Here is a 72,089-nt window from a genome sequence, read left to right as displayed (position 1 = left end):
TTTATTAGTGATGGGCTTAAGGCCCGTCCGCCCATGTTGGGCCCAAAAAAAGCCTGGCCCACAGGAATAGGGCCCGTGGATGGAGGGACGTATAAAAGGGATGAGAGAGAGGGAGAAGACACCTTTTTTTTTTTAAACTAAATGTACGTACGTCTTCTCCCACGTGCTCTCTCTCTCTCCAAAAAGAAAAGAAAAACAGTAAGTGTTTTTCTTCCCTTTAAGGCGTCATCGGATCGAACAGGGCCAGACTCTCTTCCTCTTATCGGCGTCAGTGTCTAATCTGTGGCTAACAAGGTACGCTCGAATCCGTGGTGTGCTTTAGGATCGGTGATACGTGTTTTTCCTGGGCTTCGTCTTTCGCATTGCTTTAGGGGTTCGATTTAGTGTCGAATCCGGTTTTTAGGGATCTGTTAATCCCAACAGACCTCATCCGCCACCACCCTCCACAGCATCTCCATCATCTTCATCGTCAAATGGAGGATAATTCGAGCACACTAACTAATTCCCTACCTAGGCCGGCTAGGCCGGCAACGTTGTGATTGGCACAAACACCATCTTACGCCTGCTGTTGAAGAAGTGGAGCACATGGGTGCTGCTGCCAAGGGCGTACTAACACTCACCATCGGTCGCTAGTGACATTGATGAAGGGACTGAGGAGCTTGATGGTATGACTGCTGGCAATGGCGACCGCGGGGGCTATTAGTAGTTGAGTCGGGCTACTCCCGGCCGATGATGAACTCTGTGAACACGTTCGGTGGGCATACGTGAACTACTAGCACAACATGTGGGTTCAGTTTTTGGCCAGTTGGCTGTTCAAACTTTTTGTTCCCAATCCGGAAAGCCAACAAAATAAAGGCTTGCAAAGGACAAAAAAGCAAAGGGGTTCGCCTTTTTCATTCATTATTGCTCTATGATTTCGTCGCTTCGTTGGAGAATAATCGAATTTGAAGGGACAAATCCTAACTGCCATCGATATTCGTGGGCTGTGGGGGATTATGCTTGACGATTCGTCCGATGGCAAAATCAACTGCAGCACCTTCGTCCGCTACCGATATCTGGAGTGGTGGAACCGAGCCAGCGCATGACTGAGAGAATATAACGATGAAGAAGCTCGGTCACAAGACGAGCTCCAATTCCAGAGAAGGAAAAAAAAAAGAAGCTCGATGAAAGGCATTAACTCGAGGCACGAGATTCAAAATCGTTTGCTTCAATCTGTCCGCAAAGATGAAGGCGAGCATGAGATGAGAAGGACGACCGTCGGCGGATGAACGGACGGCCAGAATTCGGCGAAATGGCAGGAGTCCCCTAAGAGAACGAGACGCCGGGCTCTCTGATAGGGCGATGGATAGTGGGCTTGATCTTCCTATATAGGTTCTCTAAACTCGAATGATGGGCCATGCTTATAATTTGATAGGCTTGTTCGAATTGAATTTGATGATTTGGGTTTTCTCGGTCCGGTGTATGGGCTGGGTTGTACCGGAACTAAAGTAGTCGGGCTTCATAGATGGACATGTGTATTCAGTTTATCCAAAAGTCCACCAGACCGTCTTAGGTGGCACAACTGACGTCTACATTAGTGATTTTCTATTAAAATCGATCAAATTGATTCAATTGGTAAAATATGAAAGGGTTTAAGACTAAATCCACAAAATTAAAAGGTTTAAAATTAAATTGACAAAAATGTAATAGGTTTAGGGTCTTTTGGATAATTTTCCCAATTTCAAGTATCAAAGTATATATAAACTATTCCAAAATGCAAGGCGCGGATCGTGAAGATACATTATTCAAAATCTGCATATGTGCACTTTATTGCATCTTGGCCATTTGCTTTGGCATTCCATGGTTGAATGGCCCGAATTGCATTGGGTGCACATGCATTATAGTTTATTTCTGGAATGACCGTGTATGTATTGTGCTCACATTGTGTGGGTGATGCTACAAGTTTTGTGCAATGGTATGCAATTCTTCCAATAGATTTCTCTAGACAGTACAAATCGAAATTCTTCAAGGTTTATAAGGTTTTTTTTAGAAACATTATGCTTAGAAAATGAATCTTTTGTACATATAGACTGTATTAGTGGTTAGGATAGAATTTAGGATATGATAAAATTTATATTATCCTACTTTTGGTACCTGCTCAAGATAGGATAAAGTCGGATATAAATCGGATATAGGCCGAATAAAATTATCCCATGTGGAAGTGGGATAAATGTAAATAGGATTTTTAATATTTATAATAGGAATTTTTTTTTCAAATAAAAAAACTTCTTAAATTAACAAATTTAAAATTACATTTCAATATAAATAATATTTTAATTCTGATATAAGACATTCAAAATAATTTTTTTAAAATTAATCTTATTTTTATTTATATATTTGAATTTAATTATATCTTATAATATAAAATTCAATACATAGATATATATTTATATTAATTATTTATCTTAGGTATTTTAGTATTTTAGGTATATTAATACAATTTTCTATTAATAAAATTTTATTAAAGAATGATGGAAAAGAAGAAAGAAAAAAAATTAATTAAAAAAGAGAGGAAAATAAAATAAAAATAAAAATAAAGTTGACAAAAGTATTATTAGAGATTTTTACCATCTGTATCCGTAAAATTTGTGATTAATTTATATTGATATGTTGTTTTAACTAAAAAATATATATTATACAATGTGAATATATCCAGTTTTATTATTACAATTATCAAATAGTGAATATGATATAACAAAATCTCATATATATATATATATAATCATATTCAGTATATATATATATATATATATAATCATATTCTTATCCTAATTAAAAATCCTAACGATCAAACGTAGCCATAGTGCGTCTATTATACCGCAAAGTTGCATTGACATGAAAAACATATGCATAAACTCAGTTATCAATATTTTTTTTTTTAAAATGCTAGTCAACATAAAGTGTCATGCCTAAACATTTTTGTTAATGATGAGTATACGATACATACGACAATCTTTGAGAAATTGTTCTTTAAATTATTAATTTTTAACGAAACAAATACATCTTTTGATTTTGATTGGGTTGTATTAGGTTTTCTTTGCAATCATTTAAATAAGTCATATGTCGCATGTCATATTAGATTAATAGCATGTATTGCATATAGCTTAGTTTTCATTAAATAAGAGAAAACCCTTGAAAAGATTTGAGTAGAACTTCATGCTAATTAGAAAACATATTAACGTTGAATATGTGTTTTTCCTAAGTAACATTGTAGGTGCTTACGTTGCTTCAAGGTAAATAATTCCTCCCTTTCTTTGCAATTTATTTACTACTTTTGATTATTAAGTATTACAGAAATTATTACGTACCCACATAATCACCTCATATGTTAGTAACTAAGTTAACATCAATTCAAGCTAGCTGCTAAATATTTTTTTGAATAAAACAGAAGGTACCGAAAAGGGCGCTAAAGTAATCTAGCACAATCAAGTCCCCAAATTTATACTCTTTGGTTCATAGAAGTAAAGTAATTCTCTAAAAACTTTACTTGAGTTTCTAATTGACCTTTACAAAAATAGATTAGTGACAACTTCTAATTGAAATCATTTATATGCTAAGAACTTGAACGTAAGTTGTGAATTAGTATGGACTTGGGAGAGCCCAAACTAAATTTATGCTTAGTAATCTACTGGTAAACTCTTAGGTGGTGCACATCGAGGGTTGCGACAAGTGAAAACTTAAGTGATCCAATGAAAACTTTTAATACTAAAGTGAGTGTGGTACACAACTTTTAACACTTTTAATATCATTTACCCCTTAATTTTGACACAACTGGCCCCACCCTAAATTTGACCAAATGTTGAAACTTTAGAGGGACTTACAAGAACCATATGGGATAGCTTAATTAGTCTACTCACTGTTCTTTTTATTTATTTATAGATACTGTCAATAGAAAAACTATTTTCTCCGTAAAATGTGTCTTATGTCTCCATCGGAAATGAACCGATTATCCTCAAAGAATCGTCTCTATAGCAGCATATATATATTTGGATTCACGAGTGCATTTCAAGTCCATAGCACCAGAATCTCAATACCAGTGAAGAGACCGTAATGAGTGAGGAAGATTGACAATTTCTATGGTTTGGGAAAGACGAAATGATGGACACAAAGCAGAAAGTAGGAAGAAGTGTTTTTCTCTTCAGCCCTTTGATCCTTCCCCATTATTTTAGGGAGGGAGTTGGCGGATATTAATTGAAATCACTGTTCTCCCTCATAAAAGTGAAACCATATTTGAAGGTCGTGATGGTAATATGAAATACATCAGATTTCTCCTGATTAATTACCATTACCACTATCTTCATTCCGTTACTCTACCTCCTTTCCACAAAACCAAAATAACCTCATTTGTTCTCCACCTCCACTTCCTCACTTCTATTTTGTTTCCCCCATTTATTTTCCCAATCAACCTTTTCCCATGTTCCTCTACCAAAGATCAATTTGATCAATATAAAATAAATTATTTCTCTTTGCTGACATATTTATTTCATCAACAAAAGAAAAGATAAAAGAAGGTTATCTCAGATACGGAGCCACCAGATGAAAAATACCATAGCACTTTGAAGACAAAACATTTGAGAAACTCCTGAAAGTATTATTTGAAAGATGCGCATGATAACTATTCTCTTTCTTTTTTTCTTTTTCTTTTTTTATATATTTTTTTTCTGGAAATAAATTTGGAATATAAATTTGCTTAGTACAAAATTTCATTTTTTTTTTAATTTACGGACAAATTTTGCATCTAGAAATGAGTTTGGAACATAAATTAAAAGTAAAAATTTTCTACTTTTCTATTTCTAGAATAAAAATAACAATAAAAATTATTCTCATCACTCACTTGCTTTCTCTCGTGCAATTTCCCATGAGAAGACTAACTTCATCCTCCTCCCCGTGACTCTCCCGTCCTAAACCCCTAGATTTGCTGCCCTCACCCCTTCCAATCCCTTTGCCTCCACCTCTTCCAACGATGGCTACTACACTACCACCTCCTTCCCTAAGATCTCTTCTGACATTGGTGGCACCTTCTCCCTCTATTGAGATGGCACAATAGAAACTCGATACCTTTACTTGAAAAAATCACCAAGAGGGAGCTTAAATCTAAGCCCGTTAATATATCTAGTTAGACCTATCTTCACTTAAAAGTTTAAGTCAATGAGTCATAGAAAAACTATGATTTATTAACTGCTCCACACCACATCAATTCATCGGTGTGGGCTTCTCTAACACAACTTACATATGTATCATATCTATCTCCCTCTCACATGTTAGCTCCAGTCTTAGATTTTCTCTTCATTAATTTGGATATCTTGTTGCATTAACTTATCTCAACTTGAATCTCCAACGCCCAACTTCATCATTGGTCTCTTTTTCGAGACCGAACCATGAAGTCTGTCATTGAGCCTACCTTGCTACATCGCATCCACTAGCCCGGGACCACATTGGTTACAAGATTCCTCTTTGAGATATTCACCAAACACCAATATATATTGGGAGTGGGTTATCAATCAACCATCGAATTTGACTCATTTGTTGGGAGCGTACAACATAAAGCCAATACCTTTACTTGGGGAGATCGCCAAGAGGGAACCCAAATCCAACCCTATCAACATGTCCAATTGGACCTACCTTCACTCAAAAACTTAAATCAATGAGTTATAGGCCAACTATGATATATTAATTATTCCACATGACATCAATTCTCCTATGTATATTAGGAGTGGGTCACCAATCAATCATCAACTCCGATTTCATTTGTTAGAAACATAAAGTAGAAGCCTAATACCTTCATCCGGGGAGATTACCAAGAGAGAGTTCAAATCCAAGCCCATCAACATATCTAATTAGAACTATTTTAATTCAAAAGCTTAAGCTAATGAGTTATGGGTTAACTAAGATATATTAACTACTCATACGACATTAATTCTCCGATATGATATGAGACTTCTCTAACATAACTCACACATGTATCCTAATACCTGTTGGAGAAATCTTCTTGAAGTGTTTTGAAGTTGACAAATCGTTTCTATCGCCTAGTCGAAGGCTTGCGTACTCGCTATTTAAAGTCTAAAGACCTTGGGACAGCCAGACTCAAGACTCAAAGTCTATCCTCATTGACAGTCACTAATCCGTTGAAGAAAGGTTATCTAGAACCGTATGTTTCGTTAAGGATCTAACCTTATCAACTGGAGAAGATCTCATGGCTGGAGAAGACATAAACGGAGTCCTTTGATTGATCGAAGATTGATCCGATAATTGAAGATTCGGTGATTGCCTAAATATTATTGGAAGGTCCTGCTTATGGAAACCGAGATCCTGATTGTATGGGCGAACAGGATTGATGGGCTATTAACACGTTCCTTTCATAGCTTGAACAATCTTCCTAATTGATTCCGTCCAACGGGTAGATTGGAGGAATTCCTTTGGTAAGTGCCAACGGGTATGATGGCATAAAGGAGTATATAAGGAAGACTGTCTTAGTTGTTCAAGGTGTGCGCGATAGAAGAATTCCAAAGTCTGAAGCTCCTATTTGTTTAGACAAATCCTTTGAGCGAATACTTGTATACGAAAGAGAGAGTCTATATTTGTGAGAAATCTTAAGGAGGTGTGGTAGAACATCTACACTTTGGGAATCAAGGCAAAGCTGTGCTGTAACCTCTCTCTTGTTCATAGTGGAATCCAGCCAATAGGCTGTCAGTGAAGAAGAGTGGACGTAGGCTTGATATAAGCCGAACCACTATAAACCGCGTGTTAAATTCTCTCTTCTCTCAGTCTTACTTTGATTATCATTTCCTCCATCTGTCTAGTATTGTGCAATTGATTGAGAAAATTTCTTTATATACCTATTCACCCCCCTCTAGGTACTCATACTAGCAATATCAATTGGTATCGAGCACATGTACTTACTTTATTTGAAGTGTTTTACTTCGTAGTAAAAGATCCATGGCTAGTATGCTAGCACTAGGGCTGATGGAAGGGCAAAGCAATACCGGACCACCCTACTTTGATGGAAAGGATTACAACATCTAGAAGAACAAGATGAAAGCTTTCCTTCGATCAAAGGATCCTCCGAATGGGACGTTGTAGAAAAGGAATTACTCCTACCACCGCATCGCCTGAAAGAGGAAAAGAAACTGATGAAACCAACGGAATGTCTCAGGAAGAAATAATCAAGAGACAAGCACTCGATGCAAAAGCAATTTACTCCTTATATTGTGCTTTATCACCAACTGAATATAATAAAATATCTTCTTGTGGTACAGCAAAAGAAGTTTGGGACAGATTGCATATCACCTATGAAGGAACAGATCGAGTGAAGGAAACAAGAATCAACATTCTTCTCGGTCAATACAAAGCCTTCGAATGAAACCAGAGAATCTATATCGACATGTTTAGTCGTTTTACGATATTGTGAATGGTCTTGAAAATCAAGGTCAACCAACTTCGATCCCATGAAGGTAAACAAGCTACCGCGTGGACTCTCCAGGGATTGGAATCACATAAAGACTTCGATAAGAGAGACGCAAAGAATTATGCCACTATCTGTCGACGAGCTAATTGGAACTCTTCAGTCTTATGAAGTGGAACGGATCAATGAAGATGAAGATCCTAAAGGTAAGAAATCCATTACATTAAAATCAAATGATGATTCGATGATACGATTCGAAGAAGATATGGACGATGAGGAGCTTGCTCTCATGATAAGAAGATTCATAAAACTGAATAGAAAAGGAAGAAGGTTCAACTCAAAGAAACAAAGCTTTCAAAGACAGCGGACCAAGTCTCGTGATGATGAGGAACCAAACAAAGACATAGTCTCGCTTTGAATGTAAGAAAAGGGACACATCGTACCCAACTGTCCTCTTCGAAGAAGAAGAAAGGAAAAGCTGAAAGATTTCGAAAAGCTCTCAAAGCCGAAACACGGTGACACGAGTGTGAAGAAAGTGATAATAAATATGCCAATCTATGTCGATGGCACAATCGGACTCAAACTGGATCGGACTCGGACGGTGAATTTGAGGTAAGTAATATTAAAATTCCTGTCAAAGTTTCTAAATATATTGATGAATTATGTTTTAGTCTTAAGACTTCTCTCAAAAGAATTTCCGAACTGAAAAGGAAAACTCAGCTCTAAAACAAAAGGAAAATGTTTTAGTAGAAAGAGTTAAAAGTCTAGACTTGATCAAGTTTCCTCTCTTAAAGAAAATGAAGATAATCTTTTAAAAGAAAATGCTTTTTTAAAACAGATTTATCAAATATCTCAAAGAAATTTTCAATAGGGTCCGAAAAACTTGAGAAAATTCTTTCAGCTCAAAAACCTTACTTCAATAAGTCCGGTCTAGGTATGACAAAGAAACAATTCCCTAATTGATTTTCCTAAAGTAAAAGAAAGAATTAAGAAAAGACTCTCGAGAGAGGTTTACAAAAATCACTTCAAGAAAGTTTTTGTAAAATCTGTAGGTAGAAATGCTCTAAAATGTTCAAAATGCAACAGTCCGGATCACTTTGAAAAAGAGTGTCCTATGGTTTGGAAACCTGTTAAGAGAATATGGGCTAATACTGCTTATGTTACTAACACAAAAGGACCCAAGAAAGTTTGGGTACCAAAGAAAGCTTGAGACTCTTTTTTAATGCGGTCACCGTCAAGAAAAAGGTAAAGTGGTATCTTGACAAAGGGATGCTCAAGACACATGACAGAGACTCAAATTGTTTTATAAAGATTGCTCAAGTAAATGGTGGAAAAGTTTAATTTGGAGGAAACAACAAAGGGAGTATTGTGGGATTTGGAACTGTGAAAATTGGAAATCTCACAATAAGTAATGTTTCCTTAGTGGAAGGACTCAATTATAATCTTCTCAACATTAGTCAATTGTGTGATATTGGTTTCAAGATCTTTTTTCAAGAAGGAATATGTTCGAATCGGTAAAGACTCTACTCGCCTTTCATGGGTCGTAGACATGGAAACATTTATCTTCGGATGTGAAACCAAATGAATCGCAATGTTTTATCTCAATTCAAGACGAAGCAAGCTTATGGCACGAAAAGCTTGGTCATGTCAACATGAAGCAATTAGCCAAAATCTCATTAAAGCAGCTTGTTCGAGGTCTACCCAAATTACCTTATCAAAAGACTGATCCATGCACTCCATGTATTCGGGAAAGCGAGGTAAGAAATTCATTCAAGCCAATAAATCATGTCTCTACTAATCATGTACTACGGTTGCTGCATATGGATCTCTTCGGACCAACCAGAACACGTAGTATTGGAGGTAATAAATATTGCCTAGTAATTGTGGACGATTACTCTGTTTTACTTGGGTATATTTCCTTGCAAGTAAGTCTCGAAACCTTCTCGTATTTTGAAAAGTTTGCTAAAAAGATTCAAAATGAAAAAGGATGTGTTATCTCAAGTATAAGAACAGATCATGGAGGTGAATTTGAAAATCAAGATTTTACAAAATTTTGTGATGAATCGCTTTAATCATGTGTTCTCCTCTCCATATACTCCTCGGAAAATGGAGTTGTGGAAAGAAAGAACAGATCTCTTCAGAAATGGCTAGAACTCTTTTAATTGAAAGCAAGATTTCTTCACGATTTTGGGCTGAAGCTGTTTCAACAAAGCATGTTATATCATTAATAGAGTCTTCTTAAGACCTATTCTAAAGAAAACCCCTTACGAATTGTTCAAAGATAAGAAGCCTATTGTTTTATACTTTCATGTATTCGGTTGCAAATGTTTTATATTGAAAAATGCAAAAGATCGAATTGGTAAGTTTAAAGAAAGATCAGATGAAGGTATCTTCCTTGGATATTCTACATCAAGCAAAGCCTTCGAGTCTATAACAAGAAGAGCCGATCCGTGGAGGAGTCAATGAATGTCAAATTTCAAGACTCAACGCAAGATGAATCAAGTCGACTCATCAAGAAGAGTCTCGAACTCGCTCCGCATCTTCCAAAGCTTACAACTCAAGAAGCATCTCGGACTGAAAACCAGCTTAAAGATGTTCGTGAAGATCCAAACAAAGAAAGAGATCATCAACCAGACAGATCAACGAGTAACTGGAAGCATAAGTCCAGTCATCCCAAAGATCTTATAATCGGCGAAATGAATGAAGGAATTCGCACCATATCCAAAAGGCGAGAAGAGTCTAGTGCTGTGGCTCTCGTTTTTGAAATTGAACCAAAAAGCATAGAAGAAGCTTTATCGATGAAAGCTGGATTGAAGCTATGTAAGAAGAGCTCGACAGTTTAGCATTAATGATGTCTGGAAATTGACATCCAAACCAAAAGGTAAAACATTTATTGGAGCTAAATGGGTGTTCGAAACAAGATGAATGAGAAAGGAAAAGTCATACGAAACAAAGCAAGACTCGTGGCCAAGGGATATACGCAAGAAGAATGAATAGACTATGATGAGACTTACGCTCCAAAGAGCAAGGTTAGAAGCTATTCGACTATTACTTGCGTTTGCTTGTTATAAGAATTTCAGGTTATTCCAAATGGACGTCAAAAGCGCCTTCCTAAATGGAGTCATCCAAGAGGAAGTTTATGTGGAACAACCACCAGGGTTTGAAGACCCAAAGAAGCCGACTCGCCTTCGACTAAAGAAGGCTCGTATGGTTTAAAGCAAGCACCTCGAGCTTGGTACGACGATTAAGTAAGTTTTTAATACAAAATGGTTTTGTCAAAGGTAAAGTGGATACTACTTTATTTATCAAAAAGGAGAACAAAAGTTTCTTACTTGTTCAAATATATGTGGACGACATTATTTTCGGATCTTCTAATGAAAATATGTGCAAGAAATTTTCTAAGTCTATGCAAGATGAATTTGAAATGAGTATGATGGGAGAGTTAACATTCTTTCTTGGTCTTCAAGTAAAACAATTGAAGGAAGGAACTTTTATTTATCAAGAAAAATATGTTAATGATCTTGTCAAAAGATTTGACTGAAAAGTGCAAAAAAGACCGACATACCAATGTCAAGTTCTTTGAAGATAGACAAAGATGAAGAAGGGAAGAAAGTTGATCAAAAGCTGTACAGAGCATCATTGGTTCACTCCTTTATCTTACTGCTTCTAGACCTCGACATCTTGTTGAGTGTTTGCATATGTGCTAGGTTTCAATCGATCCTAGAGAATCCCATCTCGTCTTTGCGAAACGCATCATTAAATACGTTGCTTCATCATCAAGCATCGGTCTTTGGTATCCTAAGAAGGGAGACTTTAATCTTCCGGGATATTCGGGACGCGATCTGGCCGGTTGCGAGTTGATAGAAAGAGCACTTTGGGAACTTGCCGGTTGCTTGGAAGCGGATAGTGTCTTGGTTTTCAAGGAAACAAAGCACTTTGTCTCTTTCAACAATAGAAGCGAGTATGTAGCCCTCGGGAAGAAGCTGTTCGCAAATTCTATGGATAAAACAACAGCTAAGAGACTTTGAAATTGAAGACTCATGCACGAAGATTAATTGCGACAACACCGCGCTATCAACCTCACCAAAAATCTAATTCTCCACTCAAGAGCAAAGCATATAAAGATTCGACATCACTTTATAAGAGACCATGTTCAAAATGGAGATGTTTCAATTCAATTTGTTGACTCAAAGAATCAATCAGCGGATATATTCACAAAGCCTTTGGAGAAAAATCAATTTGAGTCTATACGTTCCAGGACTCAATATTTTGAGGTATGAGGATATCAAAGTCTAAAGACTTTCGACTCGTACTTACAAGACTTTATCTCGAAAGACAAACTTGGTACGTCCGTCGACCGTAAGTCTTTCTCTCTTGAATCTCATCTTGAAAAGGTACGATCGTCAGACTATGTTTGAATTATTGCTATATTTAATTGACGTAAATATTGCATCATTTCATTTTCAAAAGGGAAGTTATTTTTGAAATGGCTATTTTTGCGGAAAAAGACAGTTATTTTGAAAAGGCATATTTTTATTTCCTTTATGACGGTTCATTTATCCCTCTTTTTAACCGATCGTGAACCGATTCCTCTTCACTTTTCTCTCAAAACCCCTAGAAAGCATCGATCCTCCATTCCCGTTTGTCTTCTTCGTTTAATTCTCAAAAGTTGTCATCTTTCCGGAAAGTCAAGCAAGGAATCTTCCATAAACCGAGAAAGATGTCATCTTCAAGAAAGTCTTCGAGAATTGCAAGCGGGGACCACGGCGGATGAGTGAGGGGCCTACGCACTTCGATCTTGCAAGATGAAGTGACTCCGGATCAGCAAGCGAGCCCACAACATTCTCAACATCGTCATTCTCCTCCATCTAGTCCTCAAGGCGTTGATCATCAACAACAGAAGAAATCATCGAAGATGCAGACCTTGTAAGAGTTCAAAGCCCGCTTATATTTATCAGTTATATCGTGCCCTAAAAGGAATTCGTACTCCTTTGAACTACATTGATGATTTTCTCAAAGACAAAGGACATGGGAACGAATATATCTTTCTGAAAAAAATGGAAAGATTGGGAATTGCTTGAAAAGGGGTGGCTGAGGAAACCCTTGCAAATATCCCAAGTGATCCTCGTGACTGGGAGCCAAATCCTGTAGATGGGAATGATGATGATAAATTATACAGTCAATTGCAACCGAAAATGGGTGTTGCGGTTGATAATCAAGGAAAAAGGGGAGATTTGTTCAGATCAAAGGAGCAAAAGGATCGTACTCGAAATTGCTGAAGCGTGGGGTAATAAACCTAGGAGTGTGGATTTTGATTTTCTGGATACCGTGAATATGAACTTGAGGGAAAAGTTCGCTTATCTTCAACTTGAAAAGTTCCGCTCCGACTCTGGCGAGGCCTATGCTTTGAATTAACTTGCATATTTCTATTCAAATCTAAGCTTTTGGATGCGAATAGATTCTCGTTCAGCGTTAAAGACCAAGATTATGTTGTGGATATGAATATGCTTTGGCGGATGTGTTAGAAGTCGAAAGAGGAAGATATCAGCCAATCAAAGTTTCCATTGCTCGAGCCACTCTTGAACCGGTGAAGGACGGAGAATAGATGAAAAGATCACCTACTTAAGGATGGGTGCATTCAACATCTTGCTTCACAAGATTGTGATTAATTGCCTCCGACCGAAATCAACTTCCAAGACTGATGTTTCAAGTTCAGAGGCCAAGCTGATGTATGACATTCTCTTTGGAAAAAGGTTTTCTCTCCCTCACACTGTGATGTTTCACATGTATAGAGCAATGATGAAGGACAGAGGTCAACTCCCTTACCCAAGCCTTGTTATGAAGTTATTCGAGACATCTCGAATATTCAGCCTCCACAAATCTTTTGTGTTCGACCATGCGATCATATGGTGGTAGGTCTGAAAATGGTGACCAAAATGCGTCGAAGGAACCGAGCAAGGAGTTGGAGAAATTCAAGGAGAAGACTCCTGCAAAATCTCATCAAATATCTTCTGCAGCCAAAAGAAAAGGGAAGGAGCCCATGGTTGCTCCATCCAAGAGAAGAAGAGCTCTCCTTGTTGAAGATGAAGATGATGAGGAAGACATCACCATCTCTGCATTGGCTTTGAAGAATTTAAGTCGTCCCTGTTCCACGAAAGAATCGAAGCAAATGTCGAAAGAAGCAGAGGAGAAGGAAGAAGAAGAAATAGAAGCTGAAAAAGAAACAGAGGAGGAAAGACCTCAAGAAGAAAGAAGAGAAGAAGGAGAACTCCCAAGAACACTCTTCTCCACCAAGGCATGGAAACAGGGGGAGATCGGAGAAAGGAGTGAAGTCTTCATGTCCCGATGTAAGTGAAGGAGTCGGTCGCTCACCAGCGGACCCGAGAGGATGTTTATGCATCTCAATTTCCGAAGAAGGTCATGAAGTTTCATCGCCAAACCCGCAAGATTATGCTGATCTACCATCATCCGCATTTACTCCATCGATCGAGCCGAAGCAAGTACTCAAACCGATAATGGAGCAGATTTTCGCAGAATCATGGATATTCTTTTGGAGATGAGAGGTCGATTTATGCCTTGGGATGCGAAGTTCAAAGCTTGAAGAATGAAGGTCAAGCTTCTTCCCGTTCATTGAATGATAAAATGCAAGCCCTCTCTATTCGAATCGTGGCCAATGCCAAGAGTGAGGAGATTGCACGGCTAAAGGAAGACTTTAAAAGGCTGGAAGGCATCGTTCGCCTATGGAAGATTTCCAACTTGTCCGCGTTCCCAAGCAATCTTAACTTCATCTCATCCTTTTTAATGATGACAAAAAGGGGGAGAGATGCAAGATTTGATCAAAAACCTTTCATTCAACTTTTAATTGTTTGTTGGATTGTTTTGTGGTTTGAATCTGTTTGACTTTGGTTTGTGTCTGGATGAGAACTGAACTAAACTTGGACTTGACTACTTCTATTAACTAATATTGATATCTTATGGATGGCTTCATCATATACTGGACTAACCTATTTTATGTGGTTGCAGATTCTAGTGTTATTCTGTTAAGCCATTTACCTCTATAAGATATGCATATGTGTTTGAGAAATGTTTTGCAGGTCAAAGATATCCAAATCTGCAGGAAAGTTTTGTCACCATCAAAAATGGGGAGATTGTTGGAGAAATCTTCTTGAAGTGTTTTGAAGTTGACAAATCGTTTCTATCGATCTAGTCGAAGGCTTGCGACTCTCGCTATTTAAAGTCTCGAAGACCTTGGGACAGCCGACTCAAGACTCAAAGTCTATCCTCATTAACAGTCACTAATCCGTTGAAGAAAGGTTATCCCAGAACTCGTATGTTTCGTTGAGGATCTAACCTTATCAACCGGAGAAGATCTCATGGCCGGAGAAGACATAAACGGAGTCCTTTGATTGATCGAAGATTGATCCGATAATTGAAGATCCGGTGATTGCCTAAATATTATTGGAAGGTTCTGCTTATGGAAACCGAGATCCTAATTGTATGGGCGAACATGATTGATGGGCTATCAACACATTCCTTTCATATCTTGAACAATCTTCCTAATTGATTCCGTCCAACGGGTAGATTGGAGGAATTCTTTTGGTAAGTGCCAACGGGTATGATGGCATAAAGGAGTATATAAGGAAGACTGTCTTAGTTGTTCAAGGTGTGCGCGATAGAAGAATTCCAAAGTCTCGAAGCTCCTATTTGTTTAGACAAATCCTTTGAGCGAATACTTGTATACGAAAGAGAGAGTCTATATTTGTGAGAAATCTTGAAGGAGGTGTGGTAGAACATCTACACCGTGGAATCAAGGCAAAGCTGTGCGTAACCTCTCTTGTTCATAGTGGAATCCAGCCAATAGGTCATCGGTGAAGAAGAGTGGACGTAGGCTTGATATGCCGAACCACTATAAACCGCGTGTTAAATTCTCTCTCTCTCTCGCTTACTTTGATTATCGTTTCCTCCATCTGTCTAGTATTGTGCAATTGATTGAGAAAATTCTTTATATACCTATTCACCCCCTCTAGGTACTCATACTAGCAATATCAATACCCTCTCTAACAACACCTTCTTCTCCAACTTTCGCCCCTCCTTCTCGAACAATTCCATCATTTGCAATTTTTCCAAACTTTGCTCTGCCACCAAGAACTTCATTGCCAAGCCCTGCTGCTCCTCCCCCTGGAGTTGCTCCTTCCATGGCGAGGACGTCATCATCTTCCAAAATAAGTTCAGGCGCAAGATCAACGTGGGCCTCTTCAAGGACATCCTTAGGATGACATATTGAAGCCACCTAGTTAGCCTCGCGAAGCTATTCGCCACCTACATCTTTGGTGATAGCATCTTCATGATCTACGAGTTCGTCGACGGCACCGGCCTCTCCAATTGCCTGCAGAACCCTAAAATGCCCAATTTCATTATCCATGGGACCTAAATGTCGAGGATGCAGTTCGCCACCAACGTCGCACATGGCCTCGATTACATTCACAATAACATTGGCCTCCACAAGATCCTCATTTACAATCGCATCAAGAGCAGCAGCATCGCAGTGACGCACCTATCATTCAAAGCCAAGATTTTCCATAGGGCTGCCTCGGCTATGTGGCAAGGCGGATGAGAACAACATGTTTCGGGAGTGGGTGGGTCCAGCAAAAGGCGGCGGTGAGATCAAGGAGGATGGGGTCGGCAATTTTATGTTGTTATCAAATGAATTTTCAATCTGGGAACAAAAATTTTGTGTCATTATTAAACATAGTCAAATGCTCAGAAAAACTCGTCCAGGAATGGAAATAGAATTTTTCTAAGAAGAAGAAGAAGAGAGCGACAGCATCTGCACAATCGCTCTGCACAACCCCGGCTGTAACGAAGAAGAAGAAGAAGAAGAAGAAGAAGAAGAAGAAGAGAGCGACAGCATCTGCACCCCGGCTGTAACCCTGGCTGTAACGTAATTCAAACAAGTTTAACTGAATCGCACGGCTATGAAGTGGTTAGTGACGGAGATAACATGACGGTGAAGTAAGGATATCAAGATCAGTAAATTCATTCATTTGTCGCTTGAGACTCATGTTTCACAAAAATGCAATTGTCCGAGGATGATTGGCCTGGTCAACTTCGGCGGTTTATCAATGGTATTAGAACTTCGACGGCAACTTAGGGGATGTGTCTTTAATTCTACATTACCCATGGATAAGCGGTCGTATTAGTAGACAAGCACCACCACAAACTAGCACAGTACGTTTTAAACCTAACGAGGGTCGTTGCCTTCAATAACAAAAACATCATTGACCATCCCTCCAGAAGTTCTTTTCCAGTTTCTTCCATGGAAAAAGCAAGGAAAGAATGACCAAAGGCAAATTCACTTGACCATAAAACGAAAGCTCCCACTAGCATAACTTCACACTGCGTTCTTCCATCACAACACACATACTCTTTTCAAGCCGCAAGCTCGGGAGTATATGGAATGGCAATCACATTCAAGTCGTTCTTTCTCTTGACCACCATCCCGAAAGTCTCCGTCATGTCGAGCTCCTCTGGGGCCTTCCCATTGGGCAGCTTCCAGTCAAAATGGTACAAAAACGACGCCAACAGGAGCTCTATGTTCGCATAGGCGAATGCAGTGCCAGGGCACGACCTCCTACCGGACCCAAAAGGAAGAAATTGGAAGTCCGTCCCTTTGAAGTCCACCAAGGACTCGAGGAACCTCTCCGGCTCGTACTTCTCTGAGTCGGTCCAGTAATCGGGGTCTCTTCCTAGCGTCAGCGCATTGACGATGATCCGGGAATTCACAGGTACTCTGTACCCATCGATTTCGGCTTCTTCAATCGCTTCCCTAGGAATCAAAGGGGCCGGAGGGTGGAGCCTCAGGGTTTCTTTGATGATCGATTTCAAGTACTTGAGCTCATTGAGGTCCGATTCTTCTACATGATGCTTTCCTTTTAGGGCTTGTCTCACCTCGGCCTGTGCCTTGGCCATCACTTCCGGGTTTCGGATTAGTTCTGACATCGTCCACTCCACGGTTGCCGATGAACTGTAGCTCCCAGCCCCAAATAATTCCTAGAATTAGAAAATTTTGTAAGTGAAATTTACTTACATTGGAGAGCCAACGATTTTTGCCTGTGTTAATTAGTGAGAGTGTGTGATACCATAAACAATCTCGAAAATAATATCTATACTCCATATAAAAATAAAGGATAGTCTCCAGTGATCCCCACAAGTTTTACTTGAAACTCAAAATTGTATCTTTATTTTTCTAAGTTCAAAATTGTTTTTGAACATTTTAAAAGTGTGACAATTTGTCCATCAGTTATATTTGACCGCTAGTAACGAGTTGGCGGCAAGAAAGTCAAGGTGACAATCTGAGTACACATAATGTGTTTTTATTGTTACATACGTGGTCATAAAAAATTAAAAAAAAAAATTATGTGTGTTAAAAAGATTAAAAATTCAAATGGAAAGTCAAGAAAAATGTTCAGCGGGAAAGGCCCACCGCTGAACAAAACAGGAGAGGGGAAAAAGCACAGTGGTCAACTCAAATCTGGCACCAAAACCTCGATGGTGGTCGCATCAGTTTTCCGACCGCCACGACGGGTTGCTTGAGGTGTGTAGCCACCATGAGATGGTCACAAGCGGCACCAATAGCGGCGCCTCAATAGGCATATTGTAGGCATTTAGGTCCAAGCGTAATTGCATTTTTTTCATGTGCAATCCATATGTAAGAAAACCTCTAACATTGTAAGTTCTGTTTGATTTATTTAAGGATAATACCACAAAAAACCTTAAATTAGTATACTTATGATAAATTGACTCAAAACTAATTTTTTAACCACTAAAAACTCCAAACTAATTTATTTATGACAAATTTACCTCAAACTAATTTTTTACTACAAAAAAATCCAAAACCGGTACATTTGTGACAATTTTACTTTCTACTAAATTAAATTAATACTACAAAAAATCACAAACCAATACACTTATAATAAACGGAGGGTAAATCTCAAACTAGTATACCCATCAACTGCCATATGTAATCTAATATAACAATTTGACGATAAAATTTAATGGAATCTAATAGAAGATAAATTTGCCATAGGTGTATTAGTTTGGATTGTCCATTGTATTAACCCATGAATTCATTCATAGAAAAAGGGAAACCCAATTCCGATGTATTTTGAATCAAACTTTATTTTTGTTTTTCAGAAAAAGAAATTTCATGAGAGTCGTACATATTGTTGAGATAATTAACTGTGTTACTTAAGCAGTAAAATTTGTAACTTAGGAAAGGTCAACGCAACTATCGGGCCATCTAATTTATCTTTCATTTTGTCTTTAGTTAGTTAAATCTCTCTCGTGATATTACGTCAACTTACACTCGTTTCCCAAGCAGAGCAAATCTTTGAAATCTCTATTTCTTCATGAATGTTCCTTTTCTCTTTTTTTACCACACGTACATGCATATGAGTCTCTTTGTAGTGTTTCTTTACGGGAGTTTATCTTATGGTATTCACAAAAGCAACAACACCCAATATAATAACAAAACCTGTCACTACCATATAAGTTCGATTATCAAGTGGGGTGAAAAATCAATTCCGGTGTTCAAGCACACCAACCAACTCTATATGCATGGTCATACTTGATGAAACACATGTTCAAGGTTGGACATATCACTTAACAAAATAATATTAGTGTACCCTAAATTTCTCAATTGCTGCTAGCACCGTGTATAATTTTGACAAAAAAAGAAGAAGATATAAAAGCCATTACCGTATAAACTCACCAGAATGAGACCTTTAATATCATCGACAGTCGGATGAAACCCGACCTCCTTGGACTGCTCAAGTCTCAAGAGCACATCAAGAATATCTTCTCCTCCACCCAACGCATCATCCTCGTTAATTCTCGAGGATCGATCTATTTCCATCTTATGTTCTTCGATGATGCTATCGAAGATCTTGTCCATCTTCCCCACCAACATATCTAGTTTCGATTTCATCCTGCTCAGGCGGGTTAGAATTTTGAGCGACGGAAAAATCTCAGCCACGCCAAAGCCACCGGTCAACGCGACCGACTCTTTAAGCAACGCGATGAATGCCTCTTGTTGCTTGCACCTTCTGCCGACAGCCGCCTTGGAAATTATGCTATTCGAGAAAGCGAAGATTTTCTCGCTTAGATTGAATGGCGAACAGGACAATGACCGCATGTTATCAACCAAACCACGCGCCTCCTCTTCTCTAATGGATTTAAAAGACCGGACGCGGGGTGCGCTCAGGAGCTCTGTGACGCAAATCTTGCGCATTTGCCTCCAATATTCGCCGTAGGGCGAGAAGATCATGTTCGGGTAAATGGCCATCTCCATGAACACGAATGTCGGGCGTTGTGCGAAGGTGAGCTCATGGGTCTTGAGGACTTGTTCGCCAGTTTAGGATTAGAAACCGTCACGACCGAGAGCTCACCGAGCTGGAGATGGAAGATGGGTCCATATGTTTTGGCCAGGTCACTCAAGCGAAGGTGAGGTAGTGAGCCAATGAAATGGTGTAAATTCCCAATGAATGGCAGCTTTTTGGGACCCGGTGGGAGATGCTTCGTGCGTGAGCTTTTGGTTGCATTTTTACTGGAAAATATTTTGAGAAAGAACAGGAAGAGGAGAGAAGAGAGGATAAAAAGAAGCATTGTGGGGGATATTATGAGAGAAACTCTTGGCAAGGCTTTTGTGTGGCAATAGGGGCGATTGCCCTTTATATATATAGTGTTTCTTGCAATGATAGATGATTATATATGTATATCTTTTTCAAATGCAACATGATGGGTGGTGACAACGACCTAATTAAATAACTCATTTGATAGTTATCATTACACAATATTCATTTTGAGCTATAACTATTCTGTCCATATATATATGCCAAAAGGTTAGTCGAATTTTAAAGTGTTATAGTACTTTATTTAATGATTTATTTGCCCCGTAATATTGCTAATAGTTACCGGTAAATATTCCTCCAAATATAACAAATTCTCAAATAAGAATACTAGATTGCAATTCTAGTATTTCTTCAAAGTTTATCTAGCAAACAATTGAAAAATGACTATACTTTTGGAATGAAAACTTGAAAATGATTTCGTATTCATTCATGCTAAATATATATATCAATCTTTAAGAATATGGCAATATCAATCTTAAAGAACATAGGCAATTCTTTGTGAAATGTTGCAAAGTAAACTAAGATATCCTTTCAGAAGAAGTTATAAAATGAACAAAGGTATTCATTTGGAAGAAGTTGCAAAATAAACAAATGCAACCCTTCAAGAAAGGTAGCAAACTGAACAAGTATAATTTCCAAAAGTTATCTTGAAAATTCACATATAAAAATTCGGAATAATAAAAATAATAAAAAATAATATTTTTTAATAAATAAAATTCCAAATTTTCATAATGTCCAAAAATACTTAATAAACAAAAAACAACCTTTCAACTAATAAATGTTAATAAGATAATCGTGCAAATAAAAATAAAAATAAAGGAGTTAGTACTAATTAAACCGTAGGCATGCAAGCATGCAAATTGCTAAGTGCACCTAATAATCATGCTAAAATCACACAATTATTCATGCATCCACATGCAGATATTGTAGGGCCTAGCTCACACCCCTACATTTTATTTAAACACATTAGAAAATGCTCACACTTATAAATTAGTCAATCTTCTCTCAACTTTCTTATGTGGGACAATGAAAAACACATTTTGTTTGTTTTACAAACATCCAATGCACCCACCCCGTTGTGGATGCGTTGGTTCGGACGTTCCTCTCTTCCGGTTGGGGGAGGTTCGAGTCACCGCAGATCGCATTTGCGCGACTTAAGTGCGGCGCTGTGGAGGTGGGTCCCCACGCTAGCGTCGCCCGAGTTTATATCGCTAGTTTTTGCTGTACGTGCGGTTCCCGAGTCATTAAAAAAAAAAAAAAAAAAATCCAACACAAGCTAGCTAAAGATCTCACAATGGATATAGCTTGACTTGTAATCCCTAAAATCAATCAATTATTACACTTTGTGTGGTAATGATTTGAATATGCTTGAACAAAACTTTATAAACTTGTTACTATGATCTTATTAGTTGAAGGTTGATGTTTATATAACAATACGCAGGGTGCGGTGCCATGAAGTTTTATTCCAATGACTAGAGGAGTTAGTCGCTTCATGAGAGGCGGCGATAGTCTTTTGACAAATTTCAAATAGAAAACTCCATATGAGGCTACATCCTAAAGATGCATATTGACACATATTAACTGTTTTTTTTTTCTCAGTAGTCACCTATCTAACCTGTTACATAAAGTTAGAATTGAAAACACCGAGTTTTAAATTCAGCGTGCCATGAGAATCACTAGACTTTTTTATTTTATAGCATCGGTTCATGTAGGTATTGTGAAAAATCTATCACAGTCATGCTTAAATATAAATAATTACATAATACCTTATTAATTCAGGCAAAATCATGAGGTAACTTGAGAAGGAAGCTGCCGGTGCAGTTGAGGTGTTGTAAGTAATAGATCTACATAAGGTCGCTCAAAAAATTATTTCATCTGCGTATCTATCTACGCATCCTGTTACATATCTCATCTATCTCACCTTGCAGCTCGTCGGCGCTCAAGCCAACATGGGCGGCCGTCGCCGCGCGACGCATTGAACTTTTCCAGTCCTCTAGGTTTTGGTCTTCTTTGATGTCTGTCTTGGGCTTTATTGATGCGTCCTGGTGCGCCTTACTTTTTTGGCTGTTGTGTTGTCACCTTCCTTTTGGCTTTCGCTCATGTGTCTTTGCAATTTATGTACTTATTTATCAATATTTTCTCCACCAAAAAATATTATCCATATTTGGTTAGCCGTAATTTCATCACACCATGCGATATTTCCTCTTAAGTAGATGAATTATTGTATATAATAAGTTTATTCATATTCCTATGATTAGGATAATCTGTTTTGAGATGGGTAAGTTTCATATTACTAGAATATGAAAGTCAAACGAAATATCATGATCATCTTAATTTATTTTAACTTGAGATTTGCCCCGTGATCTGTTTCTTAAGTAGAGACGTTAGGTAGGATTAGCTACGACGAAAATACCTACAACATCGATTTAAACATTCAGTTATAGTTGTTTAATGAAATGTTCACATTCTCTTCACTTCCCTTCTTTTTCTTCTTCTTTTTCTTTTTTTTTTTAAATCGGAGCGCATATAATGCACATATTTCATCATATTTCTTTCTCAATAGATAGATTACGTACCACGCGCTACCAGCTATTAACATTTTCTTTTATGATTTTAGTAAGGGTGCTCATCCGACGGAAGCAACGGGGAGCCAAGTTTTCAATATTAGAAGTCTGGACGTCACTCCAAAATTTGTCAGAAGTGGGCTTGAAATAGCTGGCGACCATTCTAGCTCTTAACTCATTCCTTTCCTTTTAAAGTTTTGACCTGCACAGGGCCGAACGTATCCCTGACTTGAGAGGGAATCGCGCAATGCACGTGTTGTTCAGCTTCAGCCCCGGCGCTCTTGATGGGTTCCCAGTCAACCATCAGAAGGTTCTCTGAAGTTATGCATAGGAGAAACCAAATCAAAGTCCTTACTCGGAGGTTGTGGCTCGACTTGAAAGGCTTTTCAAATTTGGATTTTACTAGCGTAATAATATTTGAGTTATTGTGAGAATAATAATTTATTGTGAACCACAAATTCTTAAAATAATAAACAATAATAATTTATAATAATTTATTATTTTGTTGATTATTTTTTAAAATATTCCTTAAAATAAACATGTGATAATGTGATAAAAAAAAAAAAAAAATTATAATTATTTATTATTTAATTTTTTTATAGTCAAAATAGATCGTTATTATCCAGTTGATTAAAATGGTCATTTTTTTCTTTCAATTCCTTGCGCATTATTGCCACTTATGCAGACAACCATGAGCTTGTGTGTCCTCGGTAAATGCAGCAAACATAGTGCCAAAAAAGTGGGAGCAGTGGAAAGAAGCTTTACTTGAGCCATCCTGCCCGGCGAGTATTTTCTCAAGTACTTGTTTCGGGAGGACCGCTGGAAAGCGCCAGGTCATGGGCTTGGTGTCGCTTCTGCGCAACTACAAGCGAAGCACAACGAGTTGCGTTGCCTCAAAGAAAAGATGGAGAAAAATTAAAGAGATCGTCAAGCCGCCATATCCGCCTATAAAATTGCCAACCTTTAATTGTTGGGACATTTAAAATGTCAAACATCGCGTGCTAGATGCTGACAATACAACTACTCTTGTTTTTGTTTAACATGACATGCTAAGCTCGAGGCAGTTGTTTACTTTTGTGTGATTGATATTCAATCCTCATGCGTTAGAGTGAAAAAAAGAAAGATGTACTAGAGAAGCAAATTAGAATGATGGAAGCAACAATTTAAAATTTTCATTTGAAAAATCACCATCACTATAGGGTTGACCTTGGACCGATACTCACCCTTACTTACGACTCAAGTTGTTGGAAAGACCGTAAAGATGCAAGAGCTCATATTCGCTCAAAAGCCACTTTCCATCTCGGGAGGTAATGGCCTACGAGGATTAGAGCTTCATCTTCGCTCCTTACAGAGACTACTGGCGGCCACTCTTGTGGCACCATTTTGACTTGACAACTACCTAATGGGCAAAGTCCTGAAGAACCTTAACAATTAACATGACCGAGGCTTTTGCAGCAACGATTGAGAAGGAATGATTTGTATGTGATTTCTACCCCTCAATTTGCAGCATCAATTGAGAAAGATCATCTGCCTTATGATTTTTGTAAATTAAATTCTCAGGAGATCTGTAAAAATCCTTAAATTCCTTTTTGCGATCACCCTAGCTCCTCAATAATATCCCATCATAAATCGCCAAAGCTAATTTAATTGCTTCAATTTTTGAACTAACATAGAAATCTAGTGCCTCAATTTCCATATCAACTATCTCCCAAGACATTTAACAAAAATTCTCCCTAAGATCACCAAAATAACTATCTATCTAAATTCCAGAATTCCAAAAGAGTGTCGTCATTCAAAGGATCTTCACTTAAGATTCAACACTTACAAACTTCTTAGATCAATAACTTAACTACTCACCTTAAATCATTCTTAAGAAAAGCACATCTTAAGCAAGCTAATAACACCGATTACATAATTAGCAAGACCATACCTATAACTTACTCTTTGAACTTTAACTCCCAATTTAAAGTTCAAGCTTAGTATTTCAAACTTAGTTTTCTAAGATCCATTCTCATCTCACTAGAACTCCCCCTAAAGATTCAAATACCTCACTAGGAGACCTTCTATTTCGTACATATTACTAGAATCGTAACCCATTCCTCAGAATCCCAATTTCTTGTTTGTATGATCGTAACTTTTATTAAAAATTGACAGCTTATTCGAAAGAACCTATCTTACAGCTACGCAATCCAAACTAGCCTTAATATACGAACAACTTAATCTGATTTAAACTCATCATAGTAGACAATGGTATTAAATGTGTAGAGAGCCATCACGTATTTTCTTAAATAAATGCATCAATCTTATGATTCTAGTAATGAGAAAATTGTCCAAAAAGCCCTAAACCTATTATACATTTGCTAATTCAGTCATAAACCCTATAATTTTGCTAATTCAGTCATCTTTTTCAATTTTTGCCAATTAAGTCAATTTGACTAATTTTGGTTAGAAAATGTTGACGTGGATGCGGTGGGGCTGTCGGCGCGACGTAGACAAATCAATAATATTTTAATATTTTTAACATTATTTTGCTGCGCGGCAAAAGGAAAAGCAAAAAGCCAAAAAGAAAAGAAAAGAAAGAAAAAAAATCAGAAAAATTCAAAAAATATTAAAATTATTCAAATTTGTCCACGTCAACGCTATCGGTCCTATGTGGCGATCGTCGACATCCAAGTCGGTATTTTCCGGCAAAAATTAGTCGGATGGACTCCACGGTGTTAAGAAGTGAAAATGTTATGGTAAATTGATAAAAGTAAAAGTTTATGATTGAATTAGTAAAAATACAATATGTTTTGAACTTTTGGACAATTTTCCCATCTATGAATTATAACTTAAATTCCTAAATATCGCATCTTCTCAACTATTGTTGGAGGAATTGTACCATACTCGTTCCGTATTCTCAATGTCTCATGTGGTCGTACTCCTTAAGTGACCTTTGTTGGGCCCCACGAAAACATTGCGTTTTGTCTGACTCACAATGCGTTCTGTGGTCGCCAAGGCTTTGACCCACCCGATTCAGATTTCAACAAAGTACAAATCAATGCAGGATATGGGCAAGTGATGCTTGTAATTCTTCTAATGTTCGCCCCTTGGTCTCCGGCCTTAGCTTCGCAGCGAATACAACAGACAAACCGCAAACGCATGCGAAAATCAGAAAGGTTCCTGCAAGCAGCATAGTCAATGCATAGATTTGTTAGTACATACAACCGACATAGAACACATGCGGTTCAGGTATTTAAGCTCCATAGAAGCATAGCCCGATGAAAACTACCAAACAAGAAGGAAACAAAAGGAGAATTACTTACCAGGTGCACTCCATTCGAGCATGAAGTTGAAGGTGTAGGTAACAATCCAAGAACAGGACCACCTGGAGAAGGTCACCACGCTTCCAGCTGACCCTTTAACATTTATTGGGAATACCTATTGGGAACACGTCCATCAGAATAGATAGTTTTCTAATCCTATACGTGGTCTTGAAATAGAGATTATAGAGTGTAATGTTAGACTGAAGGTATCTATTTACCTCAGACATTATAACCCACGGTAACCCTGAAATGCCTAGTGAGTAAGTTATGGAATACACCTAATTGCAATAATCATCTGTCAGCAACTTCAACACAACTAGTCCTGGAAAGACGGCTGACGACTTAGAAGCAGTAATATTGAATGAAGAATTCAGCTAATTGTTGCTTCCATGTTGAAAGAGAACATGGTCAAACATTTTTCATTTTCTTTCCCCATCTTGTCCCAGACAGATTGAGAAATGAGTTGAAAACGAAATTCATTCCAATAGATTTTTCTAAAACTGAACAAAAACAATCAAGCGCAAAACAATCTTGTTTCTCTTTGTCGAAGTGTGCTCTGGCAATGTATTATTGCCTGGAGAAGTAGAACTGAGCCGCAACTTGTTATGCTCTCAATTATAGGAGCTAGTCGTATAAGAGTTGAAAAACAAGAAAGTAGAAAGTATTTGTTATAGATGCTTACCAAAATGCATACATAGGCCAAAATGGGAGTGACTTTCTTCTAATACTGCAGGTCCTGGTTTAACAGCAAGGTATTAAAACAAAGGATATGGCCACTTGATGACATCAAGAAGAATGAGTAGGCTTAGCTAGTGTTTGAATACCTGCATGAAGAATGAGAATCCCAGAAGAAAGCAACTGAAGCCCATTCCAGCGGATGAAACCTGCAAACGAAGGTCAGATTTGGTTATGCTTATGAGCAACTTTAGAGGCTACGTCAATATGTATTAATTTAGTCACCAATAGAAGTGGTCTTCTTCCAACTTTATCTGTCAAGATTACACTAAGAGCGCTTGCTGGGATCTGCAAAACAGGTGAGGAATCTTGAAATGGGACAAACGAAATTATCTTCCAGCACGATTCTTGTTAATCGATTACTTGGACAATAGCTATGCTTCAGCCTTCTGGTACCAATGCTGCTTGAAAAGTCTATTAGGATAATAAGTTGTGATTACCAAGTCTTCATTCTTTATGATTAAGTAATAAATTAATAGCACGATCTTTACCAGCTGATTTAAATATAGCGCTTGCATAATAATCAAATGCATTCGCCCCTTCAAATTGTTGTAGCATCATCAATCCGACTCCTATCTAAGCTTTGCAAACATTAGGAAATAGAAAATTAAGAGCGAAAATGGCAAGCCATTCGAATATTTTTTTAGAAAGGCTTACTATCAGGGAGTGAGCGTATCTTTGTTGAAACAAATCGAGAATCCTAGACTGGGATTGCCGTTCAAAGGTTTCTGTATAGTCCCGTAAGACAATATGAATGGAAATATTAGAAAGTGATAGGAAAAGGGAAAATTCTGATATGTTAAATGGAGATATTACTTTTATTTCTGCTACTTCTTGGGAAATGTCGATGCTTTTGCCTCGGAGTCTCTACAAATGACTTCAAACTCCTTTTCTTGACCGACTTTTTACCTATGAGTCATTAACTACGCTAATCATCTTCCTCGCAATGGATAATGTTGAGCCCCAACTGTAATATTGCTAAAATTCACTTCATTTTGTGATTTTAGTTTTTTAAACAATTAGTAAACTCTTACAAAATGATCCATTCACCACCATACTTCAATTTCAGTCATGAGTAAAATTTATTTGTTGGCATAATACTCAGTTCGTCACCACTCTTCCCATCTTCAGTCTTTGGTAAAGTAATGTGTTTGCGCATGAGAAACATCTAAAGTGATTTCCATGCTCTTGTGGTATGTTGCGGTGGTTTAAAAGATTCTCCTCATGGCATGCGGCATTTTACTTGTGCTATTTAAATTGCCCTCATCTAATCATCAAAGTTCCATTATGTCATGTGTGGAGAGAATCCCTTGTATTATTTTAAAGATTGACCAAATAATCAAAGGTTACTACTGCATCTCTAGTTGTATAAGAACCAACTTATAGATGCACAAACCAATGTACAATTGGTGTATGGACCAGGAAGATCTAAAGGCTAGTGATGCTTTGATTCAACAAAACTGCTTCTACAAAATTTGAATAAAATATCGAAAGCAAAGGGTTTCTAAAGTTAGATGGACCTGTGTATAATGTGAACCGGTTGCGTATGTGAATTAGAAATCATTACTATGTTGGAAGGACCAAAGTGTAGAAGGTAAAATAATCAACTCAATGTGAAGTATTAAAAGGCCGGAAGGGAGGGGGTTGCGAAAGCAGCCTCCCGCTATAGACAAAGAGTATAAGATGTGTTTAAGTGCTTCTACATTCCTGGATAAAAGACCCAATCTTCTTCCAAACTGGTTTGAATTCAAATTATCTAGCAACTACTTTTAAGGTCCGGAATCCACAAAAAGCAACCGGAGAAGATCATTATAGTTTTTCCTTTTTGTCCAAGCAGCCGAGAGTCAAACAACCTGAGAAGCAAAAGCCTCTATTTGTGAAAAGTTTTGCTTTGCCTAGGAACAGGAGACTAGACATACCATTTTTAGGTCTCGAACACATAAATTGGTCCCAAGGTTCTTTTGACTCGAGATGGGTTTCAAAGGTTAGTTTGAAGATCGGAAGGCTAATCAAAGTAAAAGGATGGCTTAGGACTTGGATGGAAATGAAGAACTTCTATTTTCTCTCCGTCAATCATACTCTCGCACTTATACTTATTATTGTCGCGACCTATTTTTTTGGGTGCACCACCTAAAACTAGGTTAATGGACTACTAAGATTTTTGAAAGTGAAAGATGCTGTATCTTTAGGGAAAAGATCATAATTTCAGATCTCCGATGATGGAATAAGAAGATGTCAATGACGACTTTGTGTTCCCGACAATGAGGAATTGAGGAAGAAATTCGTCGGAGGCACATAAGAGTAATTATAGTATCCACCGTGTAGTACAAAGATGTACGATAAATTTGCGTCGAAGAATTTTGGTGGAATGGTATGAAGGCAGATACGGCTAAGTACGTATCTCAATGTTTGACATGTCAGCAAGTGAAAGAGGAACATCAGAACCCGCGAGACTTTTTGAGGCCATTAGACATTCCCAGAATGGAAATGGGAACATATAACGATGGACTTTGTGCAAGGATTGCCCAAGGACATCAAGTAGCCATGATTCAATTTGGGTGATAGTGGATCGTTTGACTAAGTCGGCACATTTCTTAGCGATTCGCATGGACTACCCAATGGATAAGTATGCGGACATGTATGTAAGTCAAGGGTACGCTACATGGTGTTCCAAAGACTATTACTTCAGATCGAGATTCGAGGTTTACTTGAATTTTGGAGAAGTCTTCAAGATGCGTTAGGATCTAAACTTCGCCTTAGTACATCTTTTTTCATCCTCGGATGCATTTGGTCAATCGTAAAGAGTGATCCGTATATTAGAGGATATGTTAAGGGCTTCGTAATGTTTCAAAGGAAATTGGGATGAAAGATTGCATTTGGTAGAGTTTGCCTATAATAATAGCTTTAAAAGTATAGGCATGGCACCTTATGAGGCATTATATGGAAGGAGATGTAGGACTCCCGTCTCGTTGGAGTGAAGTAGGTGAAAGGAAGTTGACAGACCTGAACTGAGTACAAGTACCGCTGAGGCTGTTGAAATTATCGAGAAAAGACTTAGAGCAGCTCGAGTAGACAGAAGGCTACGCAGATAGGCGTAGAAGGCCTTTGGAATTTAGTGTAGAGACCATGTATTCCTTAAGGTATCTCCAATGAAAGGAATATCTCGATTCGGGATGAAGGGTAAGCTAAGACCTAGGTTTGTTGGACCTTTGAAATTCTTTGAAAGGATAGGGGATGTAGCTTATCGTTTAGCATTACCTCCTAAGTTAGAAAATCTGCACGATGTGTTTCATGTATCGATGTTGAGGAAGTACCGGCCGGATCCTGGTCACATACTCGATCATGAAGCCATCAAAATGGATGAGAAAGTAAGGTACATTGAAGAGCCTGTGCAGATATTGGATCGAAAGGAGCAAATTCTTAGGACCAAGAAGATCCCATTGGTTAAGGTGTTATGGCGACATCATGATATGGAAGAAGCCACATGGAAAGTGAGGATCGATGAAGGAAAAGTACCCCTATTTGTTTAAAGAAGGCGCCGAGTGGTGTTTGAATTTCGAGGACGAAATTCTCTAAGGAGGGGAGAATTGTGGCATCCCAAAATTCAAAGCCAAGCCATAAGGTGTGTTAAAGTCTTTAATTAGGTGAGCAATACCGAAGCACGGATGAGTTGTGAGTGAATGGTATGGCTGTTTGTGTTCGGACCATGTGAGTCAGTAACTTGTTTTAGCTTGTATGTGTGTTTAGAGTCAGATTTTGGCTTTGATTGCTTCATGAGAGTTGTAGATAACATCTTTAACTACAACATAATGAAATTTCGTGGAAACTTATGGAGATTTGAGGGGTTAAAGTCTTGTTCTCCGGAGACCTCAGATCTGGAGAGTTTTCACTGACCTCTTGCTAGATCTGTGACTGCATGTTGATTTGTGATGAGAATCTCACTTCGATTTCTTCATGAAAGTTGTAGGATACATCTTAAACTACAGCATACTCAAATTTGAAGTGAAATGAACAAGTATAACCTAGTAAATCGACTAGATCTTGAAGATGATGGTTCTGGTGATGTATTCCGAGATACCCGAGACTTCAAGGACTTAAATGATGACTATAATCTGGTTATTTGACCTAGATCTCTTCATGAAACTTGTAGAGGACACTTTTATGTATAAAATATCTAAATTTCAGAGGAAAAAAAACGAATAAGTGGGTGAAATCTCAATATTTCGGAGATGTGTACACTGGACGATGCGGTAATGGATCCAGAAGCTTTGTGAGGTTGTATAAAATAATATAGAAAGAATCTGGCTTGGAGTTCTTCATGAAAGTTGTACGAAAATGTCTTTTCTATCACTCTGTAAAATTTCGTAATTTTTGGAGGCCGTATGGATATTTTAATCGAATTTATTCAGAAACTGTGCATTCTGTTATTATCCGAATATTATGTGCTATTTGTGGAAATTGTGAAATTTTGTGAAATTCAATTTGGCCATGAATTTTGCATGAAATTTTCATCCTATTGGTTTGTTTAATGATTGCTTGAATTTTATGATTTTGGGAAATCACAGATATTGAATTTAATATTTATTTATAAATAAATAAATAAGATAATAAAAATAAATAATAATAATAATAATAATAATAATAATAATAATAATAATAATAATAATAAATGGATTATTTTATTGGCCATAAATTCCATTGAATTTATTAATGAATAATTATACATTGTTGCATGTATGATAAGACATTGGTGTATGTATGACCATGAATTGTGATGCATGTGTGAATCATATGCCATGTTAAAATGAGATCAAAATGATGATAAATGTGGATAATGATGAGTGAGTAAGTGTTGTGGTGGAGGATGAGACCGAATGTACAGAGATGCATTGCCGGATTCCCCAGGGAGATCGAGGATGCCCTAATGTGGGGGCCTGGAAATGGCTGAGGTCTTTGCCCGAAAGGAATGCCTCGCGATGCCGTGGATTTGGGGTGTGGGATGCCCGGCCAGGGAGTGTAAATGCCGGAAGCCCTGTTGGAGGTTTATGCCTGAAGAGAATGCCTCGTGATGCTAGTTGAGATGCGAGATGCTCGGAATGTGGGGGCCCGGATGCCTGGTGGCCCTAGAGGCCGACGCCTAAGCCTCGAGGTCTTTGCCCGAGGGGATGATAAAATTGATGAATTGAGAAATGGGTGATGTGGTGATCAAGATTGAAATCCAAAAGTGGAAATTAAATCATGATATTATATGCATGATGATGATGATGATGATGATATGTGATGTGAAATAATGATGATCACCCATGATATTATATGCATGATGATGATGATGATGATGATGATGATGATGATGATGATGATATGTGATGTGAAATAATGATGATCACCCATGATATTATATGCATGATGATATGCATGATGATGATGATGATGATGATATGTGATGTGAAATAATGATGATCATCCATGATATTATATGCATGATGATATGCATGATGATGATGATGATGATATGTGATGTGAAATAATGATGATCACCCATGATAGTATATGCATGATGATATGCATGATGATGATGATGATATGTGATGTGAAATAATGATGATCACCTACGATATTATATGCATGATGATATGCATGATGATGATGATGATGATGATGATATGTGATGTGAAATAACGATGATCACCCATGATATTATATGCATGATGATGATGATGATGATGATGATGATGATGATATGTGATGTGAAATAATGATGATCACCCATGATATTATATGCATGATGATATGATGATGATGATGATGATGATGATGATGATATGTGATGTGAAATAATGATGATCACCTATGATATGATATGCATGATGATATGCATGACGATGATAATGATATATGATATGGCATGTGTAATGTGATGATGCCATGATGATGATGACATGTATGTTACGATGATGATACACATGAATGTGTTATGAATTGATATGATGATGCATGATAGTATGCGTATGGCTTCAAGGTAAGTGATGCCTGCAATGCATATATGATTGCATGATGCATTGAGTTGTTATTGGATTTCCTATCCGCCGTGGCCATTGACTCACCCCTCAGACCACATTTCGATTAGCGGTATGCCGCTTCCCGCCGTCACGCTGTGAGTGTTTTATGGTCTACCATCCGATGTAGAGGCCGAGTGCCGAGATAGACCTCCTTTTGTTCCCCTACTCAACTTTTATTCGAGTACGCTGTTTAGTGATGTACGACATAAGCCTGGGCTGGGGTCCCGTCATTCGGAGTTCATTTCTGTGCACGTTCGCGGGTTGGAGCGATGCGGGATGTTGCCGCCGCCATCGCCCGATGCACCGGGTTGGGTGTGAGACCCGCGCGATGAGTAGGAGCCGGATCTTTTGATGTAGATAGCCGACACTTTTGAAGGGGGGTTGTGCACATATGATGTTGAGGGTCGATGATTCTTTTTGAGGTTTTAGGCTGGACGTGGCTGAGTCCTAGCTTTTCCTTTTGTTATACCGACCCGAAGGGAATCCCATATTGATATATATATGTAAATAAAGTGTCGTGGCTTGTTTATAAAATGATGGTAATTAGTGGTGTGTATTTGTATCATGGTTGGTAGGGGGAGAGACGGTGATATTTTAATTTGCTTCCGCTAATGAGTCGCGTTGGGACCGATTGTTTAAAAAAAAAAAAAGTCTGCGAATTAGGACACTTCTTCGAAAGAAAGAAAGGTAATAAGGTGTAACATCGGCGCTAGTGACGACCTGCGAAGGGTTCGGGGTGTCACATTGGTCACGTCGCCTCATCGTCGTCTTGCCTTAAATCAGGTTTGTTGCTTTGATTCCTTCTCATTGTACTTGGAGGTAATGAATTGGCTGAGTTTTTTTTTTGGGTTTGATTTCTTGTTGGTTTCACGTGGGTGTTTTGGTGCGGGATTATGGGATTCTAGGGGGATTTAGGTAAGATGTGGTTCTTTGGGTGTGGTGAATCCGTGAATGCGTGTTCTTGTTGTGGGGTGTGATTGGTCTCCCCTACGTGGCTCACTGTTGATGGTGAATGCGTGTTCTTGTTGTGGGCCGTGATTGGTCTCCCCTGCGTGCCTCATTGTTGCTAGTGAATGTGTGCTCTTTTTGTGGGGCGTGATTGGTCTCCCCTGCGTGGCTCATTATTGATGATGCCTTGTTTGCGTTTGATTGTGCTGGCTGTAGATTTAGCTTGGTTTTCTTGGGGGTTGATTTTTGTGGGTACCTTTTGGGATTTCTTTTGGTCTTAATTTACTTAACTCGTGATGCTGGCTAATGCTACTTCCTCTCTCTGTAACGATGCTGCGCCTTTTTCTAGTGGTGATTCTCACTTTTTCTGAAGTTGAATCGTGTCACCTCCGTCACGTTGCTTCTGTTTGTGCACACCTCTCTCACGTTGCTTCCCTCATGCTTGTGTCTCCCTTGATTCTCACATGTATCAACTAGGCTAACTAAAAAAAGCCAGAGCTGATATGATGAACAACACCAAAATTCTGGTGCACTTTTCTCTATGCTTCTTTGTCTCTCAAAACCAGTGGGAGTATGAAATGAAATGAGATAGTTGTGTATGTGTGTGCGCTTGCATGAGTAGTTGAAGTTGTCGATGCTCTGTTTTAGCGATAGGCTGTGATAAATGCTCTGTTTAGCCAATCTAAGTTACTATATTAGGAAGGTTCTAGAATATGACACAAAAGGACAAAGATACTGACATTTTTAGGAATTTTTATGCATTGGGTAGCTATCCAAGGTTTAGAGTTGGATCCATTGATTCTAGTTTGATGCTTGTAGCTGCTATAATGACATTTTTATGCACTGAATGGCTATCCAAGGAAGCAACATGTTGCATTCTCTTTTTAATTGTCTTAAACTCATATTATGCTCAACTAGTGAAGGTTATATGGCATCCCAAAAAGAGGCATTCACCGCAAAGTGGACTGAGCCTTTAACCAACTTGTACGTCAGTTTGTTGATAGAAGAGGTCAAAAAGGGAAATCGTACCTCTTCTACTTTCAACAAAGCAGGGTGGAATACCATACGGACATAATTCAATAAACGAGCAGAACTTCAATATACTCAAGTACAGTTGAAGAACAAGGTGAACAAATTAATAAAGCAGTATGCTAGTTTCAAGAAGTTTCTTTCACAATCCGGATTTGGCTAGGATAATGTGAACAAAAAAGTTGTTGATGATCCAAGTATATTCATTTTGAGATTACTATAGATGTACATGCAAGATGTTTAATTGTGTTGCTGATATATGTCATCATTATGAAAATTGCAAGATAATATTGAGTGAGCAAAATTCAAGAAGGATGGGATTCCTCAATATCCCAACTTGGAGATACATATGCTATTGGGGAGTATGCAGCAGAAAATGCTGAAGATTTAGTGATGTTGGACGAACTTGGCATTGGTGGTGATGATGCAGACGATGGACCAGAGGATTTTCATGAACACCATCTTGATGAGGGATTTTTTTGTCTGACAAAACTCCTACTCCAGTTCATGACAAACATAGGATGGATAAAACTTCAAATGGTAAGAGGAGAAGGAGTAGTGAATCATTTGGCATTGCTAATACCTGCAAAGCCTTACAAGAGATGATCAAAAGCAAGGCTAGTCAATCTGTGAGTGGTTCCATCAACTCACAAGTCATATCACCACCTATAGACCCATTCTCCGTATCTACTATGATTGATCTCCTATTTGCCATGCCTACGTTGGAGCCGGATCTTTACAATAAAGCAGTGGAACGAGCCTGCGTTAATGCCAGGTGGAGGGAGGCTTTTATCCAAACCTCAGCTAAAAGGAGATATGGACTTTTCCAATGTCTTTAGTGGATGTTAGGAATTGCGTGGAGTTTTATTAGACTATGTTTTTTTTATGTTGTTGGTTGTTATTTTGTTGTTGAAGATATTGATGTTAAGACTTTTGCATTTGTGTTGTGGTTTGGATATGATGGATTGTGATGGATTGTGTTGAATTTTTATATTTGGTTTGCTTTCATTCTATTACTTACGTTATTGGTTTCTATTGTTTTTTATTTTTATTTTTACATATATCTATATTAATTTTCTTGTATTTGTGTGATGACATAAGTACTATGAAAAATGAATCAAATAGTGTGTCTAATGAAGAAGTAGCAGCAGTTGAATGGTATATGGATGAATTTGATATTGACCTAACAATAGCATGGTTATCTCTTGTTACTTTTGACAAGTCTTTGCATACAAAAGAGCCTATTAGGGACAATAAATTATCAGGAGCCGAATGGGTAAGGGAAATTGTTTATGGACATTCATATAGGATATATGAAGCATTCAGGTTAGAGAGACATGTTTTTCTTAACCTATGTGATCTAATGAAGAGAAGATGCTGGCTGAAAGATACTCGATATGTAAGGGTAGATGAACAAGTTGGGATTTTCTTATCTATGGTTGGTCACAAAAACTCCAATAGAGATTTATGTGAGAGATTTCAACGTTCGGAACAAACAATCAATAAGTTTTTTACTCTAGTATTAAAAGCACTTCTCAAATTATCAAAAGAGATTATCAGGCCACCTTCTTTTGATATTGTTCTAGAGGAGATTCTTCTTGATCCTAACCATTGACGTTACTTTAAGGTATGATTTTTATATCAATTTTACATTATTAAAATATATATAGCCGATAATATTGTCTAACGCTATATTTTCATAAAATCACAGGACTGCATTGGTGCTATTGATGGCACCCACATTAATGCATCCATCCCTATATCGAAACAAATCCCATTTAGAGGCAGGAAATGGACTACCATTCAAAATGTGATGTGTGTTTGTTCATTTGATATGATATTTATTTCCGTATATGCTGGGTGGGAAAGATCTGCCAATGATTGTCTGGTTCTCTCAACAACACTCGAGACTTCTCAATTGCAATTTCCTCGACCACCACCACATATTTGCTTTGTTATATCAAGTGATTTTCTTTATGATTGTATAGCTACTGCATATCATAACAAATTTATGTATATATTATTGTAGGAAAATACTATGTAGTAGATTCTAGTTATGCAGCACTTTCAGGATTTTTAACTTCATTCAAATGTGAACGGTATTATTTGAATGATTATAGGGGTAGAATGAGACAGCCCAGATCAGCAAAAAAATTGTTCAACCATAAGCATTCTTCATTGAGAAATGTTATCGAGAGGTCATTTGGGGCATTAAAAAATTGCTTCCCCATTTTGAGACACATGCCTCCATTTTCAATTCGAAAGCAAGCATATATTGTAATCGCATGTTGTACTCTCCATAATTATATTCGCGATCAAGACAAGATGGATAGGAACTTTGTCATAAATGGAGATCCGGAGTTTCCATTTGGACCTACACAAGACGATGTTGTAGATGATACATCACGTGATGAGGCGGCTGGGATAAACATGATCAAGAAAAATATTGCAAATATGATGGCAAGCGATCACAATGTGCAAGAGATTCCATGACTTTTTATTTCCGACTTTTGTGATTTGATTTTGTTTTTTTGGTGAAACCTTTTGCGATGTGTTTGTAAACTATTATGAATACATTTCTATTAATAGTATTAAGGTCATCCAATTCTATCTCCATGAGCACAAATGCCATTGAATGTATCATAAATGTGGACAAACGGAAGAAAAGCAAATTGTAAGCTATTGTATAGTTGACACTTCAAGACCTACAAACCGTTGTTCGAAGCTTGCATCCTATTCAAGAAAGAAAAAAAAGCAAAAGAGGAGAGGAAAAACACCTCTCTTCATCAAAATTAGCCAAAACCTTATAAGCTTATGTAAAACACGAAAATGAAATAGTTTGTAATTTGGAAGAAGCAAGGTAAAAAGTAGCATCAAGATGGGATGCATCGACGGCTCAAAATGCAAGAGACCGAGGTTTTTATTAAGTGTTTTAGGAGCATACTATGAACTAAATGCATAATAACAGCAAAACCACACCGTGCATGCACCATTCCAATAGTTGGAAATTTCCAACACCAACCCAACATCCATGTCAAGATTAGAAGACTAAAATCCCCAAGCCATGCATGCACTAGAATTACAATTTTTTTTTTTTAAGAGTAAAAACTTAGTCCCAAGGAAATCACTACAAATTCAATATGCCTTGTGCTTTTCGCAATATTTGCTATACCAAACATTAAAATTAGCAAAAAGAAAATATATTAATCTGATAATATTTTGATCTTGTCAATTTTATGTAATATCTACTCTATTCATTTTTCTTATTTATTATTATTTTTTTAAAAAAATTAAAATTTGGAATAGAAATTTTGTGCGGTTATCAAACAGATTCTTTGCTCGTAAATTGTTCCTCGTAATAGAAATAGAAAAGAATTATTTCTGAAAAAAAAAAAAAAATTTCCCCAAAACAGAAGCGTTATCATGCACAGCCTTATTAAGCAGGTGGAATCACGAAGCTTGATTTTGGGACTTATAGACAAAAATGCTGAAAAGAATTCAATATTCATTTTCACTTAGTCTTAATTTTGAGCGGTAGTGGTATGGGTGCAACAAGAGCCACACAAGTGATGCTTAAAGGGGATGATCACTAGTTCAAGTTAATACTCTAGCCTTCCACAAAGCTATTCCGGATTAAAATTTCACTAATGATACATGATTAAAAAGAATAATGGAGTCATAATATTTTAAAAACCAAAAGTCTACAGATTAGGCTAATCACCAATAGAGGTGATGGTGGGGGCATTGTCAAAAAAAGGAAGAGCGCATATTTAAGGAATGCGTCATTGGAGATACCATAAATATTTTTCTTGAGAATATAGGCTAAATTTGTGGGCACGTGATTTCCTATCGTCAAGGATTTGGCCATATCAATACGGTCAAAACAGGGAAGCATATAGTGATGAATCTTCTTCAAGTGATCAAGCATGCATGGAAAGAGTTCAGTATTAGATATGGCAAAAGCAAACTAACAAGGCACCCGTTTACTCAACCAAGGAAAATAGAAGAATTCGTTCCAACTTTTGAAAGACAATCTCAGCAATTAAGCACAAAATAACAAAAAATAAAGAGGAGACGTGGCCAATATTCTATGTTCACTTCGCCTTGCCTTTTTCGCCATTAGGCCTAGATGGTCATTGCTCCGTGTCACCACGACGTCAACACTCCTCCCAACCAAGCCAAGTCCGCTTCATTCCATTCGATGCCATCGACGCGGCCACCATTGCAGCAACGAGTCTAAGCCACACTAAACATAACTTTCCACCAAAACTAGAGAAACCAGCCAATCCAGTCAAGGAAAGGAATACGTCGGAATATAGTCGAAGGCTAATGGCTTTGCCATACTTCTCTCTTCTCCACCAAAGAAGAAAACAGGATAGAGAGAGAGAGAGAGAGGCTCCTCAACCACAATATCCCTTGCAGCCGTTGTCGGAACTCCAAAACTCAGCACCACAACCGAAATATCCCACCTCCTCCTTGCAGCCTAGTTCCACTTCAAAATCGTTGGCGACATATCCAAGCCGGAAATAGGGATCAAACTAAGAGTAGAAGATGAAGGAGAGTTCGAGAGGCCAATTGATTGTTTTTGGAGTCGGAGACGGAAAGACGAGGAGGAGGCGGAAAGGCGAAGAAGAAGGAGGAAGGGAGAGGAAGAGAGGATGGAGATGGAGGCCCTTATTGCAGAAAAGAGAGGTCGTGAAGGAGGACCTACAAAGAGGAAAGAGAGAAGGCAATGCATTAATTTTTACTTGTGTTAGTCATTTACTTAATGTGCAGGAGAGAGAAACAAGCACTAGGATTCAAAATTTTCAATTCCACATCATGAGCACGTGACGCAATTTGAATGGAATACACACATCAGGTAGGCGAGTGATGTGGTGATTACAAACCATAAAATATTTTCTTGAAATAGATGAAGTCTCAGTCGTTCTTTGTTTTTTTACGAGGAGAGAGAATCCAAAAAATTTAATTGAGGAGAAAGAAATATTTTGAACGGCTTTACTATTTTGAGTGGGAGTATTGCGCATTTATTGACCCCTGATCCGTCATTTCTTCTGTAACGAAGTCGAGCCAAGCTAGCTAATAAGCAGCCCCTTCAATTTTCAACAGGTTCGCTCATGGCACACATGTCAGTATCTCATTACCACGTGAGCGGATGACATGATGCGCTCGTGTCACCGAATATTTTATCATTTCCCATGGACCGGCAGATCTGTACTATACTACTGCTTGACTAAGGAGCATGAAGTAGGTGCTGGCCCACCACTGACGACCCCACACATGGGCAATTGAATTAACAGCGATCATCTTTTGCTTTGAAGCGGAAAATCGGGTGCCAACTGCCTTGTACGAGGGGCCAAGATGGACAGTACATCACCTTCCTGGCCCACCAACTCGCCGAGGTCTTGGTCTCCATCTACAAAAGGGTAAGTGAAATGCAAATGAAGTGACATCCTACGAAATGTACTTCTGCTTTGATTTTACCCAAAAAAAAAAAAAAAAAAAAACAGAAAACGGAAAACAGAGCGTCATTGGGTTGCGGAAGTCGCTTTCATGATACCTATCAATTCGAATGACTTTTGGATTACTTAACACATATTTGATTAGATAGTCATTTTTTTTATGCGTGATTAACTAGTTATTTGTTGACTGACAGCTATAAGCGCATGCTTGGCATTCAGACCACCTCCCCCTCGAAATTCAAGTACTTGTAAGGCTAGAATTATAAATTCTTATTCCTAAATATTGCTCATATGCACGAGGCTGTTTCCAATATCGGGGTATTTCCAAACTTTTCATTATACCTGTTATAGCCTTCCCTTTTTAAAAAATAGATTACTTTGAGAGTGATCTTCACTAATATGTAAACTTCTTCTGGGTCAAATTAGAGCGACAGAATTGCTAGCAAAAATTTATTCACATATAAAAATCATATGAAGTAAATTATAAAAAGATCAAAATGATAGACCGCATTCCAATATAACTCAGTTAGGTTCAGTTATATTAATCCTAATTCTCAATCTGTTTTGCCAATAGAAATACTAGATAAAAGCAACTTTTTTATGATAAATAATAAATCGTATGCTCTCGAGCATTGCCGACTAGAAAATGAAAAATAAATAAACTATGCAAATCCTATTTAGTTCATATTGCATTTACCATACTAAACCAATAGAGTAAATTCAACAATGAAATAATTCAATTAAACTTACATTGACTTGATCCAAATACTACAATAAAACTAACAATGAAGAGTTTATATTTCACATCTTAGACTCGCTTACCTAAATCATTAAATAAAATTGACGAAAAAATATCGCATTGATATTATTTAATGATCTTCAATAAAAAGTATCTAAACGACTACTTCTTCGTGAATTACACCATGAAGAAATTGCAAGTGTTTTGAAGTCCATAAATTTTGCGGTAAGATTTGTGATATCCTTTGTGAAATTGAGATATTAATTTCTAAAAAATTATGAAGGCTAAAACATCACGTGAGTTTTTAAATGTAATTGTGAGTTAAGATACAATGAGGGTGCTTGAGTAACTCAAATATGATCGAGATCTCCATTGTATCGTTTGATCTATAGTGGAATAATTTGTTACTCTCTTCGAAGAATAAGTCCCACCAACCAAACCATATAAATCTAGTACATAATTTATTTCCTTTCTATTTATTCTATCTTCCAATTGCTTGTTTTCCACAACACGAGAAACCTCGACATCAAAACACCAACTACTAGGTATCCCTTATATTACATGAATAATGTAGGTCTCTTACAAAAAATTAAAGTCAGGTTTTCCTTTTCGTTTAAAACAATTTATAGTTCATTCTCATTTTTCGATTATTTAAATATTTCACACTTCCCAAAATAATTTATAGTTCATTCTCATTTTTCGATTATTCAAATATTTTCACACTTCCCGTCACGCTTAATTTAATCATTCTGCCTAGCAGTAAGCGTGTAAATTTAATTGGGGAGACAAACATGGCCTGAAAAAATTCGAACTCAAGACTTTCCAGCTATTATATCATGTGAAATTTTGTAAGATCACTATCAACTGCTTTAAAAACTTAAGCTATTAAATAAAAATATGATTTATTATTTCAATATTTCGACAAAAGTTATTCAATACTGCTGCTTCTAACAGTCTTCCAAGCATTGGCAGCAGATAGGGCGCCATTTAAGGAAGCTGGGTAGACAACACTACCATCAACAGCACCAAACGGTCCTAAACTTCACCATGAGTAGAGACTAGAAATGATATTGCAGCTTCCGCTTCATCATGAAAACAACCTAAATCACAAATCACTCATTTGAATAAAAATCCACAAGAATTCCAAATTATTGGGCATTAAATCAAAATGCACTAGACTTAAAAGAAGAAAGATTACGTATGCTTGGTATTCCCCTCCCAAATTCGAGCGCCATCATGCATATAACTCTCAAAGCTTTTTCAACCTTCCAATACCATCTGGCAGATTTTCTACGCTATTGTTACCGAGATCCAGAACTTCCTTCAAGCAATTTCGTGATCCTTGTCCGATATAAGTCGAGCTGAGTCAACAATTCCAACTTCCCAATTGAGTTGGGATCTCTCTCAACCCATCGCAGCATCCCAATGATAAGCAATTCACAAGAAACCCAATCCTATCAAGAAATCTGGAAACTCAACACAGCCTGATAAGACAAGGGTCGACAAATTCACTAAACAGCTTAAAGAGTTAATTTGCGATTATTGGCACTCCATGTCTCTAGCTTCTCTAGAGAACTGATGAAGGAAGGAATTTCTTGTATTCCAATTTCATCTATAAGAAGTTCCTTCAATTGTTTTAGTTCACCAATTTGAGGCGGTAGCTGCTGAATACGCGAACATCCACTCAAGTCCAATTGAGTCAACAATTTCAAATTGCCAATCCAGCTAGGAATCTCTCTCAATTGTTGGCAGCTTCTCAGTGACAAGCACTGCAAATTCTCAAGGAACCGAATGCTGTGTGGAAGTGTTGCAAGCTCAACACAACCTGATAAGACAAGGGTCGACAAATTCACCAAACTACTTACTGAGTCCGGAAATCCAATTAATGATTTGTAGTCCCTGGCATTAAGCATCTCTAGCTTCTTTAGAGAACTGGTGAAGGGAGGTATTTCTTGTATCGTAGTTTCATCTAGAAGAAGTTCCTTCAATTGTTCTAGTTTAGCCATTTGAAGCGGGAGCTTCTTAAGACTAGAACATCCACTCAAGTCCAGGGAAATGAGATTCTCCATGTCTCCAATACAATTATCAATTTGCTCCAATTCATTGCAATCTCTAAGGATCAAAATCTCTAATCTTTTAAAAGCTGAGAGGTAAGGAGTCCTTTTTAAGGAATGGCAACTTGTGAGGTTGAGAACTTTCAGTTTTTCTGCCTTCTGCAAGAAAGAATATATCATGGGGGTTAGCAATGAGTTATTCCCACTCAAAAGAAAAGAAAAAGAATATATTTTTATATCATACCATCATTGAATGCCATCCCCGCGACATCCGAAATCGAGCTTCCCGACAAATCGAGTATGACTAATTCCGTTGCATGAAAGTTGTGTGCTTCAAAATTTGAGGCACACTTCCCCCATTTGAGCCATCTTAACTGAGAAAATGAATCACTATAATCTCCGCGAAGATTCACATCACTCATGTGAAGAAACCTCAAGTTCGATAAGTTTCTAAATTGTTCATCCGCAAATGTGCAGCTCCCTTGATCATATATATAATTAGAGTCGCCTTCCTCCAGACAAATGGCTTCAATCCTTCCACCTCCCTACGAGTACAAGGATCACAAATGTTGCATCTTACCAACTCAGTGAAATAATATCAATTATTTCTACTTAATTATACATTAAACTCGATACCAATTTTCAGTTTCAAACTCATGCCTAAAATTTTGCATAAAAGTCCGTGCAATTTATTAATGCACTATTAAACAATAGATAAAACCCTAACTGAAAGTTATCGAGATAATTATGAGGTGGTTCTTCAATTTCACTGACACTTTCTAAAATCAATTTAAAATTTTCAATCCCCGATAGTTGAAAACGGTGATTCGAAAATAAATCAAATCTTCAAACGTAATTTTTCTTTATTTATTCCCTTAACTATTTTTCTTTGCAAACAATCTGTGTGCTCTCTGACTAGTCGTGGCAAAAAAAAAAAAAAAAAAAGCGCGCACATCTATAATATCACATGAAGGAAGAGGAGTTTTTACGTTTTAGGGATTTTTTTTTTTCCTTTTCTCTTCCCTGAATATTCCTATCAAAGTCTTTAAGATGATACGTGAATGAGCATGAACAAGTGACTTACGAATACAACAAAACAACCGAAGTATAACTCACTAAATGAATGAACATGACTGATTATTCTAAATCAGTTGCATTAACTAAATTTCAAAATTAATTAGGATGATTATTTTGGATTCAGTTGATAAGATCCTTGATGTCAGCCGACAACCATAAAAGATAAGACGCGCATCAGTTAAATTAGGCTCTACTTTAAAGCATACTTTTTTAATTATGGCTTACCTGGGTCAGTTATTTTGTTTCTCTCAATATACAACTGGAAAAGTCTGCATTTGAGTATTCGCTGGTCAATTTTGTACGTTATTTTTATGATTGGGTTCACTGTTGATGTTTTTGACTTTCAAAACAACAAAAGTGAATTATTAGGATTTGTCCCAATGGCTACCCTTCTCATATGAGAAGGGAGATGTGGAGGGTTCGAATCCTCACATTCTCAGTAGGGGTTCGAACCCCCACCTTGGGGTGGGGATGATTTATTTTCAAATGTGGGTTTCGACTCCCATGCCCTGCAAAGAGGTAGGACAAAAGTTTGAAAGTAAGAATGAGAGTGAGAGTGAGAGTGAGAGTAGGAATGGAGTATAACCGACCAAAAAAAAAAAAAAAAATCCACAAAAACAAAAATTTGGAGAGAAGCTGTAGCACTCACTAAGAAAGAGCAACCTCCTTTCCTAATCACGTCAATAAAATAATACCAGCACAATAACTAACATCAATTTAAAACAAGAGAACATAGACTAGGAGCAAAAGAAAAATATAAAGTTACCTTCTTGCTCTCTAGCACTTCCAAGGCTTCCTCATAATCCCACAATCTACTACGTTGGTGAGGCTTGTGGTAGTTCTCTGCACGCACAATTTCCCTACCTAGATCTCTCATTTGGTCATACATTCTGAACTCATGATTATCTCCAATACTTATGAACAACAAAGATCTCAATGCTTCAATTCCTCCCCTCACAAAAAAGCCACAAGCATCCCACATGTAGCATGCAATTCTTGCATCACTCCCAATTAAAAAACAAGCGATATCCAAGAACATTTTTCTTTGATCCTCCTCCAGTGCTTCATAACTCATCATCAGCTTTTTTGACACATCATTCTGAGGCATATTTTGCATCTTAGCTATTGTTTCTTGCCATAGTATTGATGGTTTTCCGCACAAAAATGAACCTACAACCTTGAGAGCTAAGGGAAGCCCTCCTGTTATAGATACCACAATGTAAGTGAGAGCTGAAAACTTACTAGGAGGAGAGTCACTTCGAAATGCATGTCTAGAAAATAGGATCAAAGATTGCTCCTTATCCATTTTCTTATGCTCATATTTGATGTCCACTCTAGCCCTAACAAGAACACTCTTATCTCTAGTGGTCACAAAGATCCTACTTCCTGGTGCAAACCAATTAGGATTTCCAGCCAAAGCTGCTAACTGATCAGTAGTATCTAAATCATCTAGAATAATGAGGACTTTCTTATCTTTAAGCTCGGATGAGAAGATGCGGATTCCATGATCCTTGTTATGCAATCGAATATCTCTTCGAAATATATCACGGATTAATTGATTTTGCAAGTAACTAATACCATTGCGATTACATGATTCCCTAATGTCTACAATGAAGCTACAATGCTCAAATTGATTCAATAGCTTGTTGTAGATCATTTTAACAAGAGCCGTCTTACCAATGTCCCCCTTTCCATAAATTCCAACACATAAGGTAGCACCAAAACTATTATTTATTAATTTCATAACCTCCTCCACGTGACTATCAATTCCAACCAAATTCTTAGAAAAATCCAACTCCACCACTTTCTTCAACTCGTTCAAAACATCTTGCACAACTAATTTTACTAATTCTCCTTCATACCTGTCAAACAAAATGAGTTCAATGATATGACTTTTTTTTTTCTAACGATAGCACAAACAATGGAATTTGGGGATAATTTGGAAAACCTATAAATCTTTTTCCCACCTCCTTTCGTTATCTTCTCTCTATGATAAAAGTGGGTAAAGCAATCGCGTGGTTGCTCCACATGATGCACCCATAACATCTTTCAAGGTTACTCTAAACGTATTTAGTTAGAAAAAGATTTGAGGCTAATGAAGCTTTTAGTTTTGCACATATAGTAAAGGAGTTTCATCATTAAAACGAATAAATTAGATCCGTAAAAAATTATGATTTGCTAGCGTTGACATTGCAAAGTAAATAAAGTGCTAGTTAAAGAATGAGGTACCTGTTAGCAAATTGCCATCCTCGTAAGGAACTGACTTCTGTCAGCGCTTGCTGCCATTCCTTCGTAAACTTTTGATCGAAACGCCTCCCGGAATAATGAAATGCCTCTCCAAATCGACCCTTTTGATCCCGCACATCTGTAGGTTCCACTTTGTAGAATATAGGTAACACTATGTGCCCTAAGCGTCTCTTGCACTTCATCATTTGAACAAGTTCATCAAGGCACCATTTGCTAGAAGCATAATTCACAGAGATAATCGGGATCAAAATATTGCTGTTCCTAATGGCTTGCATAAGATCTTCGCTCAATCTCTCACCCACGCGGAGATCATCGTCATCCGTGAAGACACGGATTCCAACATCAACAAGGCTATAGTAGAGGTAATCGGTGAAGTCTCTTCGAGTATCTACACCTCTAAAATTCAAGAACACTTCGTAATCGTTTTCGCTTGGCGAGATGGAAGGACTAGGCATGGCAGGATTCGCGGAAGACACATCTTCCGTGTTTCTTCGACCCTCCCTCACTCCTTCATAAATTATCCTCAACTTTTCTTGCACTGCCATATGAGATATATTTTGCATCTTCTGTATTGTTTCTCTCCATATTCGTGATGGTTTTTTACACAAAAATGAACCTATATCCTTGACAGCCAAGGGAATCCCTTCTGTTGTAGATACAACAAGACTCGATAGAGCAAAAAATTCACTTGGAGGATAGTCTCTTTGAAATGCATGTCTAGAGAAAAGGATAAGAGATTGCTTTTCATGCATTTGCTTATGCTCATACTTGATGTCCACTCTGGCCTTATCAAGAACACTCTCATTTCTAGTGGTAACAAAGATCCTACTTCCTGAGCCAAACCAGTTAGGATTTCCAGCCAAAGCCTTTAAATGATCAGTGGTATCCACATCATCAAGAATAATGAGGACTTTCTCCTCTTTAAACCTAGACAAGATGCACTCGATTCCTTCGTCGTTATTACAAAATTGATTTTTTTCTTTTTGCATATCAAAGATTAATTGATTTTGCAAGTAATTAATACCATCACATTCACATGATTCCCTGATATTTGCAATGAAGCTACAATGCACAAATAGATTAGACAACTTGTTGTATATGACTTTAGCAAGAGTAGTCTTACCAATGCCCTCAATTCCATAAATTCCCACACGCAAGGTAGCACTAGTATTCTTGTTTACCAATTCCATAACCTCCTCCACAGGACTGTCAATGCCAACCAGATAATCACTAACGACCAACTCCACCGCTTTCTTCAACTCTTTCAAAACTTTGTGCACAACCAATTCTACCAATTCACCTTCACTCCTGTCAAATAAAAATGAGTTCAATGACATAAGTATTATCTAACGATAGCACAAACAATAGAACTAGGGGATAAATTGGAAAACTTATAATCATTTCGCCACTTCCATTTCTTATTTTATTTGCTCAGAGGAAAGAGGTAAAGCAATCCCGTGGTTGCTCCACAAGACCCACTCATAACTTCTTTTCAGAAATATCGTAATTTATTAGAAAGAGATTGAGGCTAATGAAGCTTTTCAAGCAGTCTCTTTTTCTCCTTCTTCTTCTTCTATTTATTTTTGGTTCTTTTAGAGGCGTCAGTCGTCGTAATTATCAAATTCTTATTCGTAAAGATAAATGCAGTAATGCTGCCTTTATGTAGGTAGAAATAGGCAAAATATAAGCTAGAAAATCCTTGCATAAAGGAAGGCAAAGAATTATAGCAAAAAACTTCCATCATTAAAATGAACGAATTGGATCCATAAAGAAAATTACGATTTGATTGGTGTTGATATCGTCAAAGTACCTACCCATTAGCAACTTCCCATCCTCGTAAGGAACTGACTTCTCCGAGAGCTTGCTTCCATTTGTGCACAACCACCTTTTGGGCTAAACGCCCATGAGAACGATGAAATGCCTGTCCAAAACGACCCGTTTGATATTGCACTTCTGCAGGTTCCACTTTATAGAATATGGGTAACACTAACCGCCCCAAGTGTTTTCGGCACTCCATTACGCGAACCAGTTCATCAAGGCACCATTTACTACAAGCATAATTCTCAGAGATAATCGGGATTAAAATCTTACTGTTCTCAATGGCTTCCTGAAGATTTGAGCTCAAATCCTCGCCTTTGAGGAGCTCAGCATCGTCCCTGAAGACACAGATCCCGGCATTGAAGAGGCCGCAGTAGAGGTGGTCGACAAAGCGCTCTCTAGTATCTTTGCCTCGAAAGCTTAAGAACACGTCGTAGTCATTTTCACTTGGCTGGATCGGAGGACTAGGCGTACCAAGATGCTGATCATCCGCGTCTCTTTGCGCACTTGCTCTCCTCTTACTCAGAAGCTTGTGCGCAAGCACACCGAGAAGGATCGGTGCAACAACCGCCACGAAAGGGTTGCTAAGAACGAGACGACGCATTTCTTCTTTGCCCCGACTGACTCTGCCCGTAGTTTCTCCTCTGAAGTCGGACTCTCAAGTGCGAAGGATATCAAAATGATTCTGGAAATTTTGAAAATGCCTTTTATTTGCCCGAGCAGAGGAGCTTTTTTCTTTTTACTTTTTAGTTTTGGTTCTTGCTTTTGTTTTTGTTTAGTTGGGATTTTTTTTTTTTTTTTTTTGGGGGGAGGAGGAAAGGGGGAGCTAGAAGCCTTAGCGGAGAAGGTGGTATATACATATACATACTTTCTCATTCGTGAGAGAGGCCTGCCGTTTTTTCCGTGGGGATAGAAACGGGTAAAGCCCCACGCGGGAGCGGGCTCCACTCCTCCAGCACGCTCAAGTGAGGTCTAGGCATTGATTCAAGAAGGATTCGAAATAGCACACGGCTGTGCGGTCGAAATAGCACCCGATCTTTGAGACAACCCCACATGAGATCTTATATTTTATTCTTGGAGATATCAATAGCAGCAAATGACACTAGATCCATAATTAATTCCAGGAAAATTACATTCCTGGAACCTATATATTTGGAAGAATACTTTTGACCCTTTTTCTTTCTTTCATTATTATTCTAATCACGCTATTCCAGCGTGATAATTTAAGTCTTTCTAAAATTTGTTGAAAATTGTTGAATCAATATCAGCTATGTCATGTGGCTCCTCCATATATAAGCCTCTAAATGTAAATCACCATTTTAGTCCTTGTACTTTTCAGAGTATTCTAATTCATTATAGTTTTAGTACATTTTCATCATTGTAGCTTTAACTGTGAAAATAGATGTTGCAATCTTTACAAGGTGGTTGACAATCACCTTATAGCCGCGACACTCTAAAGTTATAACGGTTATTTCAAAGTTATCCCACCCAATTTTTAAGTTTGTTGTAATTTTATAATAAATATTACCAAACACACAAGTTAGAGCACTTTATTGCACAACGTCATTTTGCACTTATCTCGTCGGAAAAATGCCACGTTAGCAATTTGACCGGAATTTTTCACTATTGGCATTTAAACATTTATTTTTTCTCCGATTTGGTACTTATACTTTTTGAAACTTTTAGCATTAAAGTGTATGGTAAATGGGCTCTTTATTCATGTACTTTGTTTTTTGCTGCAATATTAGTATGTGTACCATTCATGATGGGATCTTAAGTACAATTTTTCACATTTCCATTTCAACTAAAATTTAAACTATGCGAATTATCAATTTGATACATCACATTTATATGTGTGTAAGTGTTTATAGTTGTTATCAGTTGTTTTATTAACAATAATTGAAGGAACTTTTTCTAAAGGCACTTAATGTTTAAGAGTTGGGATTTGACAGCCTCGATGCCTAATAGCCTTCCTGCGATGCCAACAACCCATTCCAATCAATGTGACGTGAACTTTTTAGGATTGCTATTTATCAAAAAAAAAAAAAATCCTTTTTAGGATTGCTAGACTCGAGAGAATTCCGGTAAATTTCCAGAATATTTTGGCTATAAATAGTGAGTTAAAGTTGTAGTTAGAAGATTTAAAAGTATATCTGTTAATGGAAATGTCAATATAATTGGGCAAATTTCTAAATGTAGAAATCAACAATTGAAAGTTAGTCTTGATTTGATATTTTCATATGATTTTGAATGAAAATAAGACAAAAGTAATTGAGTTTTCATTAAAAAAAAATAGCTTAGAAACTAGCTGTGACACTAAAACCATGTAACAAAGCCCTAAAATATGTTATTTCTTAAAAGTATGGGACCAACAAGTATAATTCGTTTTAAAGGCTTGTATATTTAGCCATCAAAAGTTCAAAGCTACGGGGACAAATTATGGTTTTATGTTAACTTACATATATTGAGGAATTTACAAGGACAACCTTCTAACCACAAAACACTATCACATGAGCTCATAGATGAGTGATAATAATCTTTTTACTAAAAATTGATATTATGTCATCAATTTTTCTAGAATCCAAGTTTGACCTGAATTTATCCTCAACCAATTTAGTTCTTATCCTAATTGAAAATTTTCAAAAAAAAAAAAAAAAAAACTTCTTCTTTTTTATGATTTGGTCAAGCTACTAAGGATTTATTTGATAACTATTCTATTTCCTGAAATAATATTTTCTTACAAATGATTTTTCTTAATTATGTTCCCTAGACGAGTTTCTGAGTATTTGAATGCATTTAGTAATTATCCAAAAAATTTACTTATGGGATAGAAAGGCATTTGATAAAATTTCAAATTCTTTTACGACTTAGAATTTCTCCTTTTTTTCCTTTTTCTTTTTCCATCCGTCTTCTTCTTCTGTAGCCGATCACTAGCCATTGGCGACCGACTGGGCGAGGTCCAACAACCTCACCAGAGCCTCGCTAGTTGCTGGGTGAGTTTGCCTGGCCACTGGCAAGGCTTGACCTCACCCAGCCAATGCGAGGCCGGCCTGGCCCTCGCTTGGCAAGGTTGAGTCTCATAGCCGTTAGCAATGACGCCTAAGAAGGCTCGGCCTTGCCAGATTTGGGCGAGATCGATCCTTGCAAGGCCTCGCCCTAGCCTGGCGAGGCTTCGGCAAGCTTGCCCAACTAGAAATGAGGAAGAAGAAGAGAAAAGAAAAAGAAGGAGAGAGAGAGAGAGAGAGAGAGAGAGAGAGGAAAATTTGTTTTGATTTTGGAATTGATCACAAGAACAAATAAGCAACTTTTGTATACTTCTTGATTATGTTAAGGAACAAAAAAGTTACCAAACGAATTTTGTTTCTAGATAAAAAAAATAAATTAGGTACTATTTGACCAGTTAACAAATAAACTCTAGAGGTATTGATTAAATATAATAGGAGGAAAAAAACATACTATAAAATTTCTTTAATTGGTGACAAATAAGTATTGTGACACTCATTAATAGAAATTGCTTTTTTATGGATATATTTATGTCTTGGCAATGCAATTAAATGAATAGAAGGAACGGATCTGGAGGACTGGCTCCTCGAATCTTACCATGTGGTACTTTAAAAAGTAAAAAAAAAAAAAAAAAGAGAATCCTATGTACATAACCACGCTCAATGCACCGGGACGCGCAACGTAGATTATCTTTTCAGAGCCGACCGTTCTTTTTTCTACTTTATTCCTTCCCCGGAGGTTTGCACATATATAATTGTTATAATAATGTTTGACGAAGATGCAGGAAGCACGTGCGGGCCCACCACAGATGACCCTTGGAGGTGGGTAAATGAATTTACACTGATCTGCATTTGCTTTTAAGCCGAACATCATCTGCCAACTTCCTTGCACTAGAGGTGAATACGAAGTAACGAACGAATGCATAACCTGGCTGGTCTGTCCACCCACTCGCCGAGATCTTTTCTGGATGTAGGTAAGGGTAGGTGCAAATGAAATGTTATCAAAATCGAATGAAATTCTACTTTGACTTTACCCAAAGAAAAAAACAAAAATCAGAGCACAATTAGATTCTTTTTATATTGCTGGGTAAAATTGCCCATCGATCCCAACCACTTGGACTAATTAACAATCTTTTCAATAAATAGTATAAAGGGTGGGTCGGGTCGGACACTGTCTGATCCAAATAGATCCATTTATATTCAATATAAATTTAGTGATCTATATCTATCTCGCATTTGACTCAAACTTGACCCAAGTCGAAATCTAGTTTTATGAACTTTTTCCTTAAATTGTTGCCTTTGAAAAATGGATTGCTCCATAAATCAACCCAACTTGTCAATTATATAGTGAGGGAGTTCGATGGTCAAGTTATGACGGGAGTGTGCAAATGGTAGCACAAGTTTGGGTTTCCTCAAAAGTGCAATTGTGTGAGTTAGAGATTGAGTAAAACTTAACGATTACGGAAGTAGAGTAACCAAAGGGAGAAGGTCACGAGTCACAAAATCGAATAGAAAGATGAGATTGGCGAAGGAGGACCAAAGTGTGCTTACTAAATGGGTTCAAAGTGGTTTATAAAGGACCCACTAAAATCCATCTTGGGCGAAACTTATAAAGTTTATTTAATTAGTGTTGAATAAATATCCTTAAGGCGTTTTTTCATAAATTTATCTATGCCTTGGCCCACTACAAATGACTCTTGCAGATGGGCAAGTGAATTTACACTGATCACCTTTTGCTTTTTAGCACAAAATCATCTGCCGACTTCCTTGCTTAAACCCGAAGAATAGAGCGTCCCTAGACTGCCAAAATCACTTTTATATTGCCAGATGAAATGGCCTGTTGATCTAAATCACCAATTAATAATTAGTCTTAATTTGATATTTTCATATGATTTTCAATGAAAATAAGATAAAAGTAATTGAGTTTTCATTATTAAAAAAAGAAAAAAGAAAAAGCTGTGACACTAAAACCATGTAACAAAGTCCTAAAATTTATCCTTCTTAATAGTATGGAACCAAAAAGTATACTTTGTTTTAGAGGCTCGTATATTTAGCCATCACAACTATAGGGACTGAATTTAGTTTTAGCTTAATGTCGCGACCTATCCCTCGGGGGAGAGAATAGGTTTAGGGGTATTGCCTAAAGACAGGTTCACGGTCTGTGATTAGGCACGGGCTCTCCCAAACCCATACCTCGCACAACGTTGGGGTGTTCATAAGAATTTTGTAGTAAAAAGTCGCCATTAGCCTATTGGGGTTAGTTAGGAATCAAGTGACGCGTGGGAGTCCGATTAGTGTCCTTTCGGTTTCTAACCTCATTCGATCATCAAATAACATGCTTTTTTCCGATCATGATCCTAAAGGCAATTGTCCACTAAGTGAGCATGTAAATGTTTCATTGTAGGTCTCATTTTCTCTAAGTCAGAATGATTTTTTAGCCCTGCACCAACTGGGAGGAAATACGACCAAAGAAAAAAAAAACTGGGGGGAAAAGCATATCCAAAAAAATGCATTATAATACATACATGAAACACCATAAATTTCCTAAACATATATAATCATCCATTCTATATGCTCAGTTCCAAGGTCCAACGTTGTACCGTGAGTCTTTCCATAGATGATAATAATCAGAAATCAGTCTGTTTGAACTTGGGGCAGCAATTTCTTCTTTTCCCATTTTTGCTGAAAAAGAAGAGGAAAAGGTGAAGAAATTATGTACCCGAAAAACAAGGGATGGGCTTCTTATAGTCTTCATATCTCCCCAGCATTCATTCACTATACTGCTGGAATTCTGCTGAAATGATGCATATTATTAGCCGACGCCATTTGAATCGACTAATTATATGATTCGATTCGGACAAGCTGTAACAGAAACTTCGACAACATTTCAAGAGGAAAAACCAAAGAAAAAAAAAGAACAAGAAGTGCACCAAACTAAACTTAATTCCGAGACTTCCAACCGCAGTGGATATATCCATTCCAAGCCAACGCCAGCAACGACTTCCTTAAGTAAGAAACTCTTAAGTTCTACGACAAAGTTTAGCAGACAAATATCAAATGGCTTTACTGTTGAAATTTAATCAAATAGACTCAGAGAAGAAGACACACTAGAGAATTGTTGCTGTAATTCATCAGAACAAAAGCCTATTAAATAGATAGAACATCCAAACCACTTAGCAAGAAAATAGCTACAGAATAACAACAACAAAGACCCACTAACATACCCCACTAACCAGAACATGTGCAGAAACAAACTCTTAAAAACAAGCCACTTCCTATTGACTAGGACTCCACTATTACATTATTGAAGACACGTAAAAACTGAAAGTTAACTACTTCAACATTTACTGATGAATCAAAGCTGTAAATCCTATCAGCACAACATGTAGTGAGAATTCACATGAAACCACTTGCTCCTATGATTGTGAGTAAGAATTACAGTGAGGATCACTGACCAAGTCTGTGCCAATCCATTTCAAAGCTCAAAAACTTCTCCGTTTCATTGACTCGACAGAAGGAACTATTGCGCTCTGATTGATCGACAATCCTAGTCAAATATCACAGTTCTTGTACGTCAATTTGACAGACAACCATGCACCAAAAAATGAACAAAACACTTGATGAATGGGTTTAGAAACTGATTAAATGAATCGACCGATGACAACACATCTTTCCAAAAGAATGAGGGCACGTGGTGATGGATAAATAGAAATAAACAACTAGCATGATTAGAAATAAATCGCTATGAAACGAGTGAAAATAAATTGTAAACAAGTGCATTGACAGAAGTAAATCTTGTTTTTCGGATGTTTGTGCCCGTCATTTCCTCATGCGCAGTAAATCTTGTTTTTCAGATGTTTGTGCGCATCATTTCCTCATGCGCTCTTTGTATACTCCGATGGGTGGCTAGCCTCTCATAATAACCATTTGCACTCATTGAAATCAAATTTTGACTCCATATTTGATGGTATATTGATCCCCTTGGGAGCTTGACTGCAATAACTAATTGACTCAACTTCAATTGATGCTTGACCGCAATTGTCCATCAAACCATTGATAATTGTTCCCTCATAATAGTTTGACTACAATAATTGTTCCAGCTATTTTTGTCCCTCTAATGGATTTGATTTCACTCAAACTTAGTGAATTCATGTTAGTACAGTGAATTCATGTTAGTACTTTTCAACTCGACCGATACCAATTCGGCTATTAGTTGATAAATGTAAATTATTCCCCCCTTGTGAACTTAGTTTTATTGGCTTCTCACATCCAATCAAACTATTTATTCGTCGACTATATTTCAGATCCCACGTTCTGATCAAGATCCTATTTATTACTTCCTTGAAGACAAGGAATGTCCTATTACTAGTGAATACTCACAAATGGCATTGACTTTCTTTAGCCAATGCCTTTGCTTTATTGCTACGGCCTAACTAAAGAGATTCCTCTTTGTCACCTCTCGTGCTTCATCAACAATTTTTCAACTTAATATTATATTCGAAATCATAGTCGATGTACAATCAATGACATCAATTCTTATCGGAACATTGCTAACCTAACAGCATGTTATTCCTCTTTAATAATGGTGCGGTTTAGATCACATTCCATGAATTGAGCAACTAGAGGGGAAAAAATGTTGAGAGAGAGCATTGATTTTTATTTGAAGAAATAAATCTTGTCATATTGTTCAAGCCAAATAAAAAGTTCTTTGAGAAATTGATCTAACATTTTTAAAGATTGAATATCGCATATTTAGGAATTAATAGAAAAAGTAATGTAATTATCCTATCCATGGATAATAATATATACCATGGAATTTCAATTAGTGTTTCATTAAGTATTAGCAAACACAACAACATAAATTCTTTCAAAAAACTTTGTATGGTTTAATCTAGGACTAGTTTAGGCTAAATACATCCATTGAGTATAAGTTTAGAATTTTTTATGTCACAAAAAAAAGTTTATGGTAAATGTGTTACAATAGATATAGTTGGGCTTTTTGGTTGTTTTTTTCCCTACCATTGAAAATCTCAAATTGATACTCTTATAACAAATTTATTCAAATTAATTTTTGTCTAACGAAAAATGTCAAACCAATACTCTTCATTTAAATCTAGCCTCCACCCCATATACCAAAGTGCTAATGGATTGTAGATTTGAGTAAGCAGTACTAATTTGTGATTTGTGTTGGGGACGTGATTTATGCTTGAGAGGGTTTATGATTCAAAATGTCTTATCTTGTCATTGCCATGTTGTAGCAACTAATTGTTGCCAATGGCATCGTAAGTATCTAATAGATTCCTTGTCCTCCCCATCACAGTTCCTCAACTCGAGCCACACAAGTCTCACCAGACATGCAAAAAAAAATGTATCACTAGAATTTGATCAACAATGAAATATCTATAAACAAAATTCGTTCTTTAGTTTTTTTAAAATGAGACAAGTTTTGTGGTGATTCCAGACATGAGTTGTATCAATGGAACACCAAGAACAACTTTCATTGGAATTTAATCAACGATGAAGTCTAATGACAAAAATAGCTTGGCTGATCAACAACAAAATACAATGACATAAAGTTATAATGCCGGAATTTAATCGACGATGAAGATCTGAAAGCTACAATTAAGATACACATTGGAATTTAATTAATGACAAAACATCTGAAAACTACAACTAGTGTATGAGAATTGAAGAATAACGAGTTTTTGTTGTTTGTTCCAAGGGGAATCTACATTACATGAACAATCAACATTATACGAGCATTAATATATACAATATTTAGAACAGAACCGCCTACACGCAGTTTTCTAGGGGTTTCAACTACATCTTCTTGTCTTCATGATTTTTGGCTCCACATCTTCACGTTGCCATGACAACAACTTGTCTCTAGGCAGTGGTTGCTCCTCCAAAATCACACCATGATCTCTGTTGCGACTTACTCATTGAGGGGCCAAGCTCAAGAATATAGGTTTAGAAGTGTCCAAGAGACAATCCTAGTGGTTCATTGAAAAGACAATTCGAACACATCATTTTTTCAACTATCTGAGAAAAGGTTCATTAATCAATAATGCGAGCTCTTCTAAATTCATACCTCGCCAAACACGCGATTTCTTTTAAGATCTCAACAATCTAAATATTTTTAAGAATCACCACTAGTCATTTATGGTCGATTAGAAACCAATTGAGACGTGGGAGCTTCATCTTAATTCTTACGGAACTAGAGATTCAAGGATCAGAGACTTAATTACACTAGTGATCTAACTAGTGCCATTTTGATATCTAAACTTGACTATTTGCTAAGCAAAGTGTTAGGGCAATCTTTTACCAATCAAAAATCCTAAAATGCATCCTAACCATTCTAAAAAAGAAAATAAAAACCAATGTTTTGAAAGTGTACACTCAAGTAAAATAAAGAGAAAGTGCACAAACAATAACTTGTCTCTAAAAAAGAAATCATTCACAAATAATCTTGTAAAGTCATAAAGGCTTATTTAATTTTAGGTCTGATTGTCATCAAAAGATTTTCACATTTTTTTTATGCTAAACTAGTTTAAAACTAGAATTAAAACCAAAATCTAATAAAACCTTCTCAGTATCTAATTTCTAAAAAAATTTCTTAATTTTTTTTTAAAATTTTCCATTTTTATTTTTAATTCTAGAAAATGGACTTCGCTAACTCGGTGCCGACCACTGGCCTGACATAGACCCTGGCAGTCCGGGTTGGAGTTTGACTTCCGGTCAGACTTAGAGCTTGGCAGTATGGCCCAAACATTGAAATTAAATGTTCGGCCAGGCCTAGTCCATTGATAATTCTAGCCCGGTCCACCTATAAGTTTGGCTCGACCCGGATTCAACATATGCAGCCCCTTTTTATATTTTCGATTTTTTATTTTTTTATTTTCCTTTTTTGCCCTTCTTCCCTCCCGAGACTTCACCGAGAGCTCTCCAACGGCGAGCTCAACACTGTAACTTCATTATACGAACTCACGGAGGAACTCCAAACCGTCCCACGTCGATATCCAATGTTGCCCACCGTCACCAAGTCATCTTCGTCAGCCACCACTCCGGCTAACACCAGACCAGTCCCAGCAATGTCAAGATAACCGAGAACATACATCTCAAACAACAACCAATTCCAGCAGAACAAACACATATATGCACATTCAAACGATGAACAAAGAATTGACTATGGTGGCCTCTAACCGCGGCCTTCTCCGGCTAAAGGAATGGCGTCTCGTCGAGGTGTATCACAGCCGACTTGGATATCAAAGGATATGCTACAAAATCAAAGAGAAACACATATTCAGTATCAATTCAACAGTCTAAGAACAAATCGAGCATAAAAGGAGGCTCTAATTGTCGAATTTCATAAATCCTTTCCAGTACTCCATTCAGACATTTTGTCGAACGGGCAGGCTTTCTAATGGTACAGCCCGGAATAAATAAGAGGGATTTCCCGTCAGTAGCCAACTTCGAAGAACGAGCAGAATCTTTGAAATTTGCATTTCTTCACCGGGGGGGCTGACATGCAATCTGAAAAACTAATTCCAGAAATGGATTCAATGTCATTTACAGTCTGGACACGATATATCAACCTCTAAATAATCATTGTCTCTCACAGATCAGTCTCGGTTCCACAGATTGAGCCGCGAATTCATCAATTCAACTCAACGTTCTTGATTCCCAAATAGAAGGGGAAAACAGAATCGTTCAGAGAAGGGAGTGCCTACCTGCCTGATCGGGAATGGAGTCGCGGTTGCTATTTGCTCGCCGACGGAGCTTGACAATATTCCTTCTAGAGCTTTGAGATTTGCTTCGGTCACGGGTCTGTGAGAAACGCTCGCATGCATTTGACTGTGAAACGTGTTCGTCCTCTTCTTCAGATTTCAGAAGCGGAGAGAGCACTGTCAAAGGAAAAGGCTGGATTTTGTGATTTATTTTTATTTTTTATTTATTTCGTTCGGATGGGCTCGGGCTTTAATTAATTTTTGTGGACTTTTCAGTTGCTGGGTTGAGACAGTGAATTGAACGAAACCTGGGCTGCCCAAATTAGGTTTGTAAATCGGCTTTTATGCGGATGAACTGGGTCAGAACGAAATGGTCTGGCCCGAGACGAATGAACTGGACCGAAAAAGATTGACTGGGCCAGTTTTGTTATTTCCTTTCCTTTCCCCATTTTTTTTTCAAAATATATATTTGATGCATTTGTGAAAAATCAGGTGTTAACAATCTCGCCTTTGAATGATCTCAATCATCGTGTTCCCTCTTTTCATCTACCTCATCCATTAATAGTTATAAACTTGGCTGCCACGGCATTTGAAATTACTTTTCTTGAATATCATCTTGTTCAATTGATATCTTCTAAACAATGTCTTTGCTTCCTTCGACATGTCGACTAATTGTTATCTATATCAACAAATTTAGTCATGGTTATCGATAAGAAAATTGTGTGCTCTCGAGCATCGCCGACTAGAAAATGAATATATATATATATACAAATCCTATTTAGTTAATATTGCATTTACTATACTAAACCAATAGAGTAAATTCAACAATGAAATAATTCAATTAAACTTACATTGACTTAATCCAAATACTACAATAAAATTAACAACGGAAAGTTTATATTTCACATCTTACACTCACTTACCTAAATCATAAAATAAAATTAACGAAAAAACATTACATTGATATTATTTAATGATCTTTGGTAAAATGTATCAAAAAGACTGCTTCTTCGTGAATTACACCATGAAGAAATTGCAAGTGTTTTGAAGTCCATGAATCTTGTGGTAAGATTTGTGATATCCTTTGTGAAATTGAGATCTTATTTTCTAAAAAATTGCGAAGGCTAAACACTATGTGAGTTTTTAAATGTAATTGTAAGTTAAGATACAATGAGAGTGCTTGAGTAACTCAAGTATGATTGAGATCCTCATTACATTGTTTGATCTATAATGAACTCATTTGGTGCTCTCTTCGGAGAATAAGTCCCACCAACTTAATCATATAAATTTGGTATGTGATTTATTTCCTCTCTATTTATTTTATCTTCCGATTACTTGTTTTCCACAACACAAGAAACCTCGACTCTTGCAATCGAAACCCCAACTGCTACGTATCCCTTATATTACATGGTCTCTTTTGAAAAAAAATAAAGAAAAGTTTTCTTTTTCGTTTGATATAATTTATAGTTCATTATCATTTTTCGATTATTTAAATATTCTCACACTCTCCCCCATGCTTAATTTGATCTTTCTACCTAGCACTAAGCGTGTAAATTTAATTGAGGAGACAAATGTGACAAAAATTCGAACTCAAGATTTCCACCTATTCTATCATGTGAAATTTTTATAAAATCACTGTCAACTGTTCTAAAAACTTAAATTATTATATAAAAGTATAATTTATTATTTAAATATTCCAACAAAATTTATTCAATACTACTGCTTCTAACGATCTTCCAAGCATCGGTAGCAGATAGGGCGTTATTTAAGGAAGCTGTGCAGAGAACACTATCATCAATAGCATCGATATGGTCCTAAACTTCACCATATGAGCAGAGACCAGAAATGATACTGCAGCTTCCGCTTCATCATGAAAACAACCTAAATCACAAACTACTCATTTGAATAAAAATCCACACGAATTCCAGATTATTGGGCATTAAATCAAAATGCACTCGACTTAAAAGAAGAAAGATTACGGATACTTGGTATTCCCCTCCCAAATTCGAGCATTATCATGCATATAACTCTCATAGCTTTTTCAACCTTCTAATACCATATGGTAGCTTTTCTATGCTATTGTTACAGATATTTAGAACTCCCTTCAAGCAATTCCGTGATCCTTGTCCGCGATAAGTCCAGCTGAGTCAACAATTCCAACTTCCCAATTGAGTGGGGATCTCTCTCAACCCATCACAGCATCCCAATGATAACTAATTCACAAGAAACCCAATGCTATCAAGAAATCTGGAAACTCAACACAACTTGATAAGACAAGGATTGATAAATTCACTAAACAGCTTAAAGAGTTAATTTGCGATTATTGGCACTTCGCATCTCTAGCTTCTCTAGAGAATTGATGAAGGAAGGAATTTCTTGTATCGCAATTTCATCTAGAAGAAGTTCTTCCAATTGTTTTAGTTCACCAATTTGAGGCGGTAGCTGCTGAATACGTGAACATCCACTCAAGTCCAGTTGAGTCAACAATTTCAAATTGCCAATCCAACTAGGAATCTCTCAATTGTTGGCAGCTTCCCAATGACAAGCACCGCAAATTCTCAAGGGACCCAATGCTATGTGGAAGTGTTGCAAGCTCAACACAACCTGATAAGACAAGGGTTGACAAATTCACCAAATTGCCTATTGAGTCCGGAAACCCAATCAATGATTTGCAGTCCTTGGCACTAAGTGTCTCTAGTTTCTTTAGATAACTGATGAAGGAAGGTATTTCTTGCATCGCTGTTTCATCTAGAAGAAGTTCCTTCAATTGTCCTAGTTTAGCCATTTGAAGTGGGAGCTCCTTAAGACTAGAACATCCACTCAAGTCGAGGGAAATGAGATTCTCCATGTTTCCAATACAATTATCAATTTGCTCTAAGTTGCGACAATCTCTGAGGATCAAAATCTCCAATCTTTTAAAAGATGAGAGGTAAGGAGTCCTTTTTAAGGAATGGCAACTTGTGAGGTTGAGAACTTTCAGCTTTTTTGCCTTCTGCAAGAAAGAATATATCATGGGGGTCAGCAAGGAGTTTTTCCCACTCAAAAGAAAAGAAAAAGAATGTATTTTTATATCATACCATCATTGAATGCCATCCTTGCCAGACATCTGAAATCGGGCTTCCTGACAAATCGAGTATGACTAATTCCCCCGCATGGAAGTTGCTTGCTTCAAAATTTGAGGGACAATTCCCCCATTTGAGCCATCTTAAATGAGAAAATAATTTACTAAAATCTCCAACAAGATTCACAGCACTCATGTGAAGAAACCTCAAGTTTAATAAGTTTCTAAATGGTTCATCTGTAAATGTGCGGCTCGCTCGATGAATTATATAATTAGAGTTGCCTTGCTCTAGACAAATGGCTTGAATCCTTCCAGTTCCCTACAAGTACAAAACCGAGGATCACAAATGTTGCATCTTACCAACTCAGTGAAATAATATCAATTATTTCTACTTAATATACCAGTAAACTCGATACCAATTTTCAGTTTCAGACTCATACCTAAAATTTTCCATAAAAGTCCATGCAATTTATTAATGCCATCATTAAACAATAGACAAAACCCTAACTGAAAGTTATCGAGATATTTACGAGGTGGTTCTTCAATTTCACCGACACTTTCAAAGTCAAATATAAAAATTTTCAATCCCCGATAATTGAAAACGGTCATGCGAAAATAAATCAAATCTTCCAACGTAGCTTTTTCTTTACTTATTCTCTTAACCTTTTGTCTTCGCAAACAATCTGTGCGCTCTCTGACTAGTAGGGGGCAAAAAAAAAAAAAAAAAAAAAAAAAAAGAAGAAGAGCGCGCATCTGTAATATCACATGAAGGAAGAGGAGTTTGTACGTTTTAGTGATTTTCCCCTTTTTCTCTTCCTTGAATATTCCTATCAAAGTCATTTAAGATGATATATGAATAAGCATGAACAAGTGACTTACGAGTACAACAAAATAACTGATGTATAACTTACTAAATCAACGAGGATGACTGATAATTCTATTTCAGTTGCATTAACTAAATTTCAAAATTAATGAGGATGATTATTTTGGATTCAGTTAACAATATCATAGATGTTCGCCAACAATCACGCAGGATAAGAGTCACCTCAGTTACATTAGGCTTAATTACGAAACTGGAAAAATCTACATTTAAGCATTCGCTGGTCGGTTATCTACATTGTGTTCGTGAGTGGGTTCGCTGTTCGTGGTCATGTCTTTTCTAAACTACAAAGGCAGAAATTTGAGGAGAAACTGAAGTTCTTACTAAGAAAGAGCAACCTCCTTTTCCTAATCACGTCAATAATATAATACCAGCACAATAACTGACATCATTTAAAACAAGAGAACATAGATTACGGGAGCAAAAGAAAAATAGAAAGTTACCTTTTTGCTCTTTAGCACTTCCAAGGCTTCCTCGTAATCCCACAATCTACTACGTTCGTGAGGTTTGTGGTAGTTTTCTGCACGCACAATTTCCCTACCAAGAATTCTCATTTGATCATGCATTATGAGCTCATGATTATTCCCAATACTTATGAACGACAGAAATCTCAGTACTTCAATTCCTTCCTCCACAGAAAAGCCACAGGCATCCCACATGTAGTACGCAACTCTTGCATCACTCCCAATTAGAAAACAAGCGATATCCAGGAACATTTGCCTTTGATCCTTCCCCAATCCTTCATAACTTATCATCAACTTTTCTAGCACTTCCTTTTGAGGCATTTTGTACATCTTATCTATCGTTTCTTCCCATAGTTTTTCTGGTTTTCCGCACAAAAATAAACCTATAACCTTGAGAGCTAAGGGAAGCCCTCCCATTATAGATACCACAAGACGAGAGAGAGCTGAAAACTCTCTAGGAGGAGAGTCACTTCGAAATGCATGTCTAGAAAATAGGATTAGAGATTTCTCTTTCTCCATTTCCTTAAGCTCGTACTTGATGTCCACTTTAGCCCTATTAAGAACACTCTTATCTCTAGTGGTAACAAAGATCCTACTTCCTGGTGCAAACCAATTAGGATTTCCAGTCAAAGGCGCTAATTGATCAGTGGTATCCACATCATCTAAAATAATGAGGACTTTCTTATCTTTAAGCTCAGATGAGATGATGCGGATTCCATGATTTGTGTTATGCAATCGAATATTTCTTCGCAATATATCATAGATTAATTGATTTTGCAAGTAACTAATACCATTGCGATTGCATGATTCCCTAATGTCTGCAACGAAGCTACAATGCTCAAATTGATTCAATAGCTTGTTGTAGATGACTTTAGCAAGAGTCGTCTTACCGATGCCCTCCATTCCATAAATTCCCACACATAAGGTAGCACTAGAACTATTATTTATTAATTTCATAACCTCCTCCACATGACTATCAATTCCAACCAAATTCTTAGAAAAATTCAACTCCACCACTTTCTTCAACTCGTTCAAAACATCTTGCACAACTGATTTTACCAATTCTCCTTCATACCTGCCAAAAAAATGAGTTCAATGATATGAACGATAGCACTAAAAATAGAATTTGGGGATAATTTGGAAACCTATAAATCTTTTTCCCACCTCCATTTCTTATCTTATCTCTAAGATAAAAATAGGTAATGCAATCCCGTGGTTGCTCCACATGATGCACCCATAACCTCTTTTCAAGGTTACTCTAAACGTACTTAATCAGAAAAAGATTTGAGGCTAATGAAGCTTTTAAGTTCTGCACATATTAAGGATCCGAATAAAAGTTCAAAATCTGTGGTCCATTAAGGATATGGATCATAATAGGAAGTACTTTTTTTCTATTTTCCCTTTTGAGTATCTATGTTCTATGATGTTAATTAATCTAAAGTGGAGTTCGACATGAAGTTGAAGAACAAATGTGTTTCCTCAGCATAAGAAAATTGTTTTATTTTGCGCAGATGTACGAGATAGAAATTATGTGTTCGAGATGGAAAAAATGCACTAGAAAATATTTTACTAAACCAATAAGACAGTCTTCTTCTTCTTCTTCTTGGGTTCTTTCAGAGGCGTAAGTCATCATAATAATCCAAATCCTATTCGTAAGAATAAACACAGTTATGCTTCTTTTACGTAGGTAGAAATAAGCAAAATATAAGTTAGAGAATCCTTGCATAAAGGAAGGCAAAATTTTATAGTAAAGAAGTTTCATCATTAAAACGAATGAATCAGATCCATAAAAAATTATGATTTTGACTAGTGTTGACATCGTCAAAGCAAATAAAGTGCTGGTTAAAGAATGAATTACCCATTAGGAAATTGCCATCCTTGTAAGGAACTGACTTCTATCAGTGCTTGCTTCCATTCCTTTGTAGACTTTTGATCGAAACGCCTACCAGAATAATGAAATGCCTCTCCAAATTGACCCTTTTGATCTCGCACATCCGCAGGTTCCACTTTGTACAATATAGGCAACACTATGAGCCTTGAGCAATTCTTGCACTTCATCATTTCAACAAGTTCATCAAGGCACCATTTGCTAGAAGCATAATTCACAGAGATAATTGGGATCAAAATATTGCTGTTCCTAATGGCTCGCTGAAGATCTTCGCTCAAACTCTCGCCCCCGCGGAGCTCATCGTCGTCCCTGAAGACACGAATTCCAACATCGACGAGGCTGCAGTAGAGGTAGTCGCTGAAGACTCTTTGAGTATCTACACCTCTAAAACTCAAGAACACTTCGTAATTGTTTTCACTTTCGTTTGGCAGGATGGAAGGACAAGGCGTAGCAGCAGAAGATGCATCTTCCGCGTTTTTTCGATCCTCCCCCATTTCTTCACAAATTATCCTGAACTTTTCTTGCACTGCCATATGAGGCATATTTTGCATCTTTGTATTGTTTCTCTCCATATTCGTGATGGTTTTTCACACAAAAATGAACCTACAAACTTGACAGCCAAGGGAATCCCTTTCGTTGTAGATACCACAAGACGAGAGAGAGCTAAAAATTCATATGGAGGATGGTCTCTTCGAAATGCATGTCTAGAAAATAGGACAAGAGATTGCTCCTCATGCATTTGCTCACGCTTGTACTTGATGTTCACTCTATCAAGAACACTCTCATTTCTAGTGGTAACAAAGATCCTACTTCCTGAGCCAAACCAGTAAGGATTTCCAGCCAAAGCCTCTAACTGATTAGTGGTATCCACATCATCAAGAATAATGAGAACTTTCTCATCTTTAAACCTAGACAAGATGCACTCGATTCCTTCGTCGTTATTACAAAATTGATTTTTTTCTTTTTGCATATCAAAGATTAATTGATTTTGCAAGTAATTAATACCATCACATTCACATGATTCCCTGATGTTTGCAATGAAGCTACGATGCACAAATAGATCAGACAACTTGTTGTATATGACTTTAGCAAGAGTAGTCTTACCAATGCCCTCAATTCCATAAATTCCCACACACAAGGTAGCACTAGCATTCCTATTTACCAATTCCATAACCTCCTCCACAGAACTGTCAATGCCAACCAGATAATCACTAACAACCAACTCCACCGCTTTCTTCAACTCTTTCAAAATTTTGTGCACAACCAATTCTACCAATTCTCCTTCACTCCTGTCAAATAAAAATGAGTTCAATGACATAAGTATTATCTAACGATAGCACAAACAATAGAACTTGGGGATAAATTGGAAAACTTATAATCTTTTCGCCACTTCCATTTCTTATTTTATTTGCTCAGAGGAAAGGGGTAAAGCAATCCCGTGGTTGCTCCACAAGACCCACTCATAACTTCTTTTCAGAAATATCGTAATTTATTAGAAAGAGATTGAGGCTAATGAAGCTTTTCAAGCAGTCTCTTTTTCTCCTTCTTCTTCTTCTATTTATTTTTGGTTCTTTTAGAGGCGTCAGTCGTCGTAATTATCAAATTCTTATTCGTAAAGATAAACGCAGTAATGCTGCCTTTATGTAGGTATAAATAGGCAAAATATAAGCTAGAAAATCCTTGCATAAAGGAAGGCAAAGAATTATAGCAAAAAACTTCCATCATTAAAATGAACGAATCGGATCCATAAAGAAAATTACGATTTGATTGGTGTTGATATCGTCAAAGTACCTACCCATTAGCAACTTCCCATCCTCGTAAGGAACTGACTTCTCCGAGAGCTTGCTTCCATTTGTGCACAACCACCTTTTGGGCTAAACGCCCATGAGAACGATGAAATGCCTGTCCAAAACGACCCGTTTGATATTGCACTTCTGCAGGTTCCACTTTGTAGAATATGGGTAACACTAACCGCCCCAAGTGTTTTCGACACTCCATCACGCGAACCAGTTCATCAAGGCACCATTTACTACAAGCATAATTCTCAGAGATAATCGGGATTAAAATCTTACTGTTCTCAAGGGCTTCCTGAAGATTTGAGCTCAAATCCTCGCCTTTGAGGAGCTCAGCATCGTCCCTAAAGACACAGATCCCGGCATTGAAGAGGCCACAGTAGAGGTGGTCGACAAAGTGCTCTCTAGTATCTTTGCCTCGAAAGCTTAAGAACACGTCGTAGTCATTTTCACCTTGCTGGATCGGAGGACTAGGCGTACCAGGATGCTGATCATCCGCGTCTCTTTGCGCACTTGCTCTCCTCTTACTCAGAAGCTTGTGCGCCAGCACACCGAGAAGGATCGGTGCAACAACCGCCACGAAAGGGTTGCTAAGAACGAGACGACGCATTTCTTCTTTGCCCCGACTGACTCTGCCCGTAGTTTCTCCTGCAAAGTCGGACTCTCAAGTGCGAAGGATATCAAAATGATTCCGCAAATTTTGAAAATGCCTTTTTATTTGCCCGAGCAGAGGAGCTTTTTTCTTTTTACTATTTTTGTTTTGGTTCTTGTTTTTGTTTTTGTTTTGTTGGGATTTTTTTTTTTTTTTGGGGGGAGGGAAGGGGGAACTAGAAGCCTTAGCGGAGAAGGTGGTATACACATATACATACTTTCTCATTCGTGAGAGAGGCCTTGCCGTTTTTGCCGTGGGGGTAGAAACGGGTAAAGCGCCACGTGGGAGCGGGCTCCATCTCCTCCAGCACGCTCAAGTGAGGTCTAGGCATTGATTCAAGAAGGATTCGAAATAGCACACGGCTGTGCGGTCGAAATAGCACCCGATCTTTGAGACAACCCCACATGAGATCTTATATTTTATTCTTGGAGATATCAACAGCAGCAAATGACACTAGATCCGTAATTAATTCCAGGAAAATTACATTCCTGGAACCTATATATTTGGAAGAATAATTTTGACCATTTTTCTTTCTTTGATTATGATTCTAATCACACTATTCTGGCATGATAATTTAAGTCTTTCTATCAAATTTCTATTTAGAATTTGTTGAAAATTGTTGAATCAATACTAGCTATGTCATGTGGCTCCTCCATATATAAGCCTCTAATGTAAGTCACCATTTTAGTCCTTGTACTTTTCAGAGTATTCTAATTAATCATATTTTTAGTACATTTTCATCATTGCAGCTTTAACTTTGAAAATAGGTGTCACAATCTTTACAAGGTGGTTGACTATCACCTTATAGCCGCGACATGTCTACAGTTATAACAACTATTTAAAATTATCCCACCCAATTTTTAGGTTTGTTGTAATTTTATAATAAATATTACCAAACACCCAAGTCGGAGCACTTCATTGCACAATGTCATTTTGCACTCATCTCGCCGGAAGAATGCTGCATTAGCAATTTGGCCAGAATTTCTCACTATTGGCATTTAAATATTTAATTTTTCTCCGATTATGGTACTTGTACTTTTGAAACTTTTGGCACTAAAGTGTATGGTAAATGGGGTCTTTGTTCATGTACTTTGTTTTTGCTGCAATATTAGTATGTGTACCATTCATGATGGGATCTTAAGTACAATTTTTCACATTTCCATTTCAACTAAAATTTAAACAATGCGAATTATCAATTTGATACATCACATTTAGATGTGTGTAAGTGTTTATAATTGTTATTGGTTGTTTTATTACCAATAATTGAAGGAACTCTTTCTAAAGGCACTTAATGTTTAAGAGTTGAGATTTGACAGCCTCGATGCCTAATAGCCTTCCTGCGATGCCAACAACCCATTCCAATCAATGTGATGTGAACTTTCTAGGATTGCTAGACTCGAGTGAATTTCCAGAATATTTTGCCTATAAATAGTGAGTTAAAGTTGTAATTAGAAGATTTAAAAGTATATCTTTAATGGAAATGTCAATATAATTGGGCAAATTTCTAAATGTAGAAATCAACAATTGAAAGTTAGTCTTGATTTGATATTTTCATATGATTTTGAATGAAAATAAGACAAAAGTAATTTTTTCACTTTTTAGAAACTAGTTAAAAAAAACAAAGCCCTAGTTTAAAAGTATGGGACCAACAAGTATAATTCTTTTAAAGGCTTGATATTTAGCTAAAACCATTTAACAAGTTTGAAGAACTGACAAGGACAACCTTTGAATACATTTAGTAATTATCTAAAATTTATCCTCAACCAATTTAGTTCTTATCCTAATTGAAAATTTTCAACCAAAAAAAAAAAAAAATCTTCTTTTTTTATGATTTGGTCAAGCTACTAAGGATTTATTTGGTAACCATTCTATTTTTGGATAGAAAAAAGCATTTGATACAATTTCAAATTCTTTTACGACTTAGAATTTCTTTTAATTTTTTAGTACTTATTATATTTTTCTTTTTTTTTTTTTTTTTTTTTTTTTTTTTTTTCCATTCGTCTTCTTCTTCTCTAGCCAATCACTAGCCATCGGCGATCGACCGGGCAAGGTCCAACGACCTAGCCAGAGCCTCGCAAGTGGTTGGGTGAGTTTGCTTAGCCACAAGCAAGGCTTGACCTCACCCAGCCAATGCGAGGCCGACCTGGCCGTGGCTTGGCCAGGACGAGTCTCATAGCCGTTAGCAATGACGCCTGAGAAGGCTCGGCCTTGCCAGATTTGGGCGAGGTCAACCCTTGCTAGGCCTTGCCCTAGCCTAGCGAGGCTTCGACAAGCTCAACCAACCAGCAATGAGGAAGAAGAAAAAAAGAAAAAAAAAAAAAAAAAAGAGAGAGAGAGAGAAAATTTGGTTTGATTCTGGAATTGATCACAGGAACAAATAAGCAATTTTTGTATACTTCTTGATTATGTTTTGGGAACAAAAAAGTTACCAAACAAATTTCTTTTTATGGATAAAAAATAAATGAGGTACTATTTGATCAGTTAACAAATAAACTCTAGAGGTATTGATTAAATATAATAGGAGGAAAAAAACATACTATAAAATGTCTTTAATTGGTGACAAATAAGTATTGCGAGACACTCATTAATAGAATTTGCTTTTTTTATGGATATATTTATGTCTTGGCAATGCAATTAAATGAATACAAGGAGCGGATCAAGAGGACTGACTCCTCGAATCTTACCATGTGGTACTTTAAAAAAGTAAAAAAGTAAGAGAATCCTATGGACATAACGACGCTCGATGCACCGGGACGCGCAACGTAAATTATCTTTTCAGAGCCGACCGGTCTTGTTTCTACTTTATTCCTTTCCCGGAGGTTTGCATATTTATAATTGTTAATAAATATGTAATAATGTTTGACGAAGATCCAGGAAGCACGTGCGGGCCCACCACAGATGACCCTTGGAGGTGGGTAAATGAATTTACACTGATCTGCATTTGCTTTTAAGCCGAACATCATCTGCCAACTTCCTTGCACTAGGGGTGAATACGAAGTTACGAACGAATGCATAACCTAGCTGGTCTGTCCACCCGCTTGCCGAACTCTTTTCTGGATGCAGGTGAGGGTTGGTGCAAATGAAATGTTATCAAAACCGAATGAAATTCTACTTTGACTTTACCAAAGAAAAAAACAAAAAACAGAGCGCAATTAGATTCTTTTTATATTGCTGGGTAAAATTGCCCATCGATCCCAACCACTTGGACTAATTAATGATCTTTTCATTAAATAGTATAAAGGGTGGGTCGGGTCGGACATTGTCTGATCCAAATAGATCCATTTATATTTAATATAAATTTAGTGATCTATACCCATCTTGCATCTGACTCAAACTCGACTCAAGTCAAAATCTAATTTTATCAATTTTTTTCCTTAAATTGTTTCTTTTGAAAAATGGATTGCTCCATAAACCAACCCAATTTGTCAATTATAGTGAGGGAGTTAGATGGTCAAATTATGACAGGAGTGTGCAAATGGTAGTACAAGTTTGGGTTTCCTCAAAAGTGCAATTGTGTGAGTTAGAGATTGAGTAAAACTTAACCATTATGGAAGCAGAGTAACCAAAGGTAGAAGGTCATGAGTCACAAAATCAAATAGAAAGATGAGATTGGCAAAGGAGGACCAAAGTGTGCTTACTAAATGGGTTGAAAGTGGTTTATAAAGGACCCACTAAAATCCATCTTGGGCGAAACTTATAAAGTTTATTTAATTAGTGTTGAATAAATATCCTTAAGGCGCTTTTTCATAAATTTATCTATGCCTTGGCCCACTACCAATGACTCTTGCAGATGGGCAAGTGCATTTACACTGATCACCTTTTGCTTTTTAGTACAAAATCATCTGCCGACTTCCTTGCTTAAGCCCGAAGAATAGAGCGTCCCTAGACTGCCAAAAATCAGTTTTATATTGCTAGATGAAATGGCCTATTGATCTAATTTACGTATCTTTTGATTAAATAGTATTTTATAGGGTGAGCATATTGGATCGACCAAATCGAGAACAACTCGAACTGGACCAGACCAACCAATTTGGTTTGGTTTCGGGGGCATTGATCCAATTCCTGGTTCTATAAAAATGGAATTGGTGATTTACTCTTTTTTTTTTCATTTTCTTAAAAATAGTGACAACTCTAGTACCTTTTTAACAAAAAAATTAATTTTTTTTACTAAGTGATAGGTTCCATTGGATCAAACTGGCCAATTTGATTCGATTCTCAATCCAAAGACCATCCGGTTTGGTCCATGGTCCCAAAAACTAGGAACTAATTATCCCAATCTGATTCTTAGTCCCAAAAACTAGGCACTAGTTCTCCCAATCTGATTCCAATTCCTAGGTGAAACTAACTCGAACTGGAAACTGATTACCCCTAGTATCCTACCGAGTGTTTATGGAGTGATAGTTGTAAACACATGCTTAGCATGTGGGCCCCTTGAAATTCAAATAATTGTGAGGC

The 72,089-nt window shown here is 37.2% G+C and overlaps 5 protein-coding genes, 1 long non-coding RNA gene and 1 pseudogene across 6 annotated transcripts; all 7 read right to left on the bottom strand.

The window, feature by feature from the left end:
* Nucleotides 1-16,821: 16,821 nt before the first annotated feature.
* Nucleotides 16,822-19,327, bottom strand: LOC120286484 (premnaspirodiene oxygenase-like). The gene is made up of 2 exons (XM_039298714.1): nt 19,212-19,327; nt 16,822-17,491 (listed from the first exon to the last, which is right to left on the bottom strand). Exon 2 carries the CDS (start codon nt 17,438-17,440, stop codon nt 16,871-16,873), a length of 570 nt encoding a protein of 189 aa, XP_039154648.1. The 5' UTR covers nt 17,441-17,491; nt 19,212-19,327; the 3' UTR covers nt 16,822-16,870.
* On the bottom strand, nt 18,449-19,790 carry LOC120287296 (premnaspirodiene oxygenase-like). Its single transcript, XM_039300053.1, has 2 exons — nt 19,212-19,790; nt 18,449-18,466 (listed from the first exon to the last, which is right to left on the bottom strand). Exons 1-2 carry the CDS (start codon nt 19,788-19,790, stop codon nt 18,449-18,451), a joined length of 597 nt encoding a protein of 198 aa, XP_039155987.1.
* Nucleotides 19,791-25,731: 5,941 nt separating this feature from the next.
* LOC104442818 lies at nt 25,732-35,485 on the bottom strand (annotated as a pseudogene).
* A 6,583-nt stretch (nt 35,486-42,068) lies between these two features.
* LOC120287640 (disease resistance protein TAO1-like) lies at nt 42,069-43,282 on the bottom strand. The gene is made up of 2 exons (XM_039300704.1): nt 43,270-43,282; nt 42,069-43,184 (listed from the first exon to the last, which is right to left on the bottom strand). Exons 1-2 carry the CDS (start codon nt 43,273-43,275, stop codon nt 42,492-42,494), a joined length of 699 nt encoding a protein of 232 aa, XP_039156638.1. The 5' UTR covers nt 43,276-43,282; the 3' UTR covers nt 42,069-42,491.
* Nucleotides 43,283-44,584: 1,302 nt separating this feature from the next.
* LOC120286147 (disease resistance protein RPV1-like) lies at nt 44,585-48,771 on the bottom strand. The gene is made up of 5 exons (XM_039300052.1): nt 48,164-48,771; nt 47,439-47,657; nt 46,332-47,276; nt 44,869-45,964; nt 44,585-44,611 (listed from the first exon to the last, which is right to left on the bottom strand). Exons 1-5 carry the CDS (start codon nt 48,769-48,771, stop codon nt 44,585-44,587), a joined length of 2,895 nt encoding a protein of 964 aa, XP_039155986.1.
* Nucleotides 48,772-58,066: 9,295 nt separating this feature from the next.
* On the bottom strand, nt 58,067-59,074 carry LOC104414840. Its single transcript, XR_720209.3, has 2 exons — nt 58,900-59,074; nt 58,067-58,446 (listed from the first exon to the last, which is right to left on the bottom strand). It is a non-coding gene; the product is annotated as an uncharacterized LOC104414840 (long non-coding RNA).
* Nucleotides 59,075-61,246: 2,172 nt separating this feature from the next.
* LOC104417374 (disease resistance protein RUN1-like) lies at nt 61,247-67,661 on the bottom strand. Its single transcript, XM_010026035.3, has 5 exons — nt 66,985-67,661; nt 65,160-66,478; nt 63,281-64,376; nt 61,974-62,276; nt 61,247-61,888 (listed from the first exon to the last, which is right to left on the bottom strand). Exons 2-5 carry the CDS (start codon nt 65,759-65,761, stop codon nt 61,403-61,405), a joined length of 2,487 nt encoding a protein of 828 aa, XP_010024337.2. The 5' UTR covers nt 65,762-66,478; nt 66,985-67,661; the 3' UTR covers nt 61,247-61,402.
* Between the last annotated feature and the right edge of the window lie 4,428 nt (nt 67,662-72,089).

Source organism: Eucalyptus grandis, chromosome 8, assembly GCF_016545825.1.
Source record: "Eucalyptus grandis isolate ANBG69807.140 chromosome 8, ASM1654582v1, whole genome shotgun sequence".
NCBI lineage: Eukaryota > Viridiplantae > Streptophyta > Magnoliopsida > Myrtales > Myrtaceae > Eucalyptus > Eucalyptus grandis.
Note: the sequence above shows the minus strand (reverse complement) of the source record. Positions and strands in the feature narration are given on the sequence as shown.

Coding starts and splice junctions, on each gene's coding strand:
- LOC104417374 (XM_010026035.3), bottom strand. CDS start 65,761: ATGGAGAGAAACAATACAAAGATGCAAAATATGCCTCATATGGCAGTG. Junction 64,377..65,159: donor GGATGGCAATTTCCTAATGG/GTAATTCATTCT, acceptor TTTTTTTGGCAG/GTATGAAGGAGAATTGGTAA. Junction 62,277..63,280: donor AAGTGCTAAAGAGCAAAAAG/GTAACTTTCTAT, acceptor TTGTACTTGTAG/GGAACTGGAAGGATTCAAGC.
- LOC120286147 (XM_039300052.1), bottom strand. CDS start 48,771: ATGCGTCGTCTCGTTCTTAGCAACCCTTTCGTGGCGGTTGTTGCACCG. Junction 47,658..48,163: donor GGATGGGAAGTTGCTAATGG/GTAGGTACTTTG, acceptor TTTATTTGACAG/GAGTGAAGGTGAATTGGTAG. Junction 44,612..44,868: donor AAGTGCTAGAGAGCAAGAAG/GTAACTTTATAT, acceptor ACCTCTTTGCAG/GGCATGGGAGTCGAAACCCA.
- LOC120287296 (XM_039300053.1), bottom strand. CDS start 19,790: ATGGAGATGGCCATTTACCCGAACATGATCTTCTCGCCCTACGGCGAA.
- LOC120286484 (XM_039298714.1), bottom strand. CDS start 17,440: ATGTCAGAACTAATCCGAAACCCGGAAGTGATGGCCAAGGCACAGGCC.